Source organism: Spermophilus citellus (genome assembly GCF_964194105.1).
Source record: "Spermophilus citellus genome assembly, chromosome: 16".
Lineage (NCBI taxonomy): Eukaryota > Metazoa > Chordata > Mammalia > Rodentia > Sciuridae > Spermophilus > Spermophilus citellus.
This window is the reverse complement of record NC_138196.1, coordinates 70,359,282-70,431,370: the sequence shown is the minus strand read 5'-3', so window position 1 is coordinate 70,431,370 and position 72,089 is coordinate 70,359,282. Positions and strand designations below refer to the sequence as shown.

At 35.7% G+C, this 72,089-nt stretch overlaps 2 protein-coding genes across 5 annotated transcripts; one reads left to right on the top strand and one right to left on the bottom strand.

The window, feature by feature from the left end:
- Window positions 1–35,222: 35,222 nt before the first annotated feature.
- NPY1R (neuropeptide Y receptor Y1) lies at window positions 35,223–44,087 on the bottom strand. 4 transcript variants are annotated; one of them, XM_081269859.1, is made up of 4 exons: window positions 43,979–44,087; window positions 42,976–43,051; window positions 37,579–38,423; window positions 35,223–37,473 (listed from the first exon to the last, which is right to left on the bottom strand). In XM_081269859.1, the coding sequence occupies exons 3-4, from the start codon at window positions 38,275–38,277 to the stop codon at window positions 37,021–37,023; spliced, it is 1,152 nt and encodes a 383-aa protein (XP_081125985.1). In that variant the 5' UTR covers window positions 38,278–38,423; window positions 42,976–43,051; window positions 43,979–44,087; the 3' UTR covers window positions 35,223–37,020. The 4 variants fall into 4 exon arrangements, with proteins under 4 accessions (XP_081125985.1, XP_081125984.1, XP_081125983.1 ...); XM_081269858.1 differs by lacking the exon at window positions 43,979–44,087 and adding an exon at window positions 43,750–43,962; XM_081269857.1 differs by lacking the exon at window positions 42,976–43,051.
- Window positions 44,088–55,696: 11,609 nt separating this feature from the next.
- Window positions 55,697–62,828, top strand: NPY5R (neuropeptide Y receptor Y5; the record flags this gene model as incomplete). Its single annotated transcript, XM_081269830.1, has 2 exons — window positions 55,697–55,761; window positions 61,476–62,828. The coding sequence occupies exon 2, from the start codon at window positions 61,488–61,490 to the stop codon at window positions 62,826–62,828; it is 1,341 nt and encodes a 446-aa protein (XP_081125956.1). The 5' UTR covers window positions 55,697–55,761; window positions 61,476–61,487.
- Between the last annotated feature and the right edge of the window lie 9,261 nt (window positions 62,829–72,089).

The window sequence follows — 72,089 nt, the reverse complement described above, 5'->3', positions numbered from 1 at the left end:
GAATTGAAGAATAGATAGATTAGTAGTTGTCATGGGCTAAAAACAAGTAGGGAAAAGTGGGAGGGAAGTCCGTTAAGTTATAAAAGAGCTGCACAAGTTATTATGTGTGCAAGAACATATGATAGAATTGTCTATAACTAAATACACACACACACACATACACACACACAAAACTGGTGAATTCTGAGTAGAATGGATGGATTGTTTCAATATCATCTTCCTGGTTATGATATTGTGTTGTAGTTAGGGTACATATTATAGTAGGGGTCACTTGACAAAGGTCAAGTGTTTTTCTATAAGATTTCTTATCACTGCATGTGAGTCTTAATTTATCTAAAAATCAAATTCATTTATTCAGGGGAAAATTTACAGTAATATTTAGGTAGACAATAGAAAATGCTTAATCTATAATCAAGTGACTTCAGGCATATTTATATGATATTCAATTATACATTTATAAATCAGGTAGCTGGTAATTAAACTAAAAGGAAATAATATCTTTTGAAAACACATGTAAGTTTTGCTTTTGTTTAGTAAACAGTTCTTTCTCTATAGCTCATTAGTACCTGTGTTTTTCACAACAAATAAAAGAAAGTTTATATGCTAGTAGTCTCTTACATAGTTTCAGAACCTCACACCAGATAAAGAGTTGATAACATAATTATTTGTTCAGTAATAAGCCTGCTTCTTCATGTGTCCAGATACTAACTGGTGATTTTCTACGTGGTTTGTAATTTTTATTTTTTCTTTTAGATCCTGAAGCAGTTTATTAAAAGTATATTAAGTTGGTGAGACTCTAAAATTCTTTTTAATTATTCACAAATTGTTTTAGTTTAGGTTAGAAAGCAAGAAAATTCTTCTTTAAAACCTCCAATTTCTTTGTTCAAAGGTGAACCAGGAAAAAGAGAGATTTCAAAGTTCCAGGAAGAGATTTATTCCATTAATTATTGTGGATGAGAAACTAAGGAAAACATGGTAGTGACTACCCAGGAATTGATGGAGTCCAGTGTGTCTGTTCAGTGAGACTGAAGAAGATAGAGGACCAGATCTCTTTAGCAAGAGAATTGCATTGAGATTCTATTGGAGGACTTCTATGGAGTTTACACACACACACACACACACACACACACACACAAACACACGATATATGATGGCAAATGACAATTTCTTCTCTATGGCTGAGTAAAACTACATTGTGTATGTATGTGTGTGTATATACACACATACGATACATATCATGCTATATAGCATGATATATATATTACTATACAGCATGATATATATATGTATATATATATATATATATATATATATATATATATATATATGGCATGATTATATATGATATACATAATGTTTTATTTATCCATTAATCTGATGACAGGCACCTAGGTGGTTGTGAATTGTGCTGCCATAAACATATAAACATTCATATGCAGGTATTACTATAAGTGTGCTGATTTTAGTTATTTTGGGTCATATGGTGGTTCCATGCCTAGTTTTGTGAGGACCCTCCATACTGTTTTCCAAATTGTTTGTACTGCATTGCAATTTCACTGATAATGCATAAGTATATGTTTCCCCCACATCCTTTCCAGCATTTATTGTTATTTGTATTCTTGATGATTGTCATTCTAACTGGAGTGAAATCTCAGTGCAGTTTCAATTTATCTATTTGCTAAGGCTGTTGAATATTTTTTAATATATTAATTGGCCATTTGTATTTTTTTCTTTTGGGAAATGCCTCCTCTTTTGCCTATTTATTAATTGGGTTTTTTTTTGTTAATTTTTGACTTCTTTTTATATTCTGGATATTAATCCCCCGTCAGAGGAGCAGCTATAAAGATTTAGCCCTCTCTTTTTGTGGGCTCTCTCTTTAGGCTCTTAATTGTTTCCTTTGCTGTAAAGAAACTTTTTTAACGTGATAAAATAGCACTTATTGATTCTTGCTTTTAATTTTTAAGCTTTAGGGGTCTTAGTAAAAAAAGTTAGTGTCTGTGCCAATATGGTGGACTATTGATGATATGTTTTCTTCTAGTGGTGGCAATGTTTCTGTTCTAATCCCTAGGTCTTTGATTCACATTGAGTTGGTTTTGTGTAGGATGAGAGACAAAGGTCTAATTTTATTCTTCTACATATGAATATTTTCCCAAAACAATTTGTTTAAAAGGCTGTCTTTTCTCCAATGTATGTTTTTGGCTATGAGATGACAGGGTCTATATGAATTCATCTCTGTGTCTTCTATTCTATTGCATTGGTCTTCACTTTTGTTTTTATGCCATTATTGTGTTATTTTCATTACTACAGCTCTGTAGTATAATTTCAGATCAGTATCATGATACCACCAGCTTCACTTATTGCTCAGGATTGCTTTGGCTATTTGGGATTCCTATTTTTCCATATTAACTTTAGGGATGTTTTCCCTAGTTCTCTGAGGAATGTCATTGGTATTTTGATGCTGATCCCATTGAATATGCAGATTGCTTTTGGTGGTATGGCCATTTTGACAGTATTAATTCTGCCTATTCAAGAACATGGGAGGTATTTCCACCTAAGTTTTTCAATTTCTTTCTTCCGTGTTTTATAATTTGTATTGTAGAGGTTTTTTTCACCTCCTTAGATTTATTCCCAAGTATTTTACTTTTTGAGCCTGTTGTAAATGGAATTGTTTTCCCGATTTCTTTCTCAGCAGATTTCTTATTGGATATAGAAAAGCTATTGATTTTTGTACATTGATCTTGTATCTTGCTGCTTTGCTGAATTTGTTTATCAGCTCTAGATTTTTTTTTTTCTGGCAGAGTTTTTTGTGTCTTCTAAATATAGCTTCATGTCATCAGCAAACCCATAATTTGATTTTTTCTTTTCTTATTTGTATCTCTTTAATTTCCTTTTCTTTCCTGATTGTTCTGGCTAGAATTTCAGGAACTTTATTAACAGGACTGGTGAGTCAATATGTATTTTTTAAAGATAACTTTACCTGAATTTTGTGTAATAAATGGAAAAGGGTCAAGAGTGGATGTGGAGAGTTTTGCTATAATTCTGGGAACAATTCTAGTGAGACAGAAATAAAGTTATCTAGGCTTCAGAATAGGTTTTAAGAACTTGGAGATATTTAGAGATAATATGATTTAACTGAGCTTGCAAATTTACTTCTTTATGTTTGATACAGGTAAAAACACATTCTTAGTTTTATTTCATTTAAAGTTTTTGTAGACTTTATATTTGCTCCACTCTTTAATGGAATTGTACTTTTATAATCAATTTGGCCTAATTTGGGGAGCATTTAAAACAGGAAATCTTTAAAATGTCATGATAAAAATAGCATTTGTTGAATATTTTTGAGGTATGTGCACTTCATTCACTGCTCTAGGCAATTTTGATTGTCTTCTTGCACACTTGAACAACAGAGAGATGTGCTCTGGACCACAAGTTTAAAGCATTGTCCATGTTCTACTGTGAAAAGCACTGTGAAACACAAACTTAAACCACTGAGTCCTTACAATATACAAAGTCCCCTTCCATTTTATTGAAAGTAGAAAGTCAATCTCACAGAAAAAAAAGTGGAATAGTGGTTAATAGACACTGGGAAGAAGTGTGGAGGGTGTATGAAAAAAAGAGACTAGAGTTGGATAGGAGGAATTAGTTCTAGTTTACTATAACACAGCAGGGTAAAAACAGCAATCTCCGATCTATTTCAAAACAATTAGGAAAAAAGAGTACAAAGAGTTCTCAAAACAGAAATGATGAATATTTGAGGAGACAGAAAGGCTTATTACCCTTATACATTGCACACATGTGCCAAATTGTCATACTGTACCCATAAATATGGAACATATTATGTCTTTTTTAAAAACATAAAACATTTTATTTGTTCTTATTAGTTACCTGTGAAAGTAGAATGTATTTTGACATATTATACATGTATGGAGTATAACTTCCGTTTTTTTCTGGTTATACATGATGTGGAATTAAATGGTCCTGTATTCATATATGCTCATAGGAATGTAATGTCTGATTCATTCTACTACCCCCTTTCCTATTCCCATTCCTCCTCCCATGCCTTCATTCTCCTTTGTCTAATACAAAGTACTTCTATTCTTCTATACCCCACCATATTATGAGCTAACATTCACATATCAGAGAGAACATTTAGCTTTTGGGGGGATTGGCTTATTTCACTTAGCATGATAGCCTCCAGTTTCAGGAATTTGCTGGCAAATGCCATAATTTCACTTTTCTTTATGGCTGAGTAGTACTCCATTGTGTATATGTACCACAGTTTCCTTATCCATTCATCTATTGAAGGGCATCTAGTTTGGTTCCACAGTTTAGCTATTGTGAATAGTTTAGCTATTAAACATTGATGTGGCTGTTTCATTGTAGTATGCTGATTTTAAGTCTTTGAGTATCAACTGAGGAGTGATATAACTGAGTCAAATGATGGTTCCATTCCAAGTTTTCTGATGAATCTCCATTTTGCTTTCTATAGTGACTGCACCAATTTTTAGTCCCTTCAGCAATGTATAACTTTTTCCCCACATTCTTACAATTTTTATTGTTACTTGTATTTTTGATAATTGCCATCTCACTAAAGTGAGATGAAATCTCAGTGTAGTTTTAATTTACATTTCTCTAAGTGCTAGAGATGTTGAATTTCTTTTCATATATTTTTTGACTGATCATATTTATTCTTCTGTGAAGTTCTTATTCAGTTCCTCTGTCCATTTATTGATTGGATGATTCGGTTTCTTTGGTTAGGTTTTTTAAGTTCTTCATATATCTTGGAGATTAATGCTCTATCTGAGGTGTAGTGGCAAAGATTTCTCTCCCATTCTGCAGGCTCTCTTCATATTCTTCATTGTTTCCTTTTTTTGTGAAGAAGTTTTTTTTTTAGTTTGATTTTACTTCTTGCACTTTAGGAGTCTTATTAAGGAAGTCAGTTTCTAAGCTGACATGATGTAGAGTTGGGCTACTTTTTCTTCTTGTAGGCACAGGGTCTCTGGTCTAATGACTAGGTCCTTACATTTTGAGTTGAGTTTTGTGCAGGGTTAGAGAGAGGGTTTTAATTACATTTTCCTACATGTAGATTTCCAGTTTTCCCATCACCATTTGTTGAAGAGGCTATCTTTTCTCCAATGTATGTTTATGATGCCTTTATCTACTGTGAGATAACCGTATTTATGTGAGTTTATCTGTGCTTTTTCTATTTTGTACCATTGGTCTATACATGTCTGTTTGGTGCCAATTCCATGCTGTTTTTGTTAATATAGCTCTGTAGTGTAATTTAAGGTGTGATATTGTGATGCCTTCTGCTTCACTTTCCTTGCTAAGGATGGCTTTGGTTATTCTGGGACTCTTATTTTTCCAAATAAATTTCACGACCGCTTTTTCTATTTCTATAAAGCATGTCATTGGGATTTTAATAGAAATTACATTAAATTCCTATAGTGCTTTTGATAGTATGGTCATTTTGACAATGTTAATTCTGCCTATCCAAGAACCTTGGAGATCTTTCCATCCTCTAAGGTTTTCTTTAATTTCTTTTTTTGTGTTCTGTAGTTTTCATTGTAGAGATCTTTCACCTCTTTTGTTAGATTATTCCCAAGTTTTTTTTCTTTTGAGGCTATTGTGAATGGGGTAGTTTTACTAATTTCTCTTTCAGTTAATTAATCACTGATGGATAGGAATGCAATTGATAGTTTGAGCTCTTCTTTTCCTATTCATATCCCTTTAATTTCTTCTTCTATCTAATTGCTCTAGATAGAGATTCAGGGACAATGTTGAAGAGAAGAGGGCATCTCTTGTTTGTGCCACTTTTTAGAGGGAATGCTTTCAGTATTTCTCCAGTTAGAATGATGCTGGCCTTGGGTTTAGCACAGATAGCTTTTACATTGTTGAGGTATCTTCCTACTATTCCTAGTTTTTTCCAGTGTTTTGAATATAAATGGGAGCTGTATTTTATCAAATGCTTTTTCTGCATCTATTGAAATAATCATATGATTCTTTAAGTCTTTGATGAGATGAATTATGTTTATTGATTTCCATATGTTGAAACAATCTTGCATCTCTGGGATGAGCAACATTTGATCATGGTGCATTACCTTTTAAAATATGTTTTTGTATGTGATTTGCCAGGATTTTATTAATAATTTTTGTGTCTATGTTCATCAGGGATATTGGTCTGATATTTTCTTTTCTCAATGTGTCTTTGTCTGATTTGGTATCAGGGTGATTCTAGATTCATAGAATGAGTTTGGAAGGTTTACCTTGTTTTCCATTTCATGGAATATTGGGGGAGTATTTGTGTTAGTTCTTCTTTGAATGTCTGGTAGAACTTGGCTGAGAATCCATCTGGTCCCTGGCTTTTCTTAGTTGGTAGGCTTTTGATGATCTTCTATTTCATTGCTTAAAATTGATCTGTTTAAATTGAGTATGTCCTTGATTCAGTTTGGGGAGGTCATATGTTTCTAGAAATTTGTTGAAGTCTTGAAGATTTTTGCTAATAAAAGAGTATAAAAGAGTATAAATTTTCAAAATAGGTTCTGATTATCACCTGTATTTTCGTAGTGTCCACCGTGATATTTTCTTTCTCATCACAAATTTTAGTAATTTGAATTTTCTCTCTCTTTCTCTTCATTAGCTTGGCTAAGGATTTATCAATTTTATTTATGTTTTCAAAGAACCAACTTTTACTTTTTTGTATTTTTTTCTCTGTTTCAATTTCATTGATTTTAGCTCTGATTTTAATTATTTCCTATCTTCTACTGCTTTTGGTATTGATTTGTTCTTATTTTTCTAGGGCTTTTAGATATAATGTTAGGCATTTATTTGGTGATTTTCTATTCTTTAATGAATGACCTCCTTTGAGAAATGCCCTCATGGTTTTCCAGAGGTTTTGATATGTTGGGTTGCTATTATCATTTACCTTTAAGTATTTTTTAAATTTTATTTTTTATTTCTTCTGCTATCCATTGGTTGTTCAATGCATATTATTTATTCTCCAGGTGTTAGATTCTATTTTTTGTTTTATCATTGATTTCTAATTTTATTGCATTATGATCTGATAGAATGCAAGGTATTGTCTCTATTTTTTTTTTGTATTTACTAAGAGTTGCATTGTGGCCTAAGATGTGTTTGATTTTTAGAGAAGGATTCATGTGCTGCTAGGAAGAAAGTATATTCAATAATTTATGGATGAAATACTATATATATATATATAAATTTAAAATATTGATTGTATTATTTGGTTCTATAGCCTTTTTATTTAGTTTTTGTTTGGAGGATCTATCCAGTCGTGAGAGAGATATGTTAAAGTCAGCCAGTATTATTGGGTTGTGGTCTATTTGATTCTGTAAATTGAGAAGGTTTTCTTTAATGTATGTAGATGTTCCATTGTTTGGGGCATATATATTTATAGTTGTAATGTCTTGTTGATGTATAATTCCTTTAAGCAGTATAAAATGTTCTTTTCTGTTCCTTCTGATTAACTTTGGCTTTAAGTCCACTTTATTTGATATGAGGTTAGAAACCTCTGCTTGTTTAGGAGATCCATGTGAGTGATGTGTTTTTTCCCATTATTTCACCTTCAGTCTGTGGATGTCTTTGCCTATAAGGTGACTCTCTTTGAGATAGCATATAGTTGGGTCTTGTTTTTTAATCTAATCTGCCAGTCCACATGTCTTTTGATTGATGAGTTTAGCCCATATACATTCAAAATTATTATTAAGATATGATTTGTATTCCCAGTCATTTTGGTTTATTTCTGGGTTTTTACTTTGAATTAATTTCTCCTTTGGTTGACTATTACTTTAGTGTTATTCCTCCCTTTTCTGAATTTCAATTTTATCTTTCATTTCTTCTTCATGAAATAGTTTGCTGAGGATGTTCTATAGTACAGGCTTTCTAGTTGTGAATTCTTTTGACTTTTGTTTATCGTGGAAGGTTTTTATTTCATCGTTAATTCTGAAGCTTGATTCTTCTAGGTATAGTATTCTTGGTTGGCATTCATTTTCTTTCAGAACTTGCTATATATTATTCCAAGACCTCCTGGCTTTGAGACCTCAGGTGATGAGAAATCATCTGAGACCTGGATTGGTTTCCTTCTAAGTTACCTGCTGTTTTCCTGGCATCCTTTAAAATTCTATCATGTTCTATGTTAGGCATTTTCATAATAATATGCCTTGGTGGTGATCTGTTGTAATTTTTACATTTGGGGTCTTATAAGTCTCCTGAATTTGATTTTCCATTTCATTTTTTAGATTTGAGAAATTTTCTGGTATTATTTAATTTTTTAAAAATACTGTTCATTCTTTTGCTTTGTATTCTTCATCTATCCTGATAAATATTAAGTTTGGTCTTTTTATGTTATCCCATATTTCTTGGAAGTTCTTTTAAGGGTCTCTTAATATTTGCTGTCCATGGTCAACTTTATTTTCAAGATTATATATTTTGTCTTCATTGCCTGAATTTCTTTCTGGCAAGTGGTCTGATTTTTTTGATTTGTTCATCGATTCCTTCATTTTGAGGATTTCTGCTTAATTTTTTTCAGAATCTCTATCTATTGAAATGATCTTTCACCTTCCAAATTTTATCTCTGATTTCCCTCCTTACATATTCCTTTATCTCATGAATCAGTTTAAATGCGTACATTCTAAACTCTTTCTCTGACATTTCTCCCACTGTGGTGTCAATGGATTCTATTGAAGTATCTTGTTTTGTTTGGGGTGATTTGTTCCCTTGTTTTTTCATGCTGTTTGTGTGTCTACCCATCTAGCAGCATGGATCTGAAACAGTACAGTGTTTCTGAAGTTTTCCAGTGCCTTGCCATTAAAAGGAGACAAATAATGACAGCAACCATTGCAAACAATATCCAGTCTTAAACCAAATAGCTCCTGCTAAAACATCTATAGTTCTGTCACAATAAACAGAACTGATATGTTCAGTTATTGCCTGCAATAAAAAAGTAAGTTTACCAAAGGTTTTATAAATTTTGAATCATGGACAAGGAAAGAACAGAAGTGGTATAGGATGTGATGATTATGAAGAAGGATGAGAGAGACAGATGTAAAAATTAAAGGAGTGAAAGATGTAACAATAGAGGTTGGCTGTTAGCAGGATAAAATAGAGAAAGAGAAATAAGGGAAATAGTAAGTGAGAGAAAAATATATATGTAAAGTAAAAAATTAAAAATAAAAATTAAAAATAAAAGAATAAAAACAAAACTGAAATATACTAATCAGACATCCTCATCCTCAATAAACTGATCCATGAAAAATAATTTGTTTCAAAAATGGTAGAAATGTAAGAGAAAAAAAAAGATCTTGATGAAAAGTTGAATAATTGTTTTCATTAGTGATCAAAAGATTTTCAGCTTACCTTCTCCACAATGTTAGGTCTGGTGTGTGATGCTTGTTCCACCCTCAGATGAGGTTGTTAGAGTGAGATGGTTATTCTTGGAAGCAGCATGCCTGGAGGCAGGATGTAGGCTTAGGTATGCTCCAGTCTCTTTGCTGGTTGCCAATTGGTCTGGATATTTTAAATCAGCACAACTCTAGGGCCCAACAATTGCCGGTCCATGCTGGAAAACTGCCCCTCTGCCCAGAGATCTCCCTTGGGTTCCACTTCTGTGGTTTAGGAGCCAATTCTTGATCCACAATGTCACCTGCAAACACCTGACTCCTGGTCTCATGTCCAGTCTAAAAACTCAATCTCTCCCATCCCTGTGCTTTCAAATTCCTAGCCAAGTGCTTCTCCCCTAGCCATTCTTCAAGCAGCTGGATTGGAAGGAAGGGGATGTTGGGTGGGTTTTCATGAACAATATTCCCCTGTGTCAACATCTCTACATGCTTGATTTTCTCCTGGTTACTTAGACACGCTATCTATGTGTTTGCCCTGCTTGTTTTTAGGGCCAGACTCAGGTCTGCCAGTCCCTCAGCTGTTGGTCTCTGCTGCAAATACAATATGGTTCCTTCCTCTGTCCTCTACATGTCACCAGATGTTTCTTTCCCATAGAAGGATATTGTGCAGTGCACCTTACTGTTTAGTCAGGAAGTGCCTTTGATCTCTAAACTCTCCATACCCATACATGCCTCAGTCCTCCCAAAAATATGGGTTCCTTTAATTATTTTATGGCTTTACTGCATTCAGATGGGGACCATTATGGCTTGTGCCTCTGGCTGCTGCTGCATCTGTGGCACTAAGAATTTCTTTCTTATTTCATTATATTTAATCTCCTGAGTCCCCAATCTCTTCTAAGTGTCCAGTATTAAATTCCAGTAAAGTCACCCCTAATTTTTTGTTTGTTTGCCCACCTTGATGAGAAGCTGCCTGTCTGATGTTCTTGGTTTCATGCCATAGAGCAACCAGGTAAGTGACCTCTCTATTTTGCCATCTTCAGTCTACTCCCCCATATATTATGTCTTAATTATAAGAAAGAAAAATTAAAAATCTTAAAAGAAATGACCTGCTGATCTCAGTACAGTAAATAAGTTTCTCCTACAAATTTTTGCTGTTATTTTTTAGGCCCTAAATCACAACATATTTTTATTCCTGAAAAGTTCATATCCCTTCTATTAAATGTGCAGAAATTTATAGAAAAATTATAGTACTTCTATTACTTTCTCTCAAGGAAGTGATATTGAGTCTATTTGGTCAGGATTCCAGACTCCTGAGTACTCAAGACAGTGATATGGACAGTTAGGCACATGAGCATGCAGTTTTTGCCTTTGAACTCCTTGAACTATAGGGGAGCATGGCTGGAAGAGTTCATGTTAGCCATGGCAAGCCTTGGAATTACCATAGTCCCACAGCAGGAAGGAATGAGTGCTTGAGTCCTATAGGAGAGATTGTCTGATGGCATACCGGAGCATGAACTTCAAAAATGGGCCAATACCAACATTTCCAAGATGTGTCTTCAGTCACTGAGAAAACAGTCTCCCCAGGTTCATATCTACACCCAAGAAAGCCATGACAAGAGACCATTACTGATTCAAATTTCCTTGATGGAAAATAAACAATTCCTGAAAATTGAAAGAAGTAAACAGACTTTGGAATACAGGACTGAAGCATTTTACTTCATTGTTTATAAACCTGTTATTTGTGTTCACTGATCTAGGTACTGGAAAAGTAATGTGGGTGTAAGGCTGGAGCATATGCACATTAAGAGGTCATCATGTTGCAGGCTTGGAATGTAATTTACAAATATCATAACAAGACTAATGGATGTTAGTTTAAAAGGGTCAGTTGGCATATTTAATCCAATGAATGTGAATACTTAGCTTTAGGTTCATGAACCTCAGTGAGAGAGATAAATATTCCATTCTGAATGGAAAGAAATGAATATAAATGGAATACATTACATCTATGTTCAATCCATGTTCTAAATCCAAACTAATTTGACTAGAGTGTCTTAGTCAACCAAATGAATCAGAAAAAGAAGGGAAGACTAAAGCCAGCCTAGATAAAGATTTCTACATAGCCACAGAAAAGAGAACTAGGGTCAAGAAAACCAGTTTACTTAAAATTTCGGGATTTAAAGACTTCTTTGAGATTTCTAATAAAAGCTGCAAATTCTTTCTCTTAAAAATACATGAGTACTATTATATGTATACATTCAGAGTCTTCTACTTCTAGAAATAGTACCAGGTACTCAGTATTCCAAGGAGCCCAAATTGGAACCTCTGATCATCCATTCTTTTCCATTTCCAGTATAACCATCCAAATTCAAAGCCAATTTGATAACATTCCTGATCTATACTATTCTTGTCCAATTTCTTCTTTTGAGTTTATAGCAGTTGAATATGTACCCACCCAACATAAAATTTTAAATAACTTTCCTTTTGCTGCTGAACAAAATGCAAACTCCTCAACCTATTATTCAGACCTCTTTATGATCTGATCACTGTTTATCTTACCTCCTTATAAATCTACTTTTCTATTTGTTTTATTTCTCAAATATACATAATAGATTTTCTTCACCCATGCATTTATTTGTAAAGTTGTCCCTTTTTGGGGTGGTGGTGTAGCACATTCTTTTCCATCTCCACTTATTGAACTGAAGAACATCCGTGACTCTTTAATGTTTCCCTCACATTTTTCTATATTCTCTCTATATTCCTGTGACATTGAGTTTACATCTCTCACATAGCATTTAGCATATAATTGTTGAAATTGTAGAGAGTTATGTACATGATTTATCTCCTTTTAAGACAGTCAGTGCTCTGGGTTTGGAATGTGGCTTGTGGGTCCAACAAATTAATAATTCAGTTTCTTACCTTTTCAAAAGTCACTAGAAGATTCTAGGAAGATTATGGCTTGACGATGACTGTGCTGGTGTCCCCTAGCTACGAATGCATAACTTGAGAGGAGCAGCTGTTGGGGCTGAGGTCAGACAAAGTTAGAAAGGAGGATGGCCCTGTTGGGATTCTGAATGAGAGTGTAGCTACTGACCTTTCCCCCTCTGGGTTGGATGAGAGCCAAGATACTGGAGAAAATCAAGATTCTAGGGAAAAAATATGAACCATTCCCAAAGCAAAGGTAAGATTATTTCTGAGAACACCCCCAGGTCCATCTGACCAATGGGAGAAACAGAATGTTGTGCAGAGTCCTCCCAACCTGTGAGCCTGGGAGAAGAGGAGTGGATGCTAGGTGTACGGACAAGCAGTGTTTGCTACAGAGGTGGATCTTGCAGTACACCTCTTCCATTTTGAATTAATAATGTTATATAATAAATAATGGTTCTTAAAATAGAAAATCTACATAAGGGAAAGACTGAAAAACCCAAGCATATTCAGAATTACAAGTATAAAGTCACCTCAGCTAAAATCTACAATTAAGAGTATCAAACCACTTCTAGTACCACTATATTACAGATATAGAAACAGGTACAGAGAGAGCAAATAACTTGGCCTAAAGTCACATAGTTATTACCTGGTGGGGATGATGTTTAAACTCAGGCAAACAAAACCATGCTGCAAATTGTTTACAGTGATAAAAAAAACCACCTTGGGTTTTTCAGTTATAACCAGTGGTCTTAGAATGCAAGTTCTTCTAGGATCTTCTAGGCTTCAGGTACATCATCTAGAATGTGTGGTGTGTAAAGTAGGTGATTCCTATAGTCTCTTCTACCTCCAACATCACATAAGTCACCTACTAATGTCCTCAAATAAATAATCAGTATGTGTTTGATATAGGAGTCATGATCTATTTACAATTTATTTTAAAACTAAAAATTTCTTAAACTGGGATTTTTGCCTTCTCAATTAGGAATTTTTAGTCAATGTATAGCATCAAAAGGGATTTTAATCAGTATTAATGATCTTGAAATTCTTCTGTGGCTTGAGACTGAAGTACTTCTTTTTAAAAAAATGAGTAGTTTTAGTTAAAGTAAAACATGAACCAATATGAAGTCTTCCATACCTAAATTGTTTGAATAAAAGACTAAATACATGGAAAAATATATTTAGTATTTAGTGAATTTTTTGTTATGCTAATATGGAAATAATCTATCTACCTTAGCTTTTTGATAGTGCCAGTCTTGGGCTAAAATATTTGCAACAACAGAAGCCAAAACACACATTGTACTAATAATGACAATTGACCACACTATTAATAAGGTCATGAAGTAATGTACAGAGTTAAGAGTGATTTTTAAAACCCTTTTATTTGGAAACAATTATAGATTTATATGGTGCTGTCTTTCAGCAAAATTTCCCTGGTTTTTACATCTTATATATAACTATTGTACTATAGCAAAATTAGGAATTTGACATTGGTACATTGTGTTTATAGTCTCAAGAGTTTGTCTTAATCCTTAGAAAAATAATCTGTCAGGTTTTCATAATTAAGGTGACTTTCCACCTAAAATTTTGGCTAAAATTTTCTTTATGAGCTGAAATTTTAACAAGATAAAACCTGATCTTGGATAATAAGCTTGTTTTATGTTCTTGTTGCCTTACTTAGAACAGCTTAAGATATTTTCAGCATTAAAAAAAATTATCATTTGTCCTACATCCAGAAATTTATCCCATTTTTATAGTTAAAGTTGATGCAAAGGAATATAGTTAGGACAGCCATGAAAGTATTAAAAAATGAAAATTGGTATTTGAGAATCTGCCTACTGACATCTGAACAGATGTTTCAAGAAATTCTATGTTCTCTAAATTTACAGTTTTCATTTCTTTTACCTGTTCATGGATCTTGTCTGCTTTAGTATTGTTTTGAGCACTTTCTCTGCACACCCTGATCTCAGGACAAGCCTATTATTATTGTTGGTCTGGAACTCTGGTGGGAAAGGCAATGTCTGAGTTCCCTCTGACACACAGAGACAGCGCTGACCCCAGGCTGGTTCCATTATGTGGTATGGATGGACTAGGCTGTAGAAGAGCTCAGACTGGAGCCCTAATTCCTAAGTAGAGTACTTCTGAGACTCTATCAAACCTCTGTTTTCCATCTTGAAAAAAAATCTAAGTTAAAAAAGTTCAAGGGCTTCAAAGATATATTTCTTTTAATTTGATATTTCTGAGATTCTCCAATTCAGCTAGGGTATGTAAATTCAGTCCCATAGCCAGCATTTCCTAGGATGTTATCAGAAGGAATATAGTTTCATTTATTTGAAAGAAGGCAACTGATTAGCTTGAGGCATCAGTGCTAGCCTGGATGAATGATCAGAAAATCTTTTCATCTATGACAGTCTGGCCTAGCCACATCCCTGACCTTCACACACTCCAGGCAAGCCATCCTTTGACAGGCTGTGAGCTTTGCCAACAAATTGAAATTCCACTCATTTACCAAAACTCCAGAATAATAGATGATGCACTGTGCAATATAGGACCATGAGATTTGAAGTCAAACCTTAGTTTAAATCCCAAACCACTTCTTTTTAGCTTGTGATTATACATAGATAAGTGAATCAGAACAGCTGGAAGACCAGGGTGGGTGAACTCCAGATAAAATCCTGAGAACAAGAATAGAAATGGGGTTTTTCTCTGCTCCATTTTAAACTTCCTTCTTGATGGAGATGCTCCTTGATCTAAAGGTCTGAATTCCAACCAGGCAGGAATCAGAAGTTTGACAGTGCAACCTGTCCTTAAGAAATGAAGTCAAGAGAAGATAGAAGGCCTCACAGCAGATATATATAAATAATGCACACAAAAGAACTCTAGAATCACAGACCCTCTGGTTTGGGAAAAGACAGTCACTGTGACCCAGTCCTTAATATCCTACAATATCCTGGCCAGCAGTTGTCTAGTCTGCTTCAATATACCTCATGGTAGGTGATTCACCAGCTCCTGGAACAAGGCATTTAATTTTCTCCTTTCCTAATTGTGTTGTTGTCTGTGGACTATTCTTGATTTTCTCATATTTTTCTTGTGCAATAGTTTGAGGGGGAAGTAAAAGCAAAACCAGAAGAGAATTGTAGCTCTTGCTGAACACTTGGTCTAATGGTTTGACAGTATCATAGTTTTATTAGTTTTATTTGAGGAAATAATTTAACCCTAGGAGCCATGAATTGCTATGGCTAAGCAATTCTTGGTGAGCAATACTTAGTATTTCCCTTTGGGCTTATTTTGACTTTTATCATTGTAGGGAAAGCTATTTCATATTTCTCAAAATTTCACATTATTGTGACCAACTTTGGGAAAAAATGGTTTCCAAAGTAGAAACAAGTGGTTTCTTTTAAAAATCTATTTCAAGTACACTGTTTGATGTTTTTCCCAAGCTCTTGCTTAAAGTGTGAAATTGTTCCCACAGCTCTGGTAATGCTTCTTAAATTTCTTATTAAAAACAAAGTACAGAAGTATACTGTATAGAAAAAAAGTAACTTTAGTAAAAACAACTGATCCTAGATAGAATCAGGCCTACAATGTCTAGGTAATATTCCAGCCTTCCAATGTGGTTCTTGGAAATCATTTTTTCCCCTCAAAGTGGAATGTTCTTTTGTTTCATTTCCTGTTTCCTTAAACATAGGGTTCATATATAAGAAGGATCAGAATGATATATTAGTACTATATTTCAGAGGAATAATTTGTGTTGTCTATGATTCCATTTTGATACTTAACACACAGTAATCAGGAACTTGTTTTCACTATTCAACTATTTAGTCTTTACACCCCAGAAAGAATGAGCATTATTAATTTCTCACATATGTAATTATGAAAGAGGGTTATAAAGAAGTGAAAGAGTCTCACTTTGAAGTAACTATTAATCTAGTAAATTTTAAATATTTCAAGAAACATTACTACTTATAATCTAAACAGTGCAAATATTCATAAGGTCACATTAAAAAAAAGACAGCCTATTAATGGAATATGACCAACTTCATCTAATAAAATTTACTAATTTTTAGACACAAAAACAGGGCAGTGCAGAATTTAAGAAGTTTAAGAAGATGTAGATCCAGAGAATACTGAGTTCAGATTTTGGTTTCATATTCACATTTACCATGAGCAAGTTATTTATATTTAAATTTAAGCCTATAATTATAAACTACAAATAAAGCAAATATGAATTTTAAACCTTATCAAATTCTTGTGAGGAATAAATGAAGTATCTCATAAAAAAACCCTCCTATAGTACTGAACACATAATTGACACAAAAATATTAAGCACTATTACTTTATTGTTTAATCTTGCCTTCTAGGAATATTACTGTGTCTGCTATAGTTCAGACCTCATGCATGGTCCTAGAAGTATGAGAGTTTGAAGTTTCTGTCTTTATTGGATCTTAAAATCTAGCAGAGAGGGACATACAATCAAATGTCAGCATACAGTAGTTCCCCTTTATCTGAGGAGTATATGTCCCCCAGTGATTGTCTGAAACCTCAAATCGTACTGAACCCTATAGATACAAAGTTTGTTTTGTCTTGTATGCAGACACAAAGATTTCATACTTTTTCTACCTTAATTAAGGATACGTCATGCATAGTAGCTGCAACTTTGTAGTTTGAGGTATGACAGCAAAATCAACGTGAATCTCTTTTTCTTTCTTCCTGGATAGAAGATTTATTCTTACCATACATGTTAGCAGCCTTATTATATAGCTTTTTTTCCCTTAAGTTGAAAATTTTCACCTTTTGAGTTGAAAAAAAAGCACTTTATGGCTTCTATGTGGCATATTTTGATTATCAACATCACTACTCCTGTGTATGGGGACATTATTAAATAAAATAAGGGTTACTTGAGCATAACAGTGAGATGGTGATAGTTGATCCTATAACTTAATGACTAGCTACTAAGTGATTACGGGCAAATAGTATATACAACTTGGATAAAGGGATGCCTCACATCCCTGGTAGGATGGAGTGCGTGGTGTGAGATTTCACCATGCTACTCAGAACAGCATTCAACTGAAACTTTATGAAATGTTTATTGCTCACATTTTCCATTTCAGGATTTTGGAACACAGTTTACTGTGGGTAACTGAAAGCGTGAGAAGAAGAACCACGGATAAGGAAGGACTACTGTATTGTAAAAAGTGCAGTGGCAAAGGAACATGGGTCCACAACATGGGGTGCCAAAAGAGACATCACTCTAGACAATATCAAGCTTTTAGATGTCTATATAATTAAATTTATTTCCATTCATGCAGACTTTCAGCAATTTTTCCCATCCTTTTTTAACCTACACCAGGCTCACTATGGATAAGATTTCTGGGAATAGAAATTCTGTGCTTCTAAAACCTGCCATAATTTCTTCAGGCTTTGAAGGAGGCCACCTAGGTGCTATTCCAGAGATGATGAAAATAGAGAACTGAAAGCACATATGTGACAGGAAATTCTATGGAGGTTTGAGGGGCCCTTAGTTGATGAGGAATAGATAGTTCATATATGTAGTGGTTTCAGTGTGGCCTCTCGACACAGGCTCCTGGGGTTGGATTCTGATTCTTCCACGAGTAGCAGATCACTATGTGCAAAATATTCAGTTTTTCAATGCCTTGATTTCTTCCCCAATGTGAAGAAGGGGAGCAAAATGTGTTTTATTTTATGAAATTTTGTGGAGATTAAGGGAAATAATACCTATAAGGCACTATCTATAAGTTAAAGTAATAAATGAATATCATATATCTCACTGCACACAGTTGAAGAGTCAAAAACTGCTCTCATTCCAGGAAAGTCATCTATTTTTGTTTGGCTTGATAGTACCATGACCCACCACTTGCTTCTTGGTGAAACAGAAAAAAAAATAAAGGTGTTGGAAGGAACACTTCCATTTGTTATTTAGTTAATTTCTATTTCCCTGGATGGTAAAGGGTGAAGAATTCTGTAAGTGTCAAATGAGATAAGAGGCTGGTTTCCATTTACATTATTATGATAGCTCTATTTTCTGTGTGCTCGTTCATAATGTTCTCATTTAATGTGTAAATATGTTTTAGTCCTGACATAATGTGCTCTTGGTTTTATGACCAAATCTGTTGCTGTGCTGCACATAATTTTATTTTTTATATTTTCATACTAGTCCACTGGCTTATCCTTTTATCAGATTCTTCTTGTTAAAAGACTCATGTGAGAATCAGCTAGAGTTTAATAACAACCCTTTCCTAAATAACTAAGACAACAAAGAAGGAATCAGGGTCTTAGAAAGGAAGACATGTCATCTATAGAAATATTAATAATAGACTCTAAACACAGGAAGTGGTGGGAGTGTAATTCATACTAAAATAAACATGCTGATTAATTAAAATCTCACTCACCATGCCTTGCCTGCAGGCTTTTCATTGTTATTTCCACCAGCAGTACAGCTGTATTGTCATTCTCTAATTTCTAGAGATATTATATGGAATGTTTTATTTAAAGCTAAAAATGCAGCTCCAAAATTACCATACTTATGGGTACTTACAATTATACATACATATATGTCTACCATTTCAACATCAAACTGAACTTACATAACTTATATGCTTTATCATTTCCAATGCCTAACCCTAAATTCAAATTATACTCAAATATATTTGTAATAAACACTTCATGGTATATTTTTGATTAAGTAAGATTATTATAACCTTTTAGATAATGTGAAATACAACACACACATATAGAAAAGTACATAAAGCATAAATGAAGATCACAATGAATAATTATAAAGGGAACACCCTTTAGGCGAAATTAAATATTGCTGCACTATTAGAAGCTCTTTATGCTACTATGTTTCTTATAGATTTTACTCTCTTCATTTCCTTCTTGAGGCAACAGTTGTGTTGATTTTACAATAACCATTTTCTTCAGTTTCCCAAATATATGCACATCACTAATAATGTACTACAGGTTTGTGCTGTTTTTGAAATTTATATGAGTGGAGTCATACAAAATGTACTATATGTTCTGGCTTCATTTATTCAATAGCATCTTTGGAAGATTTTGGAACAGAACCAGACTTATCCCATTTTATATTATAAAATGCTCAATCTATAAATATATGATAGTTACCCATTCTACTGTTTCTAAGCATTTTAATTGTTTTTTAGTTTGGGATAATTAGTAACAATGATGCTGTAGACATTCTTTTACATATAATGTATTCTATCCACATGAACAGATTTAATGAGTTCTATTCCTAGAGTTGAAGTTGTGGGATGATAAGATATGCATATAATCAACTTTACTAGCTAATTCCAAACTGTTTCCCAAAATGGTTAAATCAATTTATATGCCTACTATTAATGTATGCAACTCATACACTTTGCCTGGACAAGGGGATCTTTAATGGAATTTTATTATAGTCATAATTTGCTTTTTCCTGATTACTAATGATAAACAATAGTTAGATGTTTAGCAACACTTTGCAAATTTCCTTTTGTTTTGTTGAATTCATGCTCAGATATTTGCCAATTTTTCTACTGACTTTTCTTCTTCTTTTATATCATATTTGTTCTAAAATCTGTATGCAAATACTTTATCTATTAAGGATGTCACTTGATAGGTAAGTGTTCTTATTTCAATGATTTCAGTGTAGTCAAACTTACTAATTTGTTTTCTTAAATGTGCATTATTGTGACTCATTAAAGAAAGAAATCTTTCCCTAATCCCAAGTTCTTGAAGAGAATCTCCAAAGTATCTTCTAAAAGTCTTAATTTTTTATCTTTTAATATAAGTCTGTAACCCACCTGGAACTAACTATTTTATGATTTGAGGTAGGAGTATGTGTTAGTCAGCATTTCACTGCTGTGACTAAAATACTTGACAAGAACAACTTAAAGGAGGCAAAGTTTATTTGGGGCTCATGGTTTCAGAAGTTCAGTCCATGGTTGACCAGCTCCATTGCTCTAGGTCTGAGGTGAGGTGGAACATGATGGTGGAAGGGCATGGCAGAGGAAACCTGCTCAGCTCAGGCAATCAGGAAGCAGAGAGAGAAAGAACAAGGAGCCAGGGACAAGATATTGTCCAAGGTCACACACCCAGTGACCTACTTTTCCAGCCATGACCACCTGCCTTGTTATTGCCAAGTATCCCATTCAAATTATTAATTCGTCAAATGATGAGGTTAAAGCTCTCATACTCTAATCATTTCACCCCTAAACATTCCTGCATTACCTAACACATGAGCTTGTAGGGATATACCTCATATCCAAACCATAATGGGGTACAATTTATTTCCCTTTGTTTTCTTCTCTTTTTAAATCCAGGAAGCATTTTTTCATATAGGCAATTATATTGGAAAGATCATCCCTTACTCATTTTTTTTGGTAGTGTAACATCTGTTAATAATAATGGTGAAAATAACAATGATAGAAAATATGGTGCTCATTTCATATCTTCATTTTGGATACTCAAATATACTCTTTAAAAATGTAGATCTCTTTCTTGGCTCTTTCTCTAGTTATAGTAGTGTATTAATGTTCTGTGTTTGTTTTTTCTATTTGTGTGTCAACATTGTCTAAAATATTATGACTTTATATGTGCCTTGGATGTTTTAAGTCATTATAATATAAAAATGTATTGATGGTATTACAGGATACCAGATATCTCTTCATCAAGTTTCATAATTTTTTTCAAAGGATCCTTTATTTTCTTTGTATATGTGGTGCTGGGGATCAAACCCAATGCCTCAGGTGTGCTAGACGAGTGATCTACCACTAAGCCACAACCAAGTTTCATAATTTTTAATGGTCAAGTTGATGATCAGAATCTATGTAAGATGTTTAAATGTAGTTAAGTCAAGAAACTATTTTTAAAAGATGATGAATGATTCTTAGTAATCATCTTCAAGAAGATAAATTATTATAAAGAATCAAGTAGGTAAGCAGTAGGTCTTAAACAGGGGTGCGCATCCTAATAAATTTGGATGCTTTCAAAATTCACAAATAGTTGGTTTGTCCTAAGGAAGTCCAGAATATAGTTTAGACATGTGCATTTTTATGCAGCTCTAAATGTGATTTCAATCATCACTCATGTTGATAATTACCCCAAAGAATCAAAAGATTAATTTTAAGTGTCACATCCAACATCAGTTAGCTTATAACTTTTTAAAATTTGTTTTACTTAGTTACGTATGACAGTACAATGATCTTGACATATCATACATTTGAATCAGATGGGATATAATTTCTTATTTTTCTGAGTACACAGGTGACAGAATCACATTGGTCATGCAGTCACATATATATACACAGTAATAATAATGTCTGTTTCATTCTATTATCCTTCCTATCTCCCCAACCCCTCCCCTCCCCTCCCATCTCTTCTCTCTTAATCTAGGGTAACGCTATTCTTTTTTTTTTCACATCTTCATACATGTATTTTGTATAACAATGAGGGTCTCCTTCCACCATCCATGCAATTCCCTTTCTCCCTCCTTTTCCCTCCCAACCCTTTTCCCTATGTAGAGATAATCTTCTTCCCATGCTCTTCCTCTTTTCCCCATTTTGAGTCACCCCCCTTATATCAGAGAAGACATTCGGCATTTGTTTTTTGGGGGATTGGCTAACTTCACTTAGCATAATCTGCTCTAATGCCATCCATTTCCCCGAAAATGCCCTTATAACTTTGAATGTATTATTTAAACTTCCACTTTCCTCAACTGTAAGATGGGAGCAAATGACATACTTTAATGGGTTTTTAAAGACTGACAGGCATCAATAAATTTTATTTCTCTTCCTCCTTTAATGTGGATTTCCTGATCTGTGAAATGGAATGAATAATCGTCTGGTACAAAGAGTTGTCAAAAGTACCTAAATAAAGCAAATTACATGAAATATTTTTACCTAAAGAGCTATCAGATCAAGGATAGGCTAGAAAACAGGGGAAAGTAAATTTACTTAGCACAGGGATGAATAAAAACTTTGAGGGATTTAGTGTCAGTTTCTAAGTGACACTAAAAAGGCCTTTTGTGTCCCTTCTGAGGCACCACCTTCTTGTCCATGTGGCCATTTGACAGATAATATAAGCAGCAGTGGGAAGGGTGGGAATAATTGTTTAGCCCTAATATCAAATCAATCATGCTATGGATCTCCCTAATGCATCTCACTTACAGTCTCTGCCCACTGGATCTTCTCCTGGTTTACTTAGTTATTATTTGGCAGCCAAAGTGGCTTGAATGGAGAATTAGAATTAGAAAAGTTAAGTGCCAGTCAGAATAGTTAGAAATAGTAAACTAGCTACATACCCATAGATACCTAAGAAAGTCTTTTCATCCTTATTAATGAACTGGCTTCTATACCAGTTCATTAATTTGAATAAAAAAGAATTTCTACTTGAAGTTAAAAAAAAGTGTACTTGCATGTAGTTATCACCTTCAGTTTTCTAAAGGGTACAATAGATACCCATAATAAATCAGTCTAAATATATTTAACAGTCAATCAGCCTAAATGTATTTAACACACTGCAGAGTCCCCAGCACTGTCCTAGGTGCTGTTCATGTGCCAACAGCTATATTCAGGGAAGAACCATTCCAAAAATGATTGAACTTGGAACCAACAAGCTGAAAAGAAAAGCACGATTCTTGGATGTGATAATTATTTTTCTAGCACTATGAACATTAGCCAAAATTTGATTACACTTATATGTGATTAACGTTAGCTCCTTTCTCAGCTAAAATGTTTCTTGTGACTATTAAATATTTAAAGTTAATTTTTGCTTTAAAAGCACAAATTATGTATAACATATACAAAGATAAAGAGTAAAGAAAATATTTAAAATTTTCTTGTATGTTAGATACCTGTTTAAGATGCTCTATAATTTTTCCTATTATGAAGTAGTAGGAGCTCTAACTTACTTTTAAGGCTTGGTTCAGGTGCCTCTTCTGTCAGTCTTCAAGAGTTTTTCTTTGGTCCGGTCTCAGCTAAGTGTTTTTTTTAGCCCTAATATCTCCCAGAACACAAGGAACATACATGCAGGGCTTCATCTTCCATGTGCCACCTATGAAGCAATATAATTCTGTATATGCCTCCCCATTGAAGTTAATGCCCATCAGGAGTAAAGAATCTCCTTTTCCTCCCAGCATCTTCCACAGAACTTGGCAGCTGGGTTATCCATTAAATATCATTTGAATGGAACTGAACTGATACTACCTTTTGCCAAAATCCATTCTTCTATTTAGATAAATTAATAGTGGCATGAGCATGCTAAAAATAGACTGAATGGGTTCTTAAGTTTATAGTCTACTATTTCTCCCTCACCTGTGCTGCAGACAAGAATGCTGAACAAGCTGTTGGAAACCCAAAAAAAGCTGGCTGCCAAGGGAACATTATGTCCAAACTACAGGAAGCATGAAAAAAAAAATAAAATAATTTTTAGAGGCATAAAGTTAGTATTAAGATCATTTGGAAACCAGGAATAATGGGCATATTTTCAAAGTACCAAGTTTGTGATTTCCTGAAAAAGAAAACACATGAATAAGACTCTTAATTGTATAATAGCTGGTAATATAATAACATGGATCATTTTCACCTTATTTAAGTGACTTATTTGGAGACACTCTAGTAATGCCTAAGTATTTAGAATATTATTGTGGCTATTTAATTATAAATTATATTTTCTTTCAAGACATGATTTATAAGTATTACATTGTTTAATTATATTCAGGAACATTTTTTTCTAAAGAAATACTTAAATGGGAAAGAAACAATTCTTTAAAAAATGTGCACATTTTTCCAAAATTATCTTGTGTTCTAATTTAGCACTAAATATAGACTAAATACAGTATCTTGAGATTGATTTGGAAAAAATAGACTAGTTGTATAGATGTGCTCAAGCTGAAAGCCATTTATGCAATTTTTTCATTTATGCAATTTTTAAAATTTTCATTGGGTGGTAGTGGGAAGTGTAATAATTCAGGGTTTAAGTAGATGGGCTCTGGAGTTACTCCAATGTGGGGTTAAATTCAACTGCAAATTACTAACTGAGACTTTAGGGAATGCAATGTAATGTCTTTGTGATACCACATTCTCATCTGCAAAATAATAACACTATATACTTTATGGCTTGTTGTGAGCTGCTAAATGCTCAACTGGTAGCTATTAGTATACCCTGTATGAAATAATTTTTATTACTACTCACTTAATGACAAAGGATTTCTTTTCCTAGAGCCTCTTTCCTCTATTCTTAATGAGGCTGTTTTATTTCTATTTTAATGTTGTGCATTGTTGTGTTGCATTAGTAACTTCTAATTGGATATTTTCCAATTTCAGTACTTTTAAAGGAAAGACAGAGCACAGACTTCCTACTTCATACTAACAATCATTTTTTTCTACCTCCTCTCTGAATTTGAATTTCACTTGGTTAGTTAGTTTGGCCAATTTGCTTTACTCTCTTCAAATTAGCCCATATACATTTATGAATATTTTGCTCGATTTCCAATAGAAAAATGTCCTTCATGGTCTTTAAATGTATTGTCTGTTTTGAACATGATGTGTGTTCTTTTAGGCAGCTCCTTCAAATCCCCTGCTCCTCCCATCCTGTCTCAGTTGCAACCAAACGTGCTTCCCTTCGGTCACTTTTCACCTTCTGCATATTTTTCTAAACTGTGCTTACATATGGCATAGGTTTCTCCCTTACTTTACTATGCCATGTCTCTCTATTTTTCAGGATACTGCCTTTTATAGAGTTTGCTATAGGTAGATTGTGTTATTCACACAAACCCTTACCATATCTCCCCTTTTCTGTAAATCATCCCTAGATTTATTTAAAGAGAATCACAAATATTTGCAACTACTATCTATCATAGATAGTATTTAATCTAATTTTCTCATTTTGCTAATGATGGTGCTAAGGCCTAGAGGCATTGGAATCTAACCAGGCACTGCCTGACTTTTCTTTCCAATTATAAGCATTCCTCAAGAGCAAAGATTACATTTTATGCATATCTTCATGCATCTACAAAACCTAACTATGCTCTGGAGCTGAGAAAATAATTAACAGTCTATAATATTTTGGTATAATTTTAGAGGCTACATAGGAAAACACTGTGGTTGAAATATGGTGCTATGGTAATGCTTAAAACCAGTAGCAGAAGGTGACCTGAAACCTTTTCCTGTACCATTTTTCTGTGATTGTCCCCTGCCATCTGTTAGGCCTTTGGATCAACTCAGTGGCCATAAAGAGCAGTGTTATACACAGCAAAGAGATTGTGGACTTTGGGGCTGGGAAGATCTGAATTTTAATCTACCACTTTACTAGCTTGGTTAACTCACTTAACCTTTCTCTGGGCCCCAGTGTGGACAATACCATGAGCCTGAAGTGGGAATTAGATATAAATGTTCATAACTAACTGCCACATATGTGTTTCACAATTATCAGCTATAATTAAAATTTATTAGATATAAGTATGGGCATATATTCTAGGATAGATACAACAGTTTCCAAAGTTACATTTCAAAGGGAAATAGGCAATAAAACAAATCTGATGAAACCAGAGAAAAACTACTTGATATTGATGATACATACTTTAAAAAAAATACAGAATACTAAAGCTCAAGATGAGAAAATAAAAAATACAGTTGTAGGGAAGGGATACTAAAGATGATGTTATGCCCATATAACTAGTAAAACTTGGTTTTAAAAAAAATCACAATTTTTCCTTCCTTCCTTCCATCCATCCTTCCTTCCTTCCTTCCTTCCTTCCTCCCTCCCTCCCTCCCTCCCTCCCTCCCTTCCTCCCTCCCTCCCTTCCTCCCTCCCTCTCTCCCTTCCTCTCTTTCTCCATTCCTTCCTTCCTTCCTTCTTTCCTTCAGTCATTTGGGGAAAACACAGTACTTTACTTGATTGCTTTTACTCATTTTTTTTTGCACTAGTAGTTTTGATTATATGGAATATAGACAAAAGTAAGTAAATTGTATGATGTCAATTGCTCACTGGTATAAAGATATAGAAGAAAAACCCAGGCAGTTTTTGCCTCAAGGGTCTAGATTTAAATCATATCACCTCATATTTAAATAGCATGATATAATAAAAGCATAATAAAAGAATGATATAATAAAAGCATAATAAAAGAAAAAAAAGCATCTGGCAAAAAATCCTTGAATCAGATATATATTTTATTGCAATATTCCCAAGAGGAATTTTTTTAAAATGCTTCTATTCTACCTGCCTTGGGAGTGTAAATGTACCATTTGATAGTGCTTCGAAATCTTAAGCATAGTTAGCAGGATGGCACTTTGTAAATGCGAAGTCTATTATTGACACAAATCTTAGATCTGTGACTATCTCCAGGGGATATTTAGTGCATACCTGGTATAGGCGTATGAGGCATTAATACAGTCACTTTCACTGGGAGAAGCTGAAGCATTGCACAGAATTCTCTCACTAAAGGCAAACAGTAATCAGCTGAACGATTTTGTTCTGACCAAGTTTAGAATCTTTAGAAATGAGAGGACATTGATAGGCTGGAACTGGTACAGGCTGTTGAGCCAAGCACATGCAATTAAATCCCTTTTGTATTTTATGAACTCAGTGAATTTGGAAATCTGGTTGATTTTCCTGAGCCTCCATTTTCTAACCTGTGAAATGAGGATAAAAGAGGTGACATTGCAGGCATTTTGTGAGGATCAAATGAGATGGCTTATAGAAAATGTCATTCACATCATAGGTACTCTAAGGCTAGTTCTCTCTGGCCTTCTGTACCTTTTTAATTTTCATAAGGCACTATGAAAATGAAATTAGATTTGAATTATAATTCAGAAGACTCATGTCAGTTTCCCTCCTAGAAATATGTTTTTAAATTAAATTGTTAAAAGTAACACTTTCATAATTTTATTCCAACAAAATGAGAGAAAATATTTACCAAGGATATATTTAATAAGAAACTAGAATCCAGAATATTTTAAAACAAAACAAGCAAACAAAAAGTTCTTACAACTCAAAAATTAAAAAAGAAATAATCCCAATGAAAAATGAGTAAAGGATTTGAATAAACATTTCTTCAAAGAAAATACATAAATGTCCATTAAGCATGCTCAATGATACAGTCATTAGGGAGAGGTAAATCAAAATCACAATGGACTATTACCTCACAGCCATTAGGATGAGCATAAACCAAATGACAGACATTAATGGAGAGTTGGAACCTTCATACATTGATGGTAGGAATGTAAAATGTGCAGCTGCTCCGGGGAAACCATTTGGTAGGGCATCAGAATCTAAGCATAGAGTTAGCAGGATGGCATGACAATTCCACTCCTAGTATAGGTCCAAGAGAAAGGAAAACAAACAAACAAAAATTCTGCATGAATGTTCACAGCAGCAGAATAGGCAAAGTAACCTAAGTGGAGGTAAACTAAATGTACATCAACATGTGAATGAATAAACAAAATACAGTGTGTCCAGACATAGAAATACCATTTACAAAGGAAAACAAAATATTGATCTCTATGAACCCTACAAATATGTGATCTAAATGAGACAAAGCACAGAAGTTCATATCTTCTTTTATTTATAGGAAATACCCAGAATATATAGAGACAGAGCATGGATTTTGGTTGCCTGGGAAAGAGAAAGGATCGAGAAAAATCCTTTCTCTTGGAGATGTCCCCATATACCCCTTGCCATGCCCACATGCACACTTTTCCCACCCTCATGATCTCACACTGGAGTGGCATATTTGTTACAGGGGTGAACCTTCATTGAAATATCCTTGGCACCCAAAGTCCATGGTTTACATCAGGATTCACTCTTGGTGTTATATGCTTTATGTGTTTAGAAAACGTATAATGACATGTATCTACCATTATAGGGTCATACACAGTAGTTCCACTGCCCTAAAAATCCTCTTTGCCTTGACTGTTCATTCCTCATCCTTTCTTACTCCTATAAAACACTGATTTTTTTTTTTTTTTTTTAGTGTTTAGTTTTACTTTCCCCAGAATGTTACGTAGCTATCACTGGTAGCATTTACAGATTGGCTTCTTTCACTTAGTAAAAGGCATTCGAATTTTCTCCATGTCTTTCTATGGCTTGATGGCTTATTTCTCTGTAGCACTAAATAATATACCGTTTCACCACTATAAATCCATTCATCTTCTGAAGGACACGGTGGCTGCTTCCAAGTTTTGATAATTATGAGAAAAGTTGCTGTCAGTATGCATTTTTTATAGGCGTAAGTTTTCAGCTATTTAAGTAAATACCAAGGATATGATGGTTGGGTCATCTGGTATGAATTTGTTCAGATTTGTAAGAACTTCTAAACTGTCTTTAAAAGTGACTGTAACCTTGTTTATTCTCACCAGCAATGAATGAAAGTTCTCCTTCTGCTTGATCTTCACCACCATTTTGACCATTATAATAGGTATGTAGTGGGGTTTTTTTTGTTATTTTAATTTGAAATTCCCTAATGATATGTGAATCTGAAAATTTTTCATATATTTATTTGATATTTATATAATTTCTTTGATGAGGTATCTATTCAGGACTTGCTCATATATTAGTCAAGTTTGCTGTTTTCTTGTCACTGGGTTTTAAGAGTACTTTGTATGATTAGGTAAAGTTTACAAGATATGACTTTTGAAAATATTTTCCCCAGGTTTATGACTTCTCATTCTCTTGTCTTTTTTACCAGGGAAGATTTTTATTTTAATGAAGGTCAGGTTATCAATATTTTCTTTCATTGCTCTTGCTTTTAGTATCTAAAAATCCATTACCATATCAAGGTCTCCTAGATTTTCTTCTGTTCTATCTTCAAAAAGTTTTATACTTTTGAATTTTACATTTAGGTCTGTAATTCATTTTAAGTTAATTTTTGTGAGGGACATAAGATGTGTCCTTAGAATGTTTATTGCTTGTGGGTGTTCAGTTGTTCTAGCACCATTTGTTGAAAATACTGCCTTTGCTCTATGGTATCAACTTTTCTTCCTTTGTCAAAGAGTAATAGTTGACTGTTTATGTCAGTCTATATCTGGCTGTTAACTTTTGCTTATTTTTTTAGGTGGGAGAGGGTAGCAGGGATTAAACCCAGGGGCACTGGGCTACTGAACCACATCCCCAGCCCTATTTTGTATTTTATTTAGAGACAAGAGTCTCACTGAGTTGCTTAGTACCTCAACTTTGCTGAGGCTGGCTTTGAACTCAAGATCCTCCTGCCTCAGTCTACTGAGCCGCTGGGATTACAGGTATGCCCCACTGCATCCGGCTGATCTGCCTATTCTTTGCCCAGTATCTCATCTTGGTTACTTGAGATTTAGAGTAAATCTTGAATTAGGGTGGTGTCAGCCTTCTGACTTTATTCTTCTCCTGTAATAATGTTTTGTCTATTCTGAGGCTTTTGCCTCAACATATGGACTTCAAAGTTAGTTTTTTGACATTCACAAAATAACTTACAGTGATTTTGTTTGGAATTATATCAAATATATAGACCAAATTGGGAAAAACTGACACTTTAAAAATATTGAGTCTGCTTATCCATAAACTTGTATATTATAGTATAGCTATGTTATAGCTATATGGTATCTATCTACATATATATATATATATATATATATATGACTTATATATATATGTAGATATATATATACATATTTAGAACTATTTTAGTACAGATAGTAGTTTGCAATATACATTAATCTAAGCTCATCTTCATTAGCATTCTACTGTGTCACAGCTAGTTTATGTGTAATAATAAAATAATACTAATTCCTGCCTCTCCTCACTATATGGTTGCTGTCATTCATTTCACTTTTGTATGAGCATACATGAGCACGTGTGTGTGTGTACGTGTGTGTGTGTGTGTGTAGATAGATAATTACAGTTTTGTATTGCTTAACAACAGGAATGTATTCTGAGAACTAGTCATTAGACTATTTTGTTGTGTAAACATCATAGAGTACTTACATAAACATGAGTTGTGTGAAGTTGCTGCTTGAATAATAGCACTTTGTTTAATAGTAAACAGCTTTTTTTTGTGAATTAGAGTACACTGTAAAATAATGATAAAAAACATGGTATTAAGTATATAAATCAGTAACATGGTTACATTACATTACATGGTTACATTTGTTACTACTGTCAAGCAAATACTATATATAATTCTATGTGCTGTACTTTTATAGGGCTGGCAATACAGTAGGTTTTTTTACACCATAATTATGACAAACATAGGAGGAATGGATTATACCATGACTGTACAATGGCTACAACATCACTGGAACTAGGAATGGATCACTTCCATTATAATCTTGTGGTACACCAATGTGAATATGACCAAAACCTTATGCAGCACATGACCATATGCATAACTGAATAGATTGCTGCTATTAATACTTTGAACAAATAGTTATCAGGCCAATAAAGAACAAGAAAAATAAAAGTTTTAGTTTTACCTTTACTTTTTTCTTCTTTGAAGCTCTTCCTTTCTTCATAAAGATCTGAGTTTCTGATTTATATTACTTTCCTTTTCTCTAAAAAATATCTTTTAGCATTTCTTACAAAGCAAGTCTACTGGCAAAAAATGCCCTGTCTCAAAAAGTGTTTATTTCTACTTCACTTTTGCAAGATAATATTTGAAGGTGCAGAATTCTAGTTATTTTCTTTTTCTTCCAACATTTAAATTTCCTTCACTCCCTTTCTTGCTTTTATGGTTTCTGAGAATATGTCAAATATAATTTGTACCTTTGTTCTTCTATAGGTATGGTATTTTTTTCTGCTGGCTTCTTTGGGGACTTTTTTCTTTGATTTTTGTTAGTTTTGAAATTATATGCATAGGTATAGCTCTTTAAAAAAATAAAACATTTATCCTGCTTGGAGTTCTTTGAGTTTCCTGACTCTATGGTTTGGCACTCACATGGATTAACAGTTTTATTTCTTATTTTCTTTCCTCTCCTTTGACTTTCCATTCTGCCTATGTCATGTCTTTTGTAATTGTCCTATAGTTCTTGTACATTCTGTATTGTTTTTTTTTTTAATCCTTTGTTCTCTTTACTTTTCTATTTTGGATGTTTCTATTGACATATCAGCAGCTCAGAGATTCTTTCCTTAGCTATGTCCATTCTACTAATGAGATCCTCAAAGGCCTTCATTTCTGACAGTGTTTATTCTCAAGAGTTTCTTTCAATTCTTTCTTAGAATTTCCATCTCCCTCTATTTGCATTTCCCATCTGTTCTAACACACTGCTTCCTTTATCAATTAGAATGCTTCGAATGTTAATCATAGTTGTTTCAAATTCCCTGATAATCCCAACATTCCTGTCTGGTTTTGAAGGTTTCTGTTTTTTTCAAATTGTGCTTTTTGCCTTCTGGTATGACTTACAAATTTTTCTTGATAGCTGCACATGATGTAACAGTAAAGGAATTGCTATAAACGGGCCTTTAGCAATGTGGTGATATGATGTGGAGATGGGGAAACATCCTTTAGCTCTAGATTTTGATCTCCAACTGTTAGTGAGCCTCTAAACAGTTCTCTTCCAAAGTGCTTCTCAGTCTTTTCTCCTCACTCAGGTGGGGTAGGATGTTTGGAGGAGGTCAGAGTTGAATATTTCCCTTCTCCCAGGTTGCTTAATACCTAACGGTTTATACTCTGATACAATACTTTCTCTTTTGGACTGACCTTGTTAAAAAGAATGCTCTGGCCTATTTAAAAATGGCTCCTTTTCTCCCTCACTGCCAGAAGCACAATTGGATTGCTTTTCCTTAGTACTGCGAAAACTCAGTTGAGTTCCCAAAGATAAAACTCAAGAGTGTGGGAGCCTGACTATGTCCTGGTGGCCCTGGAGTTTTTAGCTCTCAGACTTGTCCCAGGTTTCTGCACAGGGGTTGCTGCCCTAGTGTCTTGTAATTCTCAGTATTGGCATCTCCACCATTTAGAGGCAGCAGTTTTCCCTGTGACCACTCTCAAAAATCTGTGCCCTCCCTCAAAAATCTAAGAAGAGGTACTGATTTTTTCAGTTTGTTTACCTTTTTTACTTATTAGAAACAGAGTGGCAACTTCGAAGCTCCTTATCTGCCAGATTGGAAACTGAAAGTTGGGGTTTCTTTTTGGAGTGATGAAAATCCTCTGGAATTAGATAGGAACGATGGTGGGACAATTTCACAAATACACAGAAAAAGCGACTGAATTGTATACTTTTCTAAAAAGTAAATTTTATGGTATATCAAGTCTATCTCACCAATAAATTATGGAAAAAATTGGCCAGAAATTTGAATGACCCTCAAAATTTTTCATTACCGATGATAAGGCAAATAGAAGCTTAGGCAGTGCTATTTTTGAAAAAAGCAGTACTAACATGTGGCTGCTGTTTTGTTTTTCAAAGCCTATGTTGCAGTCCATCATGCAATGCTGCTGGGTCAGGGCAGTTGTGATCCCATCAGATACGTGGCTTCAGTCTGCTTTTCTGCTTAAATGAAATACTGTTCACCTTTAGTCAACAATTTTGACTGCTAACTCTTTTTGTTCTTTCCTAGACAGGATTCAAGATGTAGAAGTCAGGTAGGCAGCAAGCCTTGTTATGAAACTATTCACAGATGACAGCTCCCTACCTATGGGCTTGAATAGGAGACCATGCAGCCTCCAAAGAAGCAGCTTAATAAAACTAAATGTGTTCAGAGCCCCAGTCACTTATTAGAGAAATGTTCCCCAAAGATGACTCAGGCCTTGGCTAGGAAACTAAAAAGATTACAGATTCCTCTGCAAGGAGGGCAGAGGAAATAAGAACAACAGGAAAGAAGGAACAGATTTACAGTAATAATCCTTGGGTGAAACAGTGGTGTCTCTCAATCTATAACTGTGCCTAAATCACCATGAAAGGAATATATGTTAGGCTTCAATTTTTTAAAATCTTTCTGAGATTATTAGGGATTGGAGAAGACATGGACTGAAAATGGGATCATGAGTGAATCCACTTGTATAAGAGAAGATAGGCAGAGGTTGGAGGATTAGGGCAGAGGCTGGCCGTGGGGAAGGTTTTCAGTGTGTGCTGATTAAAGGCTGCATATGAAGATTCAGAAACCAAACTGCCTGGATCTGAATCTTGCCTCTGTGATTTACTAGTCGGGTGATATTGGGGCAAGTTATATAATCTCTCAGACCTCAGCTTCCTTATCTATGAAATGAGGGAAAAAGAAATATTTTATAGGGTAGTTTTCTTAAGAAAGAAATGAATAACGATGAAAATAAAGCCACTGAAGAATTATATGCTGGGTGCAATGGCACACACCTGTAATCCCAGCAGCTTGGAAGGCTGAGGCAGGAGGATCTCAAGCTCAAAGACAGCCTCAGCAAAATTGAGGTGCTAAGCAACTCAGTGTGACCTTGACTCTAAATAAAATATAAAATAGGGCTAGGGATGTGGCTCAGTGGTTGAATATCCCTGAGTTCAATCCCTGGTACTGCCCACCCACAAAAAGAATTATACAATACACACACATACACACACGTCCATACCATGTGTAGCATGTGTTCACTTCTTGACACACACATAAATTAATAAAGGAATCATCAGGTGAATTAAATCTGGGAGACAGATTTTTCTTGGTAAATTATGCTGTTACTAGCTCAAGTACTTAAGTCCAACATGTTGTTTTATAGATCACAGGAATAAAGAAAGAAAATATGGAGACTGGCAATAATTTAAACCTCATTAAGAAACTACCATAATTCCAGAAGAATCCTTGATTACTGAGGAAAGAAATCCTGTGACAAAAAACCTAGTAGTGCCCGGAACCTTACTGAATTTCAGTGTTGGCACAAGGCCAATCTTATCTCTAGAAGCTCAGCTTAAGCCTGCCTCTCTCTGCCACTTTTACTGGGTGTGGTGTGAATAAGTATTCTCATTGTCACAGTATCTAATTTATTTGGCTGCCAAATTTTGAAATTACAATATAATATATAGTTTTATTTCCGTGGAAACTTTGTGAAATACGAAAAGGACCATCCAGTTAACAAAAAAGAAATTAAATTAATATGAATGTTCAACAATTGTCTAATTCGGAAGTGGATTATGGATGCATGAAATCATCTTGGCCATTTTCTTTCAACTGTTCTACTTCATTCCATTCTTTTCTGCAGTTTTCTGCCTTGGGGTATTGTGATATTCGTGTCATGTGACTTGTGAAGAGATGGAGAAATATTTTTTAAAACTATATCATAAGTATTTGTTACAGTTTAATCACACTGAACAAATCTGGATTTCATTCTTACTCCATTTATTTCTTAGCTCAGATCAATATTTCAACTTGAACTTTGGTTTCCTCTTTTGTAAAATGGCAGTAATAATTTTGTAAAATGGCCGTAGTAATTTCCACCCAATAAGCTATAATTATGGTCTTCTACTAAACTAAAAACTCGATTTGTTCTTGGATGTAAGACAAACCAATGATTCCAAAGTTTGTATTTCTTTTTATCTTTATTTTATTTGTATGTGGTGCTGAGGATCAAACCCAGTGCCGCACACTGGCTAGGTGAGCACTCTACCTCTGAGCCACAACCCTAGCCTGTGAAGTTTGTATTTAATGTGATTATTTATTCCTTCTTACACTGGTGCTGACCCTAGACTTAACTACTTGCTCATTGTCATCTTTGGATAAAATAGAATTTACTGTTCATTATTTATGTATAGTTGAGGAATCAGCAGCTTACACAATTGAGTGGGAATCCTTAAAATGGCCATCTCAGCAAATGTGCTGACAAAGAAGCACCTACATGTGGAGACTGTTCCCAAGTAGCAATTTGTTTCTATGGCACCTAAGTAGAGAAAGTCAGAATTGGTCCCTGAAAGCAGAAAAATATCAAGTAGTTAAGAATCCCACATTTAGGTAAGAAAAGATGATGATATTTTCCAACAAACAGTTAAAGTTGGTTACAATTGTTTTTTTTCTTTATTCATGTAACTAAAGGACATTCTTAGGCTATGATTTAATTTCATATTAACATTCAATGGAAAAAGTTAGATATTTGACTTACAAGGCTAATGACATGTTTCCAAGATCTACAATGTCACTTTTGCTTCAATGAGGAATGAAAATAATACAGTAGAAGAAAAAACACTTTCTTGGTAAAGAGGAATTTAGGAACAAGTAGTCAAGCAAACTTTGGGATGAGAATTCAATATGATCATAAATGGGAGGGAAGGAAGAAAATTTGGTCTTTCATTCATTCAATTTAGAATTACTTTTCTAAGTACTTGGTCCTGTGCCATATGCACTGGGGATAGTCACATTAGATAATCCTTGCCTTCGAGAAACTTTCAATCCAGCAAGGCAGGGTGACTCGGCCAAAAGTGGTTCTACCAGAGTAGAAAATGTCTCATTTATCAAGCTGAAACTGGGGCCGTGGGGACACTATGAGAGTCATGGCACGAGAAAAAAAAACGAAGCTGAAGACAGAAACAGTAGATCCCGCCGAGCCCCCAGGAAAAGCAAAAACAATTTTAATAGAGAAAGTGTTTGCCCTTCTTTTAAATAAAATACATTTAATACTTTGTATAATACATTGAAAATATGACTTGTTCTTCAAAATGTCTTTTCTACAAATGATTCTGAGGCTCAACTGTGATCACAAGATACATGAAATTAAATATATCAAGGTGACACAACTACTCAGTCAGTACTCTATGTAGTGCATGATTCATAAACTCCACAAGTCACACAGTTTATACAAGTTAACATGGGCTATAAGAAGTGGTTAAGTATTCATCCCTGCTAGCTACAATTAATATCCTTTTAACATTGTCCCTTGGTGTCCTCTGCTTTGAAAGACATACAGTGAAATTTAAAAGTGAGCGACTATTATAGGCACTGCTGTGAAGAAAATACATTGTAAGCTGGAAAAGCCTTTTGAATTATATGTTTATGCCAAAAATCTTGACAAACACTGAGCAGTCTGTAAGGAATGTAAAAACTCTTCACTCTCAATTCAAATGAATATAATTTACTTATTTGTAGCAATATTAAATATTAATATTAATTATTAAACTAATTATCCTGAAATGCTTTGGTTGTCAGGTTCCAAAATAGTTTTGAAATTAGGAAACTATTTTCCCACTGATTCTTGTGGGTGGTCCAAAACCCTATGATATTCACAGCTGAAAAGCATTTTGTGTATTCTCATCTTAATTTAAGTGATACTTCATTAGGAAGTAACTTCTCTTTAAAAAAAAAGATTAAAAAAAGCAGATCACTCCTGATTAATTTCACCTCTTTTTTGGTTCAACATCCTGAATGTAGATTTTTTTGCATGCTGTCACCTCTGTTTCAGACTAAAATGACACCTATCATTAAAGAAGGGTGGCTCAATCTACTGACACTCAGAATGGCCCAATGTAATGAAGGTATCAGTCACTAGGGCTTCTGAAATTGATTCATAGTTATACTTCAGAGAAATTTCATTCCAATGAATATAGTCTTAAAAGTTGTTAAATGCATAATTCCACAAAAAGCACTTGAAGAAAGACTGGTGAATATGATTACCAGGAGATGCCAAAACCCATACATTTTGTTCCAAATGTAATCATGACAACCATAACAAAAGCAGTAAAATGCAAGACAGGGAAATCTCAGTCTTTCTTAAATGACTTTAGTCCTGTTCCATGGAGAACAGGTAATGAAAGTATACATGTCTGGCTACACTTGCTTTTAAGCAGATGTATTCTGGGACCATACACTCCAAGGAGTTTCAGATTTTTTCATTATCATCATTATTGATTTTTTTAAATGCGACTGGGCTTCCTTGTTTCAAAGAAGTCTTAGAAACATCCGTGTGCATGGTGGACATGGCTATTGTCTCATAGTCATCATCTCGAGACCGGAAATCACAAAAGTTAAAGAAGAACTGCAAGTCTCTCTGGAAGTTTTTGTTCAGGAATCCATAAAATACAGGGTTGACGCAGGTGGATATCATTGCCGTGAGATGGCAGAGCAGGAATAACAGATTGTGGTTGCACGTAGCAATGATCTGATGATTCCAATCAAACACAGTGTTAAAGATGGTGAGAGGCAGCCAGCAGACTGCAAACGCTACCACGATGGACAGCAGCATGATGTTGATTCTTTTGGTTTCACTTGACCTGTATTTATTGTCTCTCATCTTGTCCATCATGTTATTTCTCCTTTTTAAGCGAATGTATATCTGTAAAGGAACAAAGAATGAGTTCAACAGAACCACTTGTTGAATGAGGAATTTCTTTGCCAAGAAGTAAAAAAGGGATATGATAGGGAGGAAAGATTTTCTTACCTTGAAGTAGCATATAAATATAAAGCAGAGTGGGCCAAAGTACTGCAGCACCAAGAGGAGAGTAGTGTAAGACAACCTATGAGAGTCCGAGGGAAATTTATCAAAGCACACATACTTGTCTTTGAATGCATCAAGCGTTAGATTTTGGAATGGCTCATCGGTCAAGACTTGATAGATCAGGAAGGGCAGAGAAGAAGCCACAGCAAGGACCCAAATGACAGCAATACCTATGTAAGCATGTCTATTACTTGGTCTCCACCCTCGTGGGTTGATTATCAGCTGATGGCGTTCCACAGCAATGAGAACCAGAGAGAAAATGGACACGGTGATGGAAACACATTGCACAAAAGGATTCAGCTTGCACATTGTCTCACCAAAGACCCAGTGGTCCATCAGCGTGTACACAAACGTGAACGGGAGACACATGATGGCGACGAGCAAGTCTGAGAAGGAAAGATTCACAATCAGGATGTTGGTGACATTCCTCATCTCTTTCTGCTTCAAGATGATTATGATCAAAGCCAGGTTTCCAGAGACCCCAAGAATGATCACAGCTCCATAAGCAAGAGCTAGGGTAAATATCACAGCCAAGGGCAGGTGACAATCATCATTTTCAAAAGCCAAAAATGGGGAACTCTCCTCTGACAAATTATAGTGCACTGAATGATTTTCAACCTGAGAAAGTAATGTTGAATTCATTTTGATTGGTTTTGTTTTTACAGATTTCACAAGAGAACAGTATGTTTCTTCAAAGCAGGTCAACTGTACAGCTTATTCTTATGCTCCATATTGGAATCCATTTACCACAATTATTCTGAATTCTTCATTCCCTTGAAATGAACAATCTGTAAAGAGAAAATGATCAATTGCATTACAAATTTTATTGAGGGTAGTCAAAATATAATTCTGATGCATAGTACTCTTTAATGTGAAGACACTGAAATAAGTAAACAAAATGTAATTTTGTAAATATATTTTTAAAATAGCGGAGGCCAAGCAGACATTTTGAATTTTTAAAAACCTGGAAATATTTTTAATTGGTTCTGCTTATGCATTGAGTGTCAGTGGTCTACATGTTAGTAAGGTGTACATAAACTTCATGCCTCCAAAAATTTTATACAAATACTATCAGCATACCCCTAAACATAGTGAGAATGCAAATGTGTAACAACTTAATGCACAGATTAAAACAGAAAATATGGAACAAGCAAAGCAAAAGAACAACAAAAATACATAGTTTTTTCCTCCTACTATAGAAATAAATAGATTAGTATAGAGGTCTAAAGTAGCAATAACCCAACATATACTGGGGTGCTTCTTATAGCAGAAATTATTTAGCATAAGTATACTCAAAATGAGATCATTTTTTTGTTCCAATTAGTTATACATTACAGCAGAATGAATTTTGACTCATTGTATACAATGGAGCTCAATTTTTCATATCAGACAGCACATTTGTGAAACTTTAGCATATGAGGTACTGTTGAAAGACCAGATCACGCTTAATGCAGAAAAATAATGGTAAAAATGCCATCTCATATTTTAATTGTGGTCTATAGAAAATAGGGAACCACTTTGAGAATGTTATGTCTACTATACAACTTAGAGGTAGGACTAAGGGATGCATGCTAAATTTTTTATAAGATCACATCATTACAAAAAACAAAACTTCAATCAAATGAAATATACCATCTGCAAAGCAGCAGGTACTCCATGCATAAAAGTTTATAAGCACTACATGAAAGGGCACTTTGAGAAGTTCTTGTATTGCACAGGAGACTCTAAGCCTCTATAATGGTTATTAATATACCAGAAGCTTTCAAAGAATTTCTAAGGTTTTATCCATGTAAATATCCCCCCTTTCCTACAAGACTTATGTGTCTCCAGAGCAAGGGTCTAGATGTTAGTTATAATATCAACTGTAATCACACTCTTCCTCTTGAGAATTCAAAAGGTAGAGAGAATGACTGGTAAAAATGTCAGTTAGAATGTGACAACAAATCTTGAAGAGGCAGCCAATTATTTGTGATATATACATTCTTCTCTTCTTACCAAGACAAATCACAGACAATAGTCTTGTATAGAGGTTCAAATCTAATTTTTTAAAAAATATCTGATTTCTCCTAGATTACTAAGTAAGTTTCTAAGATGAGATTTCTTAAGTTAACTAACAGATCTTCATGCCTGTGTTGAGAAACTGAATTGCATTTCTTTCTTACATAAGAACAACAAAGAATATTGCATAAATTTACTTCCATTGAAACAAAAATAAGAATGTATTAAAAATGTATTTGCCTTTTATATGATGCCTTTAGTAAACCTTTCCTTCAGTGCTTTTGTTTTTTAGAATATGGGGTGGTTTTCTATTATGAAACTGCAATTTGGCCTTATAAAACTCAAGAAGGTAAAAATAAAGGTTGTTATCACTAAGTAAAAAGAAAGCATTAAGGCATGGTAATGGAATGATTTTGCATGTGGACATCATGACAAACACTGCTCTCTCTTCCTCTATGCACAACCTATTACTTAAGGGGTAATTACACTTGTTCTCTTAAGAATTGCAAAAGCAGTGAGCATGACCACTTAATGTCATTTGGAATGAGAGAACAAGCCTGGAAGAAGCAGGTAATATTTTTTTAAAAAAATATTTATTTTTTAGTTGTAGTTGGACACAATACCTTTATTTTATTTTGTTTTATTTTTTTTTATGTGATGCTGAGGATTGAACCCAGGGCCTCGAACATGCTAGGTGAGTGCTCTACCGCTGAGCCACAACCCCAGCCCTGAAGCAGGTAATAATTTTAGTTTTGAAATCTCGTATTTCTTAGAGATTTCAAGAAAGTTTAGCATCATATTTTGTATTCAGGTTACTATAGAGATCTTTAACATTGCTTATCAGTTATGAATTTTCATTATTTAAAGTAACACTTGCACAGTAGCTAAGTGTGTCCTCATTATCTATGGTTTCTCAAGGCTCCCTGTTGCCAAATTCCACCATGAATGAGGATCCTGGTATAAGAGTCACGAGGCATGGACTATTGAGTGTATTCCTCAGCCTGGCATTAAAGACCTCTATGTTAAGCCTTCCTTCCACTCTTTGCTCTAATAACCCCAATGTGAATGCCCTTCTGGGCAGGCCAAATGATTCACAGTTCTCAAATATAACTTTTGTCTTCACATATAGCTTTTCCATTCCTCTTCCTGAGGGTTGTCTCCCATCACCAATCCAAATTCTACCCACTCTTCAAAGCACCTTTAGTCCCTTGAAGCCTTAATTGGTGCCCATCCATTTCAATATAACATCTGTGAGGGTTGACATTGTGAATATTTCATAGTACCTTGAAATATTAGATTTAGAATAAAAATATGTTGACTGATAGATGTAGAGATGGAATAGTAGGTTTTTGTATAAATTAATCTTACAGCAATGGTTCAATCTATCATCATCCTTTTGCATCCAAAATGAATGTTAGTTACAATAATCATTCTGTTAGGTCAAGTACAAAGTAGAGAATGTTACACTTTGTATAAAAAAGGAATTGTTTATGAAAGAATTTTCATTTTTCCAATGAATAATTATGTAATACTTATTTTGTCAGATATGGATTTAGTAGAGAGAACAGTGATCCTTTCATTGCACTTCAAATCTGATGGACAGTAAAAGACATAAATTAATAAAAGGTATAGTATGCTAGATGATAATAAGTTCTATGGAGAAAAATAGATCAGGGAAGGGAAACTGGGATTGTCAGGAATTACAATTTATTACTGGGTGGTAGAAAAAGGCCTCTAACTGCCTAAGAAAACGGCCTGTAAATTAAGACCTAAGAAAGGTGAGTAAGGAAGCCATGTAGATATCACAGGGACATTTAAAAAGGGAAAGAAAAGATGTAGAGAATTTGTTAGGGGCTAATTTAATAATCTAGACAGGAGTTTATGGGGGTATAGGTGAAGGTGTTTGAAATGGATAGGAAAAAAAAAGAAATTTTATACCAGCTGACTTACTTTGACAATTATGGGAATTTGTGCAAACACTTATTAAATTATTTCAATCTATGGGCTACAAAGAGACTTCTTACAGAAGAGTTTAGGTAAATATATTAAAACTCTACTCAGATACCTTTGAAATTATATTTGATATACATGTCCTATAGAAAATAGAGGTTTTCCTATTCAGTAGAAGGTAATTTAGCTATACAGAAAATGAAAACTTTTTAAAAAGTGTTTCTAAGCTTCTTCTGCTAAGTGTAGGGTTGTTAGCCATTCCACTTGGGTAAATGAGTTTGCATTGGATAAAATGCATACTTTGTTTACCTTCATATAATTACCAGAAAAATAATTTTTAGAAGATAACAGTCTTAAAAGAAAGTTAACATGCCTTATCTTTGCAAAAGTAAACAATACATTTCTATTCGAATATATATTTATAAAATAAGCTACACAACTACAGACATTGCAAAGCTTAGCGAGACTGTTAAATTTAGCTGTCTGTGTACCTTTAGAAACCAAATAGAGACCTACAAACATCACCATTTGGCAAATTAGGCCCCTTACTGAGGGAAATTCCCTTATTCTTCTTTTCAAGTAAAACCCTGGCCTCTCACTGCCTGCTATTGGCAGTGTTATTCCCATCTGAAAATACAGCTGTCTGGGCATAACCTGCTGCAAATGTCTTTCAAATACCCGGATTGTCTGTTCACCACAACTGTTTTGGAAAAGAAATGTCAGTTGTGTTACACACAGCCCCTGAAAGTTACTGCTAGCTTATCTAAACGAATTACATAATTCTCCTGCCTTCCCTGAGTGAGGAGAGAGCTTGTTCAACAGACAGCTGCCTTAAGACACTAAGAAAGACTAATAATAAGATAGTAGCCAGGAAAAGTGCTCAGTCTTTAGCCACGGGCTGGGAACTGGGACCCAGAGCTGTCTATTCTCTCTTGTTTCACCAGAGAACCTGCTCAGGGTCTTGGGAAATGAGGGCTACTGTTCTCAGGTCCAGCGCAGAGAGGAGAACTCTACACTAGCTCCTGGCTTTGTGTGTCAACCCGGAGCTAAGCTTTCTCAGAGGATCCAGGTGGGCTTGGCAAAGGAACGTAGAAACCTACTCGCTTCTCTAGGTTTTTCTGTGCTCTAGGAGTTACCAAAGAATGAAATGGTATATGTCAAAATTTCTGTGGCAGGCTTAACCGCCCACCCTTCTCATATTGTGTAACTAGGCGAATTGCCTGGATCTTCCCCCCTATTCCTGACCCACTACACACACACACACACACACACACACACACACACACACACACACCATGGCCAAATCCTAAGTCACTTCTCTCCTTAGCCCAATATCCGTCCTTAAAACATTCTCATCTCTGCATTCCATCTGGGGACCAACAGGACACTTACTAAGCCACCTCCACGTAGGTCCATCCTCAATCTTCTATCCCAGCATGTTCGCACATTACTGGTCTAGAAGAAGAAGCTAAAGAAAGAGTTCCACGATTAAAACTCTGAAATATTAGGACAGGGTTCAGGGTGTCTACCAGAGAGCAGCTACAGACTGAAGGGCCAACTACGGGGGATCCAGGTTCTACTCCAGACCAGACAAGTGGGGCAGGAGCTGGGATCCGCGCCCCAGGGGCCGGCAGGGGCCAACGCGACAAGTGCTGCGGGACTGGCGCGAAGGCCCACTCCTCGCGGGGCCCACGGGTTCAACGCACCCCAGCCCCTCTCCAAGGGAACGGCACAGCCGCCCCCTGCGGTGGATCAAGCCAGCTCCGGGGAAAGGCGAAAGCTGCAATAGGTGCGGGGAGACCCCGCAGGGCTCCTTCCCGCTCCCTCCCTCGGCTTTAAGAGAGCCTGAGGAGAGGAAAACTTGGATCCCCGTCCCGAAACCCGGCAGCAGGGCGCGGGGAAGCGCGAACTCGGGATAAGGTGCCCGCTCCTTGGCCAGCGTCGGCCCCCAGCCCTGCGGCACGGGTCCGGGAGCGGTCCGGTAATCTGGGGCATCCAGCCACCTGCCCGCGCTGGACACCAAAGCAAGAGGCTGACTCCGCGCCGCACCTCGGTGCGCACAACCAGTTTGCAGCCCTCGCATCCTTTCCCTTCCTCTCTCATCCGTCGCCCCGTCAGTGAGAGATTTCTCAAAAGTCCTTTAAAAAGCGTAAACTTGAAACTTACCCTCTTTCGAATTCGTCTTTTCCGCCCCTGTTTATTAAAGCGAGAAGGGAGTCATGGAAAGGAGCAGAGAGGGGAGGAAAGATCCTCTGGTATTTCTCCTGCTCAAATCCTAAAGATTGGTGAAGATAGGAAGGGACGCCCCCTTAAAGCCGAACTCCACCTCATCCCGATCACGTGACGGCGCCCCGCGGGGAGCGCCGGAGGCTCCCCCACGCCCCCAACACCTCACCTTGGATATACACCTCGAAGGTACGTTGCCTAGGAATTCAGGAGAGAAAGACAATCAGCCTAAACGCACGCTGTCAGACACACGCACCGTGCCACCGTGCCACCGTGCCGGGGGAAGTGAGCCCTCATCCCCACACAGTCCTTGACTCCGAGTTGGCAAGGCAATTTTACAAGGCTTTAAAAAAGTCAGTGCCACCGTGATTTCTTTTGTTTGCAGGTCAGTGCCATCTTGTGGCCGAAGTCGTACTTGGTCTGAAAGCTCGAGCGTAAGCAGGGCTCTAGAATGAAAGGGCAGGTTCTTTACGGGAAGAGGAAACGTGTAATTTGCTGCAACGACGCCACTAATATGTTTTTTACTTTGTTTTCTGACGCTCGAATATTCCTCATGCTGGTACACAGAATTTATTTTCTTAAGTTGATACTTGAACAAAAAGAAGACCTTTAAAAGGCCAAACGAGCAAATCTTGGATGACAGTCTGGCTTGTTCACCCTCCTTCCTTTCTACTGAGAAAATAATACATTGACTTATATTTGTTCCCATCGCCTAGCTGCTTTTTATAGTTTTGGGGCGCGGGCACGATGAAGTGAGCATTTCCCTTGTGGTCGCAAAAAGCCAGTGCAATTTCTTTGGTGCTTAATCCACCACAGTAAGGAACGTTATGAAGAAAAGAAGGTACAGAGAGGACTTCAATGGTGCAAGGTGGTGCTGATGATTCAGGCTAACTACTCACACTGAGATGTTTTACATGTGTCTATTCCAGTTTTAAAGTCAAGATTGTATAATAAACACGCGCACACACACACACACACGTGATTTACTGATACAGATGACTGGAATGTCTTCCAAATCAAACTGAAAAAAAAAGTAAATGCCTTTCCAATAAAGGTACGGGCACTGCCTAAAATATGCATCACCTTCTGTCTTCAAACTAAAAGCAAAATTAATTTCAAAACAGATGGGATCACCTGAACTTTACACTGTTTGAAATGTTTTCTTTTTCTGATTTTCAGCCTGAATAAAAATTACTTGAAGTTCAATATAAACTCATTTATTTATATAGATAGTGATGCACACAATCTTTGGGGGTGTCCCCCCCGCCCCCGAAAAGCTTTCTAAAGTATTTGTCACTATACCCACTTTTACAAGTTGGTAAAGGAGTATGACCAAGAATTAAAATTCTGTGATCATGCTGTAAATGTCTTATGTGTACACAATAACAGATGAGTATTCACTTGAAGATCCCACTTCTTGTTAAAGAGAGTAAAATGACAGACCCTAACTGATATCATTCTTACAGATATAATACACACACACTCACATACACCAAGGATGAAAATATAAATATAATTTAGGAATTTCAAAGCCTTTAAAGAGCGATAGCATACTTATTTGAGTTCATTATATTTCTATCCATCTTCTATCAACTCCACTCCATTAATTCTGATGTTCTTGACGTTTTCTCTAAAGCTTTTGATCATCATACTGGTTAGTTTTAGCCTATTGCAAGTACTAGAAATGAAATGATATAACTCTCTACTAAGAATATATTTCTATGTAAAATTCTTCATTGTTTCAGCAAATATTTTGGATTTGAGAATATAATTTGGACTCAGGTACTTTATTTTGTGTATATTCCATGCTAAAAAAATGGCTATATTAAAATGGCCACTGTATTTTATCATTTTAATAACTCTTGTTTTTAGGGAGTATTGCACTAAGGCAAATCTATAAAGCTGCATTCTTGAGATATTAATTAAAAACAAATACTGATATTCGAAAGATTGTCTGTGTCAAAGCGCCCTAACCCCCCCTTTTTTTTTACATGATAGTGATACAAAGAAAAGTTGTGAAAATTGAAAACAAAATCCTGTAGCTCTCTAGAAATATCATTTACTGAGGAGTCATTCCAATGTGTAAACTAGAAAAATTAGATTTGGTATAATGACCAAATACAACATAAGATCCTCTTATAATGCAATTTTTTTTTTTTTTTTTTTTTGGTACTGGGAATTGAACCCAATGGCACTTTACCAGTGAGGTACATCCCCAGCCTTTTTTAAAATTTTTTATTTGAAACAGCGTCTTACTAAGGTGCTAAGGTTCTCACTAAATTGCTGAGGCTGGCCTCCAGTTTGCAATTCTTCTGCTTCAGTGTCCACAGTTGCTGGGATTACAGGAGAGCACTACCAAGCAGGGTGAGATCCTTGTACAATGTCATCTTTTTCTTTTTTATATTTTTTTAAATTGTTTTAGTTGTAAATAGACACAATGCCTTCATTTTATTTATTTATTTTTATGTGGTGCTGAGGATGGAAGTCAGTACCTCACATGTCCTAGGCAAGTGCTAGGAGCTACAACCCCAGCCTCTATAATGTAATTTTATGGGCGGTTTGAAATAAAGTAATCTGAGTTCCTCAGAAACTATATGTTAAATTTCAAGATCACTTACTTTTCTTCTTTTTAGTGAACTGTCAGTTGAATACTTTCCTATTTGGGTCTCAGACTAGATAAAACTTCACTGCTGCTAAGGAGAGAGAAATATTTTGAATTCTGTGTGTTTCCTTATAAAATTTCATAACAGCCTGACCTATAAACCATGACTAAGATAAATAAATTAATGATGTATCTTCATTTTCTCTTGAGCAACAGTCTTGCGCTGTCATTTGAACTGAAGGATATGATCTACTTATTAAATCAAAGCAAATCTTAGTTTTTATCATCTAATAAAATGGAAAATTTTTATAGTCTGGTTCAGGCTTTAAATTCCATGATCCAATTCCTGTTGTGATAAAAGTACGTTTCTCAGATAATTTCTGTAGCTTAAACATTGTAATTACTTTATTAGTCTTATGTTCAATTTCTGCTGCAAGGGTTAAAGTTTCTAAAATACTACTAGGCCCTGATACAGGGAAATTATCATAATTTATCATCCAGAAGAATCCAGATAGGTATTAACACTCCACATGAAAAGTAAAATGGGAAGGAAGAAATTCCCCTGGGGTAGAGCTTACTATGAAGCATACTGCCAAATCAATTTATGGCCTACACATTGATTATGTGTTATTTTCCCATCTTTCTCTAAATTACTTACTGCATTTCTCTAAGTCGATGATGTCAAGGAATGTAAAATGAAAATGTTATTTTATGGAATAATATTGAAGTTATGAAACAATAAGAGAAGATGCTTTGAGAAAGCAATAGCATACCATCAGTTTTAAAGGAACTACAAAGTATTAAGATTTCTTTTTTAAAAGTCCACATCTTAGCAATAATGCAATACAGCTGGTACATAGCTTTGACTCGATTGGTAACTGCAATTAAGTAGTCAACACAATCATTTTATTCAATTGTATTTTGAGAGAAACAACTAACAGAATAAATAACAATTAATTTAGTTAAAATATAAGTATATAAGTACCTAAACAAGCAACTCTCCATGTGTAAAAATTTCAAATATTTACAGATTTGTTCTTCATGTGAAAAGAGAATGCACTTCAATAAAGTTTTCATTTGGTCACATAGGCTACATATTTAAGTCATTTTTCAACACCGTTGGAATAATATTCTAGAAAATTAAGGTCTTAAAATTAAATAAATATCCAAAAATTTTTCTTCAGGATTCATATTGTTAGACAAACTTTAGACATTCATCAAGTTACAATAATTTACTTGTTACATAATAATTTACTTGTTACAATAATTTAACATTATGTGTTCATTACATGATAAGATGAAAAAAGATTAACCATTGTTAGCGTTATTGCTTTTAATAATCATTATTACTCTTCCCTTCATATCTCCTGTCAAAGAGACAGGGTAGGAATAGCTGATGAGTAGGCCAAGCAAGCATGAATCCCCACTGGGCCCCACATCATCTATGACAAACATCTCTAACTGCTCATCATGCCCCCTATCCTGGCCCCCATCCCCATAATTCAGGCTTGGTCTTAAGATTCCTTCACAACACAGTACCTAAGGGAGCCCCTAGCAGTAGATCATACCTGGCCCAGGAAGTGAAGTTGTGATAGGACTATTTTTCCCAAAGATAGGAGAAAGATTCCTTATATATATTTAAATAATATCACAAATGGGTACAGACTGGTCATTATTTTGCTAAAAGAAGTATCATTTCTTTAGTCCTTTATTTAAGGTCTAGTTGTTATTTTTTCCCAGATGCATTTATGCTGCGCCCCTCCCCTGACTCAGGCAATGGCAAGGCCCTACTGAGGTGGATGGCGCAAGGCCCTACTGAGGTGGATGGCATCCTCTGGAGGAGCACAGTATGTTTCTGGGAATGGGCTGGTTTGTTTTTGTATTCCTTTAATAAGTATAGTTGCGATTTCCCATATGACCATTAAGTATGAAGGAAAAAACATGACTTTCCCAATTAATGCAGCTACTTCTAAGAATAGATCTGTTTGCTCTAAATGCAATGATTCAGCTGTGGAGCGTAAATTGTTAATGTCTAATGAAAAACTCCCTGTATTCCTGTCAAGGAAGTTTTTGAGAAATTAAATTTAAATCTAGAGAAGAAAAATTAATGTTAAGAAGACAGATTAGTGCTTAGTACTGGGCAACTTGTTCTTGTTCCTGTGCACAATGTTTTGTGCTCTTACTCTTGTTTGATTAAAATTAATAACAAGTCAACCACTTGCCGTAACCATGGCACCGGTTCCAGTCAGTAAGTCAAGAAAGAATAGTCAAGGTATAGGCCAATAGTTTGGGACATTTCTAACTATTATTAAAAGTTAACTTAGCAGAAACAGCTCAAAGCAAAATGCGAACTGAAAGTATAAATGCTTGCTTATGCATAAGCCAAAATACATTCTTCTATTCTAATTGTAACTACGTAATATTTCATTTCTTTGAATAATGATTCCTGTTTTGTAACCACAAAGTACTGTGAGCCTGCCAAAATGAAAAGTATATATGATCAACTTCACAAGTAAAGATTGGGATTCAGCACCTTCACTTTGGTGTCTGTGTTGTTTCTCCACCCCCCTTTCGCCGACTCCTCACCATCCGTTGTCTCCTGAGACCCCCTGTTGGAGCTGGACTCCAATACATTTAATAATTGAAAATATTAAAATCTCTAAGGATGCTGATAGTATAATCGGACTCTTGTGAACTCAGATCATTAGCTACCACTCTCCACTAGCATAGCTTGTGGGTGAAAACAACTAACTCAATGGCACAGATTGTTACAACTACAAATTTAAAACCTTAGTTGAGCTTTAAATATCACTCAGAAATTCTTGAGACTGAGTCACTCCAAATTCCTCTCTTCTTCTAAACTATTCTAAAATTTCACTCCTGTCTTCCAGCCTCCTACTTCATATCCTCAATTGCAATGGAGTCCTTCTTTTTCAGATGAGTAAAGGCCATCATAGATTTACTCCCCAACTTTCATAACCCTCGTTTTAGCAATGGATCTTCCAAACAGCTGTTCCAGCCCCCAGACTTTGAGCCAACCTCGTCCACTGAGATTTACCAGCCAAGGCTCCAAACACCATGAGACAGAGACAAGTCATCTCCACTGTGCTCTACAGAGGTGCTGACCCACCCAACCCAGGACCACACCAGCTGTGAGTTGTCATATTCCACGAAGTTTTGTTGAGATTTGTTAAACAATGACATGGTAACCATCACATTTGTTTATTCAATAATTCACTTTTTTTTCTGTCTCAGCACTAAAATAAAAACGAATTTTGGAGTTGTGGCTCAGAAGTGGAGGGCTCGCCTAGCATGCGTGAGGCGCCAGGTTCGATCTTCAGCACCACATAAAAATAAAATAGATATTGTGTCCACCTATAACTAAAAAACAAATATTTTTTTAAATGAAAGAAGACAACATAGTGGAATGAATCTGACATAATTTTCCTAGGTGTATATGTGAATACCCCACAGTGAATCTCACCACATTCACAAGACTGGGGTCCTAATTAGAATAAGATACATTTCATGCTTATATAATTTATCAAAATGGATTCTATTGGCATGCATAACTAAAAAGAATCAATAAAAAAAGCAAAATTGCTCAAATCTTTCTCAAAGTCACTAACTTACCTATATCACATCTTCTCTAGCTACCTTCTCTTTCCTGGCTAAATTCTCCAAGGGTAAGGTACATTTACTGTCTTCTCACTTACTCTTCAAATATGGACTAATCAAACCTGATTCTTCATAGGACACCAATGGCCAAAGCTAGGAGACACTACCCCTGCCTCCTTAGTCTAAGTAGGTCACCATATTGTTTACTTCTTCACATCACATTTCCCCTTCTCCCCCAAGAGTGTCTTTTGTCCTAACACCCTAGTAGGTGGTATCCCCACCCTGCTATTTCTGTAACTTCTCTTGCTAGGAGACACTACCCCTGTCATGCTGTTCACCTTCCAAGACCAGTCAGGCTTGAGCCTGCTGTTGTCCTGTTTCTTTCTTTTTTCAAGCCTGAAATCAAACTTTCTAGAGATGCCAATCTTAATCTTCTTTATTCAATATTAATGAATAATCATATTGTCTGCCATCAATTATGTTCTTGTATGTCTATAAACCCAAGTCTCTACTAAAAGTACTGATCTTCTTCAAATTTGCTTGACATTTCCTTCTTAGCTCATGGATCTGACCTCAATTAGCATCGTCCTCCTCCCTCACGCCCAAACTTAAGAATCATCCCAATTATTCCCTTCTCTCACACTCTGGAATCCAATGCATTACAGATTCTCATTTTCTTTTAGTTTTCTGAATATTTCCCACATGTGTTCTTTCTCCTCCACCCACCTCTATTTATTTCTCTACTAATAGTCTCAGCCCCTATCCAGTTGTATCTCTCAGCTAACATTATGCAGTTGCTCTCCTTCCAGATACCTAAGCAGAGTGCAAACAATGTCCTTTATAATCACTTTCAGTATCAACATTCAAGTCACCCTGGACTACTTGGCAGTTTTCTGAATGTGACACTCTCACCCCTTCGTGTTACTGACCCACATCTCACTTGCCTACTTGCTCATCTCCTCCATCTGCCTGTTTAATTCTTACCAATCCCTCAAACTTTAGTTCAAGTATCTTCTCAACCATAAAGTCCTCTCTCATCTCCATCTCCCCAATCCCTGCATAGGCTGACTTTGCATTCTTATTTACAGTCTTGCAACAATTTAGGTTGACTTCTAATGCAGAACTTATCATATTGCACTATCATTAATTATTTGCACAGACCTCCAAATACACTTTTTTTTTCAACCTCTTTGAAATTAGAGACTAGACTAATATCTGTATACCAAATAGGTTTTGTTGAAAGACTGAAAAACTAGGAACAGAGTAGGACCATAAAACATTTGAACATCACAAATCAAACCCTGCTGGACCACCCCCATAGGTATAAGCTTGAACAATGGACCCCTGGTGCCTTTGAAAATGCTTATAATCTGTGCTGAAAGAAATCCCTCACATTTTTCTACCTACCGAACATATTTGTTAAAGTTGAATTACCTGTGGAAATGATAAGAGTAAGAATACGGTAACATGGATTTTGGAAGAACATGTTTTCCAGTGATGTTAACTACTAATTCTGGGCTTTGGCTTTGGACAGTTCTCCAAACAGTCTTTTTAAAAACTATTCAAAACAAACCAACGTACCAAAATAAATAAATAAATTCCACTTAAATATAGTAAAGCTATATTTAGACTTACAACTAGAATTAAACTATTAACTGATGAAAAGTAAATAGCAAATAAAAAGTTTATTTAAAAAGCTATTGGAAAATATTCTCAACAACACCACTTTTTAGAGGAGCTTTGATCTGAAAAAGGAAGGAATTATATGACCTATATATGGATTTATATGATAAAATATTATGATTCATGAGAAATCCATGTTCTCTTCCTTTATATATATTTTGTACCACAAGTTGTATTTTTTAAGAGAGAGAGAGAGAGAGAGAGAGAGAGAGAGAGAGAGAGAGAGAATTTTTTAATATTTATTTTTTAGTTTTCGGCAGACACAACATCTTTGTTTTTGTGTGTGGTGCTGAGGATCGAACCCAGGCTGCACACATGCCAGGCAAGCGCGCTACCGCTTGAGCCACATCCCCAGCCCCTAAAGTTGTAAAATAATATAATTAGATACAGGATGATCTGTTGATATGTGAGATACCCACAACTTTTTGAAAAGAATCAAATCTAGTTGTATAATTATTAATAGCTACAGAAAAGAGAATATACCAGTAATAATGGAAAAACTTTTATTCCTTCTCTTTCTTTTCTTTTTCTAATATGGAGAGGCAATAAGCAAACTTATAAACAAACAATATTTATGACTATCAAAATTTTCTTAAGATAAAAAGGTTGTTTTTCCACACATATGCCATGAATGTCCTTATGTTAATGAAATAAAGTCGTAGATATCCAGAGCTTAAAGGAGCTTCAGATCTGCATGCATACACACACACACACACACACACACATATTGTAAACACTAAACAATTAATTGCCTTGTCTAAATCCACACAACTAATTTGGGATAAAACCTGGCAGTAACCCAGGTGTTTTAAGGGTTTATTATTCAAATATATATGTAATGTGTGATTGTATAACCACAGATATGTAGGTCACATATATACGTGTAGGTACTTTTTACATAGAAAATTATTTTTTCAAAAGGAATTTTGCATTCTGTCTGGAAATCAGTTACTGCTTGATATTTAAGATTTAATCATTAGGACATCAAAAGAGAATAATATATTGCTTTAAGAGTGCAGTGCTTATAGAAGTCAATAAGGTATTTATGGTGCTCCCTTAGACCTTCAAAATTATCACAGAAATGCTTGAGAAAGTGACTCTATACTTATAGTACTCTGTGTTAACTTTTAAAAAATAGTTTTTGTTCCATAAAAGCAATTGGATGACTTTCACATTAATAAGTTCCTCATTTTAAGGACCTGAAATGAGAAAACACATTAATAAGTATCTTATTAATTATTAATAATGATTATTAAGATACTAATTTACATGGAAAATTACTTCTATTCCAAAGGAATCTAGACAAAAAACAGAACTGTAACAATATTTTTGTTAACACACAGGAATGGCCCTTTCCATATCTTTATATATTAAGGACTTAAATTCGCCATGGTAGAAAAAGTGGACACAAATATTTACTCTTAATGCATACAACAAAAATTCTTAGAGAAAAAAATGCATCTAGTAAAAGTAATACTATTTTCTCTAGTTTATGCCCATTACCCTTATAACTAATATATCGGAATCATTTATCATTTGAGATTCTATCAAAACACTTCAGCAACTATCTTCCACAAATGGTAGCAATTATCAAAATGCAGCAATAACATTGATAAAAACAAGCATGTTCCTAAGCAAAATGTTACCCCAGGCACAATTCCTCAGTAATTTGTCTTAGGAGTCCCAAGGGTTCTATAACTTTCACCTTTACAGATATGCTTTCTTTCATCACTGATAACGAATCATGAAAACTGGGAAATAGTCAGTTTAATTTTGTAACATGCATAAAATCCAACTTAATTTCCCAAGTGAGCATTTTATAAATTGAGAGTAGGAAAAATACATAGAGCAGAAGTGGACATTACTATTTCTGTTCCCAGAGGTAGTAAGCCCTGCAATCCTACTCCATAAAACACAAACAAAATTTTTCTGTTATGTGCTACAAAGAGTCATGATGATCAGTCCTTAATCTCTCTGGGGAAATTTTAAGTAGGCAAAAGCCTACTCATGGTTGCATGTTCTTCTTTATGCAACATATTGCTGATTATTTTAAACTGATGATTTTTTCAAAATAAAAGATAGTTAATAATTTGTTCACTCTATGGAAGTCTAAGACTGTATGTTATGATGAATTTTTGAAGAAAAAATTATCACTCCTCTTTCTGAGGTTTTTGGAGGTGTGATGGGAAGGGAAAATATATAGGTTCAATAGAATATTCATCTTAATGGCATAAGGGACTTTTATTCCCAATACTCTAATAATAACAGTACTTCATCCTATAGATCCTACAGGTTTATATAGTAAAAAAATGAATTTGACAAAGAAAAAATGAAATTTATCATATTTTAACACTCACGTGTAGCATAGATTGGTTTTTGGAGATAGTTATGGTGGGTTTAATTTGGAAACTGTTTTAAAGTCAAGGTGTATTTGAAAGGTGTGTGCTACCTATGACTGTAGAAGGGATGGAAGGATGGAAATTTATGTGGCAATGTGTAGTATGCTAATTGTATAGAAGCTGGAGTTAAGAGAGTTCGAGACCAAACACTCATTTTCTCAATATCACGTTCAGCGTCTCCATATCTCCCTTCCCCTACTGCAGAATCCCATGGGCCTGCTCAGATACCTCTTGTGCTAAGCTATTGGACAGAATACAGTGATTCAGAAAGAGAGCATAGAAGAATGGAATTGGAACTGTAGGTTCTGGAGGCATTTAGAATTTCTTGGGTGATTCTATGGCTGATAGAACAACAAACAACATAGCCCCCCTGAGTTCTTAATGCTAAGTCAGCAGAAAAGGGGCACAAGAATTGTTGTCTGACCTTTGGAGTAACAGCAATTGCTGGCCCAGAAATTAAGTTTATAAATTGGATTGTTGCCAAGGAATAAAATTGTCTTCAGTAGATTGAGCGCCAGTTCCACAGACTTGTAATATCAGGCCATGCTGTGATTGTCACATAATAGTTCTGATTTTAAGAACACAATAAATAGTGCCCTTTTTCACCATTTGGCTGTGTCCAGAGACATGTGGACCCCTCTCTCTCTCTCTCTCTCTCTCTCTCTCTCTCTCTCTCTCACACACACACACACACACACAGCCTAAATTATCTGCCAACTAACGATTAACTAACATTAAGGCAAAATTGCCCAATGCAAATATGAAATACAGATTTTGAAATATTAAGGCGGGAAATTATGTTGAAGAGGAACAGAACAGAGTTTTTTTGTTTGTTTGTTGTATGTCTTTTTGTTGTCTCTTTTTCAAACCAGTGGCAACCCTTAAAGGAACTTTTCCTGTTATTGAATATCCTCTTGAGCCCAGTTAGAGTTAGCTCCATTTCTGCCTCACTCGCCAGCTCCAGACAGCTTGCCCACACCTGTAACTTCTACTCCTTAGTCTGCTCCTTGCAATGCATTACCGCTGACTCCCTGGAATACCCTGCAAGTTCAGTGCTACCTCCCCGCCTAGCCCATAATCTTGCTCACTTCAAAAAGGTGCAAGAAAGAGCGGTGTTGTTTCGTTTTTTGCTTTAGTTATCTCCGAACAAAGAGAAAACCTGGGCCTTGAAGCTTTTTCTCTGGAAGTCTAAGCTCTTAGAGATTCACCCACTTCCACACAGTTCACAACGGGGCTAGGAGCAGGACAGGGGGAAAAAAAATCGATTTTCAGATTTTTGAACCAAGTTAACTTGGTCTGGAACCGGAGGCCAGGATGACTGAGCGACATCCTGAAGCCCATCAGCTTCTCCCTAGGACTCCTACCAGCGGGGTAGAGACTGTGATGCCCCAAGTCCCCTCTGTTGGGAAAAGATGGAGTGAGCAGGCGCCCTAGAGCAGGGTCTCTGGGGTCCCCGGAGCAGTCACGTGTTCCCGAGGCGCCTCTAAAACCCTCGCGGTTCCCCGCCCCCTCCTCCCCACCGCCACCTCCAGGTCCTGCTCCTGCTGCCGCTGTCACAGCTGCTGTTGCCTGAGTGCAGAAGCCACCAAGCTCGGCCACGTCCCGGGGAGCCGAGAACCGAGGCACCTGCAGCGCCCGGGACGCCCCGAGGTACGTTTTCCAGACCCCGCCACCCCTGTTGATGCCTGGAGAGCCTGCACCGAGTGGCCCTGTCCAGTCTTGTCGCGGGCGACCTGTCCGCACCGGCCCGGGCTTCGGGCTCCAGCACCCCTGTCCTCGGTCCTGGAATGCTGTTGGGGCTTCCCAGAGAGTGGGTGGGGAAGCTGGAGGCAGCGCGGCTGGAAAAATGGGGGCGTAGGGTGGCAGCACAGGCGCGGAAAGCCGGGAAGGGATCGTGGTGAATTTTTTCTGGCCGGGCAGGTACCCCCAGTCCTCAACTCACCCGGGGTGGAGCAGGCACTGGCCGAACCCGGGAGGAGAATGTCCGTCCGAGATCCACTAGGGAGCCTCGTCTGGAAGGCGGGGAGGAGGGTGGACAAAGCTCTCCCCACCGCTGGCCAGCCCAGGGTGCAGCCAGACGGGCGTCGGAGGCCCGGGAGTGGCACCCCGCGCGGGTTGCCCGGCCAGCCCTAGCTCCAGCGAGGCCCCGGGGTGCGGCGCCACTTGGGCCGTCCAACTGTCGCGCTGTCCCGCAGCTGGCCCAAGACCCAGAGGCAGTTGCGCGCTAGGTTTGCACTCCTATTTGCGAGGTGGCCTCTTTTGACAAAGGCGAGCGATAAACATGCATCCCTTTGCCTCGAATTTCAGAAAAGGGAATTGTGATCCCCAAGTTTACAGACCTTTTGGTTTATATTTTAAACGAACATCTTGTTTAGATAGAGTCTGGAAGGATTTTGTCACAGTCTAAGGAAATAGCCTAAGGCTCTTTCGGGGGAATTTTGCAGACTGAATGCAGTGCTAAATTTCAGATTTCTCAAGGTAAGAGAAACTCTACTGGCAGAATGGAGAAGAGAGTGTTCCTGCGTGTTTTGTCGGTTGAGCAGAGATGTATTTATCTGTCCAATTCCAATTTCGCCAAATTCTGCCTTTAAGAATGAATCATGGGAATATTTGGGAACTTTGGAATCTCGTCATTGTTTCAAATCACAGCAATATAGGCAACAGCTGATATTTTATCATTGCTAGAAGAAGAGCTTGCATATATTTTATTCTTTTATGTGATTGACATCTTTTGTGAGAAGAATCATGTGTATTTTCTTAAGGTAGAAAGTTATCTTAACAAAGAACCCATACTTAAAATGCATAAATCAATCTCTTACTGTCAGACCACTGTAGTTCCTCTTATTCTAAGAGCTTTGTAATGTTTTGAACAACCAATAATTAAAAAATTCAAAAAAGAGAAATATCTGCTTTCTTAAAACATTTAAAGTTTATTCAGAAGACCATTTGTCTAGGTGTCAGATATAGATCAATAAATACTGAACCACAGTATATTCCAAAGACATTCCTTTTTTTAAAGTTGCCACAGTTTAGCTAAGAACTTATGTATTTTTCACTTCTTTTTTAAACTGAGAATTAAAGTTCATTATTTCAGCTGGAATTGCTGATGATGGAAGATACATCCATATATAAAAGAGAAGAACAATATAGAGTAATTAGGCAATTAGGCACAACAAAGCTTTCAGTTTGTATCAGATTTCTTCTTGAAATAATATTTATTTATTTCATTGTTTAAACACTCTCTCTTTGGTTCTATTTCATTTTTCTTTAATAATCTGAGATGAAATAAGTTTCACATATGGCATTGCTATTATTACAAAATATTTATCCTGCATAAAATTATACAGCATTCATCATAACTTCTTGAAAAATAAAATTATTAAACAGATTTACATTTTCACTCTAGGTTTTCTTATTGTATTTTTCAGGGAAAGGAAAGTGAATGATTAAGTTTAAGAAAATAAATCCTTTAAGCTTTTATTTATTTAGTTTCAAAATAGCTCCTCTACCTTAGATTTTCAATGTTAAAACAGACAACATATCTTATTGAAAAAAATTTCCTAATGTTTAAACTATCCCCTGATTATATGCAGGGGCTAATTAACATGTTCACCCACCCCCAATGTCAATACCCATGGCCTGGTTGGGAGAAGAAATATTTATGGGAGCAAATTAATATTTTGTGCAGAGTACTGTATCAGGTGTCATGTTTGTGTGTGGTAGATGGAAGGACTGTGGCTCAAAGGAGAACAGGAGAAAATTGACTACAAAGTCAAACCAAAATAAAATGAAAAAATAAAATTTGAATGAGTGAATATTAGAAGGGAGAAAAAACATAAGAAAAAGACAATTTATAAATCAATCATAGGTACTGTTATATTCAGTACCTATTCTATATATATGTGTGTGTGTGTGTGTGTGTGTATTTTTTTCCCTTAATCTCTTATATTCGGCAGTAGTGCAAGTGTTTCTGCTGTAGTGAAAAGAGTACATCACCAGCAGCCAGAAGATGCCCTTCATTCATTCATTACCCATTTGGGGACTTTCTTATCTCAGGCAGTCTTCTCACTGTATGAGTTTGACTTAATCCCTTATAGAATATTCCTTTCATAATTAGTCATATATTATATTAGTCATCTTTATGCCATCATGGCAGAGCAGAGCACCTACCATATTAGATTTTCAACAAATGATTATTGAATAAATAAAGGAACAACAAATTTTACTTAGCTATTCTTTAGTGAAAGCTGCCTCCCCTTTGAAATTATGCACAAACTACCTATTTCTTAAAATACTTGAATATTTTAGGGAAGGAAAAAAATGTTATCTTTGGTTTTCCCAGTGTTCAACAAATGGCATTTCCTTCAACTGCTTACTAAGGAGAATGTGATTTTTTACAGCTTAATGAATTCAATATTTTAGGTTCCTATGTTTAAAATAGGAGAGTTTAGTAACAAATTGTCCAATAGGATGCACTTCTTTTCATTTAAATAGAAACATGGTAAGTTTGTTTTTGCAATTTTAGTTTCATGTTGGCTGTGCCATATCCTTGATCAATGAAGACATTCAATTTAAAAAGTTAAAGTACTAAAATATTATTTTTACGTAGGTATCTTTCATTTTATTTAGGGGACATTTAAAAACTTATGCAATTTCAGTGTATCCCTATATGCATATGTGAACAAACGTGTACATATATACATATGTACACATGCATATCCTAAATATTCCTCTGATGATTCATTTCTGTTATTTTAAGTCTGGGAAAAATTTAAAAGTACTTTTCTAAAGTAATTAATAACAAATATTTATTTAGAATCTGCATATGTATAATATTCTATTAATCACCTCCCTACCATCAAAATTATTAGGACTTTCCCCCTGTCTCCCTTAGGATCTAATCAAGAGAGTAGAACCCAAATCTTGGAGATAAGCTGAATTTTAGATTCAAAACCACATTGTTTCTATTGTCAAAAACTCTGCTGCATTTCTTCATCTTCAAAAAGTGTTGGACAGCAATTTTACAATGAATCTTCTAGCTCAAAAGCACAAAGCCATTGCAAAAGGGGCTGTTTAGTTTCTCACTTGTCCTTGCCCTGAAGGTAGAGAAAGGCAATCAGTAACCATGCCCTACTACAAAGTCAGGAGAAAGGGAATGATTCAAGAAAGTGAGTCAAAAGAACAATTAATCAGGAGCACAGTTACAAATAGCCTGTGCACATTGTAAGTGTAAATAGGATTGTGAACAAGCTATACCCGGGGTCGGGGGTGGTCGTCAGAACTCAGGAAATTAAGCAGAGATACCAGTAAAAGCTGCTTTCATTAGAAGCTCACTGACCTATCCAAGGGAGTAGCTGGGAGGCCATTGCCCAGTGATATGGTACATAAGATGATACAGGAGAATCAGGATGATTCACGTTTGTATCAGTTATCCTCTTTCCCTCAAGGTAGAGTAGATGTAACTTGCTGGCTAGGACCTAAGGATAAATGAATATGATCTTGGGTTTTTGAATTGATTAATCTTTAAAGGGATATAACTGGCATCAGAAAGTAATTTTATCCACATGGAATTAGTGGAAGAAGTTGTGAAAAACTTTTCAACTTTTCTCATAGCACAATGATGACTGTGTATTTAAAAATAGCTGTAGATAAAGCTAAAAGTAATCTTATTTATAATGAATGGATGTATGTACACAAAGCATTTATTTTTTAATTTATTTTTATTTTTTTGGAAATGTAATGAACCAGGACCTGTAAGTTCCTCATAAGTTGAAGAAAACACTGTACACTATTAATTTAAATATAAATTTTTTATAGTTTATAGTTTAAGAACAATTATTCAATTATACACACACAAACACACACATACTCACAGAGAGAGAGAGAGAGAGAGAGAGAGAGAGAGAGAGAGAGAGAGGGAGGGAGGGAGGGGGGAGGGAGAGATCTGTAACAGTATGTACTCATCATAATTCATTAGCTATTATTGTCTTGAGTTTCCTGTAGGAAATTCTTGTTGGAAAAAAAATGGAATTGTTAACTTTCATTAAAAAGAAGTAGGGATTCCTTTTGCCCCTTACTGATTTGTTATAGGCAATTTAGTGCTTCATTAAACAATATGACAAAAATCTCTAAAATGTAGAGGTAGAGCTATAATACCACTGTTATATGACATAAATTTTATTCGAAATGAAAAAACTTACTATGAAGTGTTGTGTTAGCATCACTTCTACGTTTAACTTTAAAATATAATGTTTTCCTTAAACAATATGAATTCATGAAAGCTTTCTAAAGCTGACATTTAGATGAATAGTATTTTTAGCTTAAAATAAAAATCATATTTAACAAATTCAGTATTTTTTGCCTAAAATATAAGAAGCAAAAAAATATTTTTCCTGAACAATATTTAATTTTAAATTGACAAGTAAACAGATAAACTTCATTTTTAACAATACCAACAGCACTACTGGTCAGTCAGTGATTGTCCTAATTCATGGTAACCTAACACATCTCAAAGGACTGAGAATCTATCATTGAATGACTTCATTCAGCACTATGCAGTGTGTAGCTTAATAAGCACTTATTGAATGCTTATTATATATACCTAGGTCTTGGAACAGTGTTCTACATTTAAGGGGCTTGAATGTGAACACTGCCTGAACTAGATTATATTTAGGTTACTTGATTTTTGTTTGGATTTTTTGTTCTTTCCTAAATATTGATTTAACACCTAGAGTGGGTGAAGCTACTCTGCCATGTGTTGTGATGAATGCCATGGGAAATAAGTACTTTAGCATTACTTATAAATAAATAAGGGAGACTTGTAGGCATGATTGCAATGTAAAGCAGATGGTGACAGCATCAGACTGCTATACTCAAGGTATTATGGGAATTTTGAGGAGAGATCACATCCAATTTGGTAGATCAGAGATAGCATAGGTGACTTTTATATTTGGCTTTGATTCAGGAAGGAAAGAAAGGGATTGTTTTAAGGTAAGATTATGTCATGATACCATGTACCAGGTATCTTGACTAGAGAATAATAGTATTGAGCTATTATGTGATGTATTTTAAAGTTCTTATCTTCCCTTTCCCTACATTATTTGTACCATAAATTAAAAAGACATAAGTCTGCTCCTTTAGCACAAGTTGACACTGCATAGAACTGATGATGGAGTTAAATTCACTGTGTTTGTTATTGGCTGGATTTGTACTGCATTTGGAACCAAGTAAAGACCTCACTAAATTTTCTTAGATTTATAGGGTAATGGGAGCAAACTATAAAATACAGTTTCCCTCTGGATGGATTGTGTTCAGTAGTCATGTAATGGTTTTTATGTTTCTAATGAATGTCTCTTTATTCCAAGCAGGACTCTAATATGGATTTAGAGCTCAAGGAGTATTATAACAAGACACTTGCCACAGAGAACAATACTGCTGTCACTCGGAATTCCGATTTCCCCGTCTGGGATGACTACAGAAGCAGTGTAGATGACTTACAGTATTTCTTGATTGGGCTCTATACATTAGTAAGTCTTCTTGGTTTTATGGGGAATCTACTCATTTTAATGGCTCTCACGAAAAAGCGTAATCAGAAGACTACGGTAAACTTTCTCATAGGAAATTTGGCCTTCTCTGACATTTTAGTTGTGCTGTTTTGCTCACCTTTCACACTGACCTCTGTCTTACTGGATCAGTGGATGTTTGGCAAAGTCATGTGCCATATTATGCCTTTCCTTCAATGTGTGTCGGTTCTGGTTTCAACCTTAATTTTAATATCAATCGCTGTTGTCAGGTATCATATGATAAAGCATCCTATATCTAATAATTTAACGGCAAATCATGGCTACTTCCTGATAGCTACAGTGTGGACCCTAGGTTTTGCAATTTGTTCTCCCCTTCCAGTGTTCCACAGTCTTGTGGAACTTCAGGAAACCTTCGATTCAGCATTGCTGAGCAGCAGGTATTTATGTGTCGAGTCCTGGCCATCTGACTCATACAGAATTGCTTTTACTATCTCTTTATTGCTAGTTCAGTATATTCTGCCTTTGGTTTGTCTAACCGTAAGTCATACTAGTGTCTGCAGAAGTATAAGCTGTGGTTTGTCCAACAAAGAAAACAGACTAGAAGAAAATGAGATGATCAACTTAACTCTTCATCCATCCAAAAAGAATGGGAATCAGCTGAAACTCCCCAGCAGCCACAAGTGGAGTTATTCATTCATCAGAAAACACAGGAGAAGATACAGCAAGAAGACGGCATGTGTGTTACCTGCTCCAGCAAGACCTTCCCAGGAGAACCCCTCAAGAACACTTCCAGAAAACTTTGGCTCTGCGAGAAGTCAGCTCTCTTCATCCAGTAAATTCATACCGGGGGTCCCAACCTGCTTTGAGATGAAACCTGAAGAAAACTCAGATGTTCATGAAATGAGAGTACAACGTTCCGTCACAAGAATCAAAAAGAGATCTCGAAGTGTTTTCTACAGGCTGACCATACTGATATTAGTGTTTGCTGTCAGCTGGATGCCCCTGCATCTTTTCCATGTAGTAACTGACTTCAATGATAACCTGATTTCCAATAGGCATTTCAAGCTGGTGTACTGCATTTGTCATCTGTTAGGCATGATGTCCTGTTGTCTTAATCCAATTCTCTATGGATTTCTTAATAATGGCATCAAAGCTGACTTAATGTCCCTTATACACTGTCTTCATATGTCATAAATATCACGGTTTACCAAGGAAAGAACAAATATTGAGGTCATCTGAAATATCATTTATATTTTCATGATAATGATGTATTTATAATAAATTTTGATAACGTGGAATCTAATTTACATTAAAGAGCTCTGGATTTTAATGTCAGTTTGTAATATGGAAGATAATTTTAATGTGTTATAACATGAGTAATTCATTTAGTTGTACAGAGTCAGTGTCAATCACATATGTAATTTCATTTTTTAAAGTAGTTAGGTAGTAGTTATGTTGCCTTCCATTTCATGTTATCTATAAATCAATGGATGGTGTTTTTTGATTAAAATAAAACTGATATCCAAACAAATCAGTACTATTTTTTTGTGTGTGAAGAAGCAAAACTTATTTTTTCTGCAGAGTATTTAATTTCATAATTGAGGAGCTTTGTTATCTATCTTCATTTTTATTCTACAGGCTTCTTAATGCTTAGTTTGTGAAAGTACAGAACATATTTAATATGCCTAGGAAATCATGACTAAATGACAGATGTATGCCTAGTAATCATCATCATTTTAAACATTGGGTACATTTTTGGAAATCCTATAGGAAAATGAATATCTCATATTATTGAGAATTGGTAAAATGATCAATTTAGCTCTACTTTCCTAATTATAAGCAATTAATTTGGCAAATAAAAAATTTTAATCAAAACACCCTTCTATGACTGTGATTTGTTAGTATGTAGGAGCTCCCCCAGGTAATTTGGACAGAACAGTCCATAAATTGAAAGAGTAGAGCAGTTACCCTCAGCATAAAGACCACTACCTTCACAGGTTTTCCCACTGTGCTCCTCCTCTTTCCCGAGGTATTTCCTTTGCCTTCTACGTTGTCAGTGTGCTATTGGGGTTAAAAGACTCTTCCCAATTCTGAAGCCCCTTTAAATTTTGCCTGGTCTAAAACTAGGAGTTTATTTTCAAAGATTTTGACCCAGGCTTATGTATTTTTCCTTCACTATTCTCCCATAGTCACATCAGAAAACCCAGAAATCTGAGGCCAGGATGAGAAAGGAACAAAAAATGAGAAATGCCTGTAAAAACATTTTTTTTTCTAGATTTGAAATAAAAGCCATATCTATTAACATAATGAAAAAAAGATTTTAAATCTTTTCTAGACTTATAAATAACATTAAATACTATCAAATAATGTTTTTATATACAACTTTTATATTCCAAAACATGAAGTCTAAGTGATGTTTCCAGTTATTAAATAATTTTGAAGACAATTTTAAGTGTTGACAGAAAATGAGGTTAATATATTTGCCCCAATATAGAATAATTAATATACTTTGCTATTTCAATGTGATCTGCATATGAAGTCTCATATACTATACTACTAAATTGAGGTTGAAGTCAGACTATTTGAACTTTTTGCGCATTTGCTTATTTTTGCCATTAAAATTTTTTTTTTAGTTGTAGATGGACATAATACCTTTATTTTATTTATTTATTTTTACGTGGTGCTGAGGGTCAAACCCAGTGCCTCACACGGACTAGGTGAGAACTCTACCACTGAGCTGCTACAACCCTGGCCCCTATTTTTTCCAGTTCCTAAGTCGCTAAAAAAAAAAAAAAAGAATTGCATATTTGCACATATGCAAAGTATGCAAAGTAATACTGTTATTTTTAGGGCCTATAATTGATTTAAACATTATATACATATTCCTGCTTGTGATAAGGAAAAACGATAAAACAGAAAAAACAAACCCTTTAAGTTTGTAATAGGTGATTATCATGTTTAATCAATTGAAAGTTCACAGTCTCTATGGGGTTTTCTTTCTGTCACGTCCTCCTTACCTGGAATGTGTGTACCTGGGGAGGAAGTCCATGGGATCTCATACCATGGGGAAATGTGCTGGCCCACAAGGTGTCTTCTGCTGGCTCCTGTTGAACTCCAGCTGAGGAGTAATAATCCTGCCTGGTTTCCATGTTACATAAGCTTCTGCCTCTGCTCTGTAATGCATGGTCTCTTAGCAAAGTTAGGGCCTGGGAATCAACCCAGGATCCTCTATCTCTGCTGACATGCTAGGACTTAATCTTTCACTGCTTGGGTTTCCACCACAACCTCCATTTTGTTCCCAGGTGTCTGTCTACACTGTGGGTTTGCTATGTTAGTGATGCTCTACCTTGCTAAGTCTGGGAACTATTGGGACATTTTACATTCATGGCTGGGAATTCTGTAGGAATTTATGACATTCTGCTCCTTGTGTAGGTCACAAGGAACTGAGACAAGCAACCTAGACTTCCTCAGGTTTTCTGTCTGCCCAACACAATAAGCTGCCATATCTACTTTGTGGTATCTACTTCACGTTGGTACATGAATCCTCTGCTTTCAGTTCCTTTCTGGGTTTTCAAACACAATCTGGTCAACAAGCCCACTCTGCTCTTAACTTCTCTCTAATCTTTCTGGTGCTATAAGAGTCCTCCCCCAAGTGTTTATATTGTATCAAGAAAAATGAAGAAAGCTAGTTCATTTTTTGCTTATCTCTTTTTTAATCTCTCCTATTTATCCTAAGGCTTTCTACCAATTTCTGTCTGGAAAGAACATTCCCTAGTAATATCTTGCCCTTTGGAACTGTGTATGGCTGACCCTAAAGCTATGTTCAGAACATCAGGGGTTGCTTTTGGAAAATGAGGCTTTCATATGAAAAATGTTTTACTCTATCAATGCTGGGATCCAGGACTCTTGTCTCACCATGAACCAAAAATAACAAAATCTCTGTGCTATAGAGTAACCTCTTTTTCAAAAACAGTAAGCATGCTCACTTTCATTAGGGCCCTGAAGTTCAAACTTTATATCGATAAGGACAAACATAAATACACAGGGAGATATTTGATCCAGTTAGAGTACCTAACATTAGCAAATGTACAACAACTGTCATACTTCATGGGTTTTATAGTTGTTAATAGATGCATTTAGTTAAACCAGATAAACTATAATTTGGGGATCTTAAACTGTTGAACTTGAAGGAAGCAATTAATCTTCCTTAACCAGAAATGATGGAATGTTCTTAATAATTGAAAGTTAAGGAGTTTGAATGGGTTTTTGGATAGAAGCCATTAAGGTTGGGATTAATGGTTTTTATAAGATTATTATGAATGATAATTTCTTCCATGGAGACTTGCTGAGTGAGTTAGACGATTTATGTTCAGTCAACTCTCCATTGCTCAAGGGCTGATTATATAATTTTGTTTCTATTCTCTCCTGGTGTCTGACATGATTTAGTGGTCCAATAGCACCTTCACAAAAACATGGCCCAGGGAACTAGATGGAGATGAAATTAAAAACTGTCAACCTCATTGTTTTTTAACAATATTTAAGAATATTTCATTCAGGAAGAGAGGTTAAATTGGGTTTTAGTGGTTATTTAAATTATTCTTGATAGCTATGTTGCCCATTACTGTGAATAACAAAACACAACGTGGAAAAAAAAAAATTTTAAACTGGGGCAAAGTACAAAGAGCAACTAAAATGATTAAATGATGAAGAAACATATTGATATTCTCTTAGTCAACAGATACCAATTGAATACCTACTACTATGGTTTGATGGTCTCTTCCAGATTCAGGTTGAAACTCAATTGCTGTTGCATCAAGAGGTGGATCCTAAGAGGTGAAGTCATGAGGGCTCTTATTGCAAATGTGGCTTAGTTACTGTGAGAGGGTGTCTCAATAAAAGTGGGTTCAGCTTCCTCAGGCTTCCCTAACTTCCTGCCTCTAGCATATTCCTTCACCACGTGATATTCCATGTTATGTACCAACAAGAATGGTTAGCCCTCACCAGGTGTTGGCACTTTCATAAGGGACTTCCCAAACCTCCAGAAACATGAGAAATAAATTTCTCTTCCTTATCATTTATCCAGTCAGTGGTGGCATGTGACAGCAGCAGATACTGGGCTAAAACACTATGTGACAGGAACTGTTCTTGGTGCTGAGGATGTATCAGTGAACAAAAAAGACCCCAAAGATCCCAGCTCTTGTGGAGCTTGCCTTCTGGGAAGTAGAGTCAGTGACAAAAGACAAACAATAAGCAATAAGAACAATAAAAATTGATTATATAATAATGATCCAGTATATAGATAGGCGCACTGCTTCCTAAACTGCAACAACAAATACTACAACTCAGTGGCTTAATGTAACAAAAAGGTATTGTCTTACAGTTCCAGAAACTGGAAGTCTGAGATCTCTGTGTTCCTATGCAGCCATAGAGAACCATTCCTCAGTCTTTTCCAGCTACTGTGGTTAGCTGGAAATCTTTGTTTTCCTTTGCAGTTGCATAACTCACAGTTTCTCTGGGTTCAAATATTCCTCTTCTTATGAGGACACCATTCATGTTGGATTGCCCCCAACCTCGATTCTACTAATTTAATTACATCTGCAATAGCCCTATTTAATTAAGGTCACATTCTGAGGTACTTGGGGCTAGGATTTTAATAGATGCATTTTGGGGAGGTGGCACAATACAATCCATAACCATATTTTAATGATGGGTATTAATGATAAGAGTCTTAGAACCATATAGACTAGGGTCAGAAAAGGTGTGCATGAGGCAGGAGAAGGAGAAGACTTAGATGTAATTTCAGATGAGATGGCTCCAAAGCCTTCATTGAGACGATAAGTTACACAAAGACTTGAAAAAGGTGAGGAAACTGTGTGTATCAGAGAAAAGAGCACTCCAGGAAGGTGGCACAGCCTGCATGAAGACTTCTAAGAGGGACCACAATTTAAGTGAGGAAGGAACAGGAAGGAAATCATTGTAGCAGAAATGCTGTCATCAGAAGGAGCTGAGTCAAGGACAGTTCTCATAGGTCCTTGACAGCATTTGTCAGGATGCTGACTTTCCCGTTAGGAAAATGGAACTCCAGTGTGTGGGCTGACAAGACATGGAAGTAGACTCACTTATACTGAAAAGATCACTCTAGCTACAGGATAGACTGTGTTCCTCTGTCTTCTGTCCTGTTGTGAACAATGATGGGTGCTTTTATGTATGTATGCATAAATCACTGGGGGTTGCAAAATGGTAACATTTTAATTTTATCATTTCTTTTACATTTATTAGAGTAAATGCATTGTTTAAAAACAATACTCTTCTTCAATCTATTATTTGGTTACCCAATGGTACAATTCTAGGAAAGGATGAAAGTTTTGGTAGTATCTATTTATTTATTACTTGTCAAAAGTGATTAACTCATGGATTTAAACACAGGTAATGAGTTCTAATCCATGTCCTTTGTTATCATTATTGAGGAAGTTCAAACAGCCAGACACAGTGGCACATGACTGTAATCCAGTGACTCCAGGGGCTGAGGTAGGAGGATTGCATTTTTGAGACCAAACTTAGCAATTTAGTGAGGCCCTAAGGACTTAGCAAGACCCTATCTCAAAGTAAAACAAAAAACAACAAACAAAAAGGGCTGGGGATGTCCTTAGTGGTTAAGTGACCTTGGGTTCAATCCCCAGTACCAACCCCCCCCCCAAAAAAAAATAGAAGTTCAGACAGTTTCATATTTGGCCTAAATTAGGCCAGTGCTACTGATACAGGGTAATGCCAATTAAATATGTTTTTTAAAAAGTTAAAAGCTATAAGTTTTTACTAGTAGATATTCATAAAATATTTTAGAAAATAATTTTTCAGAAACTACAGCGGCCAGAGTACTGTACTTCTCTCAAATTTACCATAGAAGTGGTTTTGAAGATCGTGATAAAATGTTATCAAGAATTTACAAAGGCACTCTTGTGTTTTATACATGAAAATTCCTCTTGTTCCTAACATTCTACCTTTAGATACAGGTGTCTGTTTCCCTATTATTAATGTCATGGTCTGATTTAAACTCATATAAAACTTATTATAATTTTAATTTATCTCACTTAACAGATATATTCATGTATTTTGCTGCAGAAATGTTAATACTTAAGTAATACTTTTGATTATTGATAATTTTTATCTTGATTGTTACTCTAACCCATATTGGAGGTAATAAATAATGTACAGTAGAGATAGCCACACAATTTTTATATCCAATACAAAAATTTCTTCATATTTTAAATATACATGACCCCAAACTTTGAGCTAAAGTCTCTAACTGTGAAAACATGATCTGTATAGTTACGACTTCCATATCCCCCATCAGTCATGCTTTAATAAATAATTATTTAAACATCCTCTCTGTCCTTAGATGTATAAATATGTATCTAAAAAGAGTCAAGAGATCCACCACATGATTCTCAATCTCCTAGTCCTCTCCAAGTTCTAAAGCTCATATCTTTTTCTTAGATGGTAACTTGGGAAACCTACTCAAGTTTAAATTCCCTAATCCTTTAGATAAGAACGGTAGGTTGGCATTGGCACTTTTCAAGAGTAGCAACTCTGATTATTCTGTGTGTAGACACTTTGAAGCAACGGTTGAAAGGGCTCCTCTTTTCTCAGAAGGGAGGGGTGCTAGGAACGGTGATCCACATCTGACCTAGAGGGAGAGAAGTCTTGTGCCCCTGTGTCTGGCTCTTTGAACTTCCTCAATAATAATAACAAAGGACATGGATTAGAACTCATCACCTGTGTTTAAATCCATGAGTTAAGAACTTTTGATAAGTAATAAATAGATACTACCAAACTAGAGCCCCACCAGTGTCCGCTGCTTCAGACCATTCTCTTGCCTAATCTGTTCACAATCTCTATTCTCATTAGGAAAAAAAAAAATTGAATCAAAATCTAACACTTAGAGAACACTATACTGGCAATTAATATGATAAAAATATGGAGTTTCTTTTGTAATCATCACGGTTGTCATCATTGCCAGTGGACACTTATCATTTCCTAGACACACTGAAGGCAATTGACTTGAATAGTCTCACCTGCATACCTGCATTCAAGGACACTGCTGACCAGTACTGCTTTGGGCCAGTGAGTTCTTGCTGCATTTTGTAAACCTCCAGATGGCTCCTGAAAGTGTTTTGGTTCATTAAAATTATTAAAGTCATTAATAGGTGCTAATTAAATATTATTATTATTTAATCTCCCTTCTTTAAGCAGTTTGGAGTGTCCATATGCATGTTTAGCCAAAGAGAGTGTAGTTAATGTAGAAGAGCATGCTGGTGAACCAACAACTCTGTTGATACAGCACTTGGCAGAACACTGTAAACCACAGTGGTACTTTAGACCCTTATAAAGTTTGTGACAGTTGTAATTCATAGTCTTGGGTTAGGTAATGTGGATCACCATTTCATAGAAAACATGAGGAGGCTTGTGTTGAACTGCAAATTCAGGAGGAGAGCTAATGTGGTAGGTGATAAATCTGAAAATTTGTCCTAAGATGCTACTCAACAGCTTTAGAAGTTACCTTATCTAGTTTAAACTGTTATAAAGCATGCTAAAATATCTCTATGTCTAATAAGAACATTGTTAAAATAAGTAAATAATTGGACTTATTTGGTTTTTGATTTCTTGGTCATTCACATTAACAATAAATTAATAAATAAATCAAAGCCTAAATTTCAGTATATTTAATCATTTAGAATTTTTTTATTATATATTCTTTTTTTATTGATTGTTCACAACATTACAAAGCTCTGGACATATCATATTTCATACATTAGATTGAAGTGGGTTATGAACTCCCAATTTTACCCCAAATGCAGATTGCAGAATCACATCGGTTACACATCCACAATTTTACATAATGCCATATTAGTAACTGTTGTATTCTGCTACCTTTCCCATCCCCTACTATCCCCCCTCCCCTTCCCTCCCATCTTCTCTCTCTACCCCATCTACTGTAATTCATTTCTCTCCTTGTTTATTTTCCCATTCCCCTCACAACCTCTTATATGTAATTTTGTATAGCAATGAGGGTCTCCCTTCATTTCCATGAAATTTCCCTTTTCTCTCTCTTTCCCTCCCATCTAATGTCTCTGTTTAATGTTAATCTTTTCTTCCTGCTCTTCCTCCCTGCTCTGTTCATAGTTGCTCTCATTATATCAAAGAAGACATTTGGTATTTGTTTTTTAGGGATTGGCTAGCTTCACTAAGCATAATCTGCTCTACTGCCATCCATTTCCCTGCAAATTCTATGATTTTGTCATTTTTTATTGCTGCATAGTACTCCATTGTGTATAGATGCCACATTTTTTTTTATCCATTCATCTATTGAAGAGCATCTGGGTTGGTTCCACAGTCTAGCTATTGTGAATTGTGCTGCTATGAACATCGATGTGGCAGTATCCCTGTAGCATGCTCTTTTAAGGTCTTCAGGGAATAGTCTGAGAAGGGCAATAGCAGGGTCAAATGGTGGTTCCATTCCCAGTTTTCCCAGGAATCTCCATACTGCTTTCCAAATTGGCCGCACCAATTTGCAGTCCCACCAGCAATGTACAAGTGTACCCTTTTCCCCACATCCTCGCCAGCACTTGTTGTTGTTTGACTTCATAGTGGCTGTCAATCTTACTGGAGTGAGATGGTATTTTAGGGTGGTTTTGATTTGCATTTCTCTGACTGCTAGAGATGGTGAGCATTTTTTCATGTACTTGTTGATTGATTGTATATCCTCCTCTGAGAAGTGTCTGTTCAGGTCCTTGGCCCATTTGTTGATTGGGTTATTTGTTATCTTATTGTCTAATTTTTTGAGTTCTTTGTATACTCTGGATATTAGGGCTCTATCTGAAGTGTGAGGAGTAAAAATTTGTTCCCAAGATGTAGGCTCCCTATTTACCTCTCTTATTGTTTCTCTTGCTGAGAAAAAACTTTTTAGTTTAAGTAAGTCCCATTTGTTGATTCTTGTTATTAACTCTTGTGCTATGGGTGTCCTATTAAGGAATTTGGAGCCCGACCCCACAATATGTAGATCGGAGCCAACTTTTTCTTCTATCAGATGCAGAGTCTCTGATTTGATATCAAGCTCCTTGATCCATTTTGAGTTAACTTTTGTGCATGGCGAGAGAAAGGGATTCAGTTTCATTTTGTTGCATATGGATTTCCAGTTTTCCCAAAACCATTTGCTGAAGATGCTATCCTTCCTCCATTGCATGCTTTTAGCCCCTTTATCAAATATAAGATAGTTGTAACTTTGTGGATTAGTCTCTGTGTCCTCTATTCTATACCATTGGTCCACCGGCCTGTTTTGGTACCAGTACCATGCTGTTTTTGTCACTATTGCTCTGTAATATAGTTTGAAATCTGGTATCGCTATACCGCCTGATTCACACTTCCTGCTTAGAATTGCTTTTGCTATTCTGGGTCTTT

Bases quoted from the DNA above. Each gene is read 5' to 3' on its own strand.
- NPY1R (XM_081269859.1), bottom strand. From the start codon at position 38,277: ATGAATTCAACATTACTTTCTCAGGTTGAAAATCATTCAGTGCACTAT. The intron at 37,474-37,578 runs GTAAGAAAATCT...GTTCCTTTACAG, and splicing joins TATTTATATGCTACTTCAAG to ATATACATTCGCTTAAAAAG.